Source organism: Conger conger, chromosome 12 (assembly GCF_963514075.1).
Source record: "Conger conger chromosome 12, fConCon1.1, whole genome shotgun sequence".
Lineage (NCBI taxonomy): Eukaryota > Metazoa > Chordata > Actinopteri > Anguilliformes > Congridae > Conger > Conger conger.
The window spans coordinates 45,878,391-45,949,333 of NC_083771.1; the positions used below are offsets into that span (position 1 = coordinate 45,878,391).

The 70,943-nt window shown below is 45.7% G+C and overlaps 5 protein-coding genes across 7 annotated transcripts in view; 3 read left to right on the plus strand and 2 right to left on the minus strand.

Moving 5' to 3' along the window:
- Positions 1-1,944: 1,944 nt before the first annotated feature.
- Positions 1,945-12,384, minus strand: LOC133141412 (voltage-dependent anion-selective channel protein 2-like). Its single transcript, XM_061261947.1, has 9 exons — positions 12,260-12,384; positions 9,582-9,653; positions 8,651-8,700; positions 7,150-7,302; positions 6,507-6,559; positions 5,872-6,099; positions 5,171-5,321; positions 3,951-4,008; positions 1,945-3,562 (listed from the first exon to the last, which is right to left on the minus strand). Exons 2-9 carry the CDS (start codon positions 9,646-9,648, stop codon positions 3,471-3,473), a joined length of 852 nt encoding a protein of 283 aa, XP_061117931.1. The 5' UTR covers positions 9,649-9,653; positions 12,260-12,384; the 3' UTR covers positions 1,945-3,470.
- A 2,510-nt stretch (positions 12,385-14,894) lies between these two features.
- LOC133141411 (DNA polymerase beta-like) lies at positions 14,895-28,747 on the plus strand. Its single transcript, XM_061261946.1, has 14 exons — positions 14,895-15,103; positions 16,374-16,431; positions 16,955-17,021; positions 18,641-18,715; positions 19,340-19,398; positions 19,500-19,549; positions 20,840-20,891; positions 21,001-21,055; positions 21,752-21,824; positions 22,456-22,526; positions 23,017-23,103; positions 23,920-23,984; positions 25,129-25,268; positions 26,870-28,747. The coding sequence occupies exons 1-14, from the start codon at positions 15,043-15,045 to the stop codon at positions 26,962-26,964; spliced, it is 1,008 nt and encodes a 335-aa protein (XP_061117930.1). The 5' UTR covers positions 14,895-15,042; the 3' UTR covers positions 26,965-28,747.
- A 2,403-nt stretch (positions 28,748-31,150) lies between these two features.
- Positions 31,151-36,809, plus strand: LOC133142180 (dynein light chain 1, cytoplasmic-like). Of its 2 annotated transcripts, none has more exons than XM_061263239.1 (3): positions 31,151-31,282; positions 34,082-34,219; positions 35,135-36,809. In XM_061263239.1, the coding sequence occupies exons 2-3, from the start codon at positions 34,088-34,090 to the stop codon at positions 35,270-35,272; spliced, it is 270 nt and encodes an 89-aa protein (XP_061119223.1). In that variant the 5' UTR covers positions 31,151-31,282; positions 34,082-34,087; the 3' UTR covers positions 35,273-36,809. The 2 variants fall into 2 exon arrangements, with proteins under 2 accessions (XP_061119223.1, XP_061119221.1); XM_061263237.1 differs by lacking the exon at positions 31,151-31,282 and adding an exon at positions 32,390-32,533.
- Positions 36,810-50,602: 13,793 nt separating this feature from the next.
- tor4aa (torsin family 4, member Aa) lies at positions 50,603-63,027 on the minus strand. 2 transcript variants are annotated; one of them, XM_061263649.1, is made up of 3 exons: positions 62,788-63,027; positions 53,746-54,153; positions 50,603-52,492 (listed from the first exon to the last, which is right to left on the minus strand). In XM_061263649.1, exons 2-3 carry the CDS (start codon positions 54,151-54,153, stop codon positions 51,659-51,661), a joined length of 1,242 nt encoding a protein of 413 aa, XP_061119633.1. In that variant the 5' UTR covers positions 62,788-63,027; the 3' UTR covers positions 50,603-51,658. The 2 variants fall into 2 exon arrangements, with proteins under 2 accessions (XP_061119633.1, XP_061119632.1); XM_061263648.1 differs by lacking the exon at positions 62,788-63,027 and adding an exon at positions 59,307-59,429.
- A 6,993-nt stretch (positions 63,028-70,020) lies between these two features.
- Positions 70,021-70,943, plus strand: part of LOC133141613 (SH2B adapter protein 3-like) — an 8,800-nt gene continuing 7,877 nt past the window's right edge. The window contains exon 1 of the mRNA XM_061262178.1: positions 70,021-70,943. This exon is cut by the window's right edge and continues 244 nt beyond it. Within this exon, the coding sequence (XP_061118162.1) occupies positions 70,021-70,943 (923 nt within the window).

Sequence of the window (70,943 nt, forward strand, 5' to 3'; positions counted from 1 at the left end):
CCCACTGCACCATCCGTGCCGCCACTAGTAAATACATATTAACTAAAAAAAGACGGAGTAGTTAAATATGTATTTTACATACAGTATGTTGAATATGAATTCACCATTTCAATGTGCATTTCTCAACCTGTTTTCTAAAATGCACATTTTCTATTTGTATTTCATAAACTCATTCTCATCATATACTCGTATTATAATTGAAGTTATACTATAAAAATGAGGAGCTTTGAGTCACATGTTTAATGGTGTACACTGCAGTGCGTAGCTGGTATAATGCACAGTACCTTAAATTGAAATTTTACGGGAAAAAATATCAACGACATCACACTGTGAGTAACATTGCTCCAGTGAAATGAGGTGCAAGTGCTGAAATATGAGGTGCAACTGAGGCCTGCATGTCTACATACTGAAATCATCATGAACAGGGCAGTATCAGAAACCATTACTGGGACTGTGTTTTGTCACTTGGTTCCTCAATTACAAGGAGCTGTGGTTGTTCTGGAAGATTCCTCCGGCTTGTGATTCTGGTCCTGAAGAGTCAGCTGAGGGCATTTCCTGTTATGGGCAGCGGCTTCAGAAAGTATTCAGACCCCTTCACTTTTTGCACTTTATTGTGTTGTAGATTTCATTTTAAATGGATACAATTTTATGCTCACGAATCTACACTCAATAACCCATAATGACAAAGTGAAAACATGTCTGTAGATATTTTTATTTTATTTTTTTCTAATTTATTAAAAAACGGAACATGTATACCATTAAGTACTCAGACCCTTAATTCAGTACTTTGTAGAAGCAACTTTGGCAGCAATTACAGCTTCGAGTCTTCTTGGGTCTCTACGAGCACACCTGGACTCACACCCGGGTCAGGAGCAGAAATGTGCAATTAGAATGAGCCCATTGTCTCATTGCTGCTCATAGATCCTACACCGACGGATAAGATGTGCACATCTTAATGTTAGACGAGGCCATAGTCCGACCGCATAGATCTCTTGACCCACAATGGCAGCAAGCATCAGGATCCAAGTTACCAGTGAAAATGCACGGCAAACAGTGCAGGGAACTAAACCAAACCCATTGAGGAAAGAAAAATGCGCAAGCAGGTTTGACCAAAAATCTAAACGATGGGATAACCCATTGCTTTCTCCCATCTCGCGTGTAGACTTGTTATTATTTATTTTTTTTAATCGCGAGGAAAATAATTTAATAAAAATAATTTAACTCTAAAAAGAATTTAAACAAGCTGGCATAGAAGTATAGATATTTAGCTTGCTGTAAATATCACAAGATATGCATGCTATAGTTGCATGTATGGATAGTTCATCTTACGTGGTTCTTTTTTGTTTGTTTCTTTTAGTTCATGGTCTCAATTGGCCCAAACAGTTTTGGGTGTGATGTTCAGTATTTAGACATTTCTGATGACCTGCTATAGTACAATGATTGCTATAGGGGCATTCTGGAAATTGTAGTTTGAAGCAAGAAAAATACAACTCAAGCGACTCGAAAGCAGTTTGGACAGGGAACTTATGCCCCTAGGGGCTGTATAATGCTTTTTCCTCCCCCATTTTGGCTACAGGACATAAAATAAAAAAAAACAATATTTAAATAGTGAATAAATAAAATGGATAGATTGCCAAACACGCTTTCTCTGTGTACTTCAAATTGTACATTTGTACTTGCTTTAGACCACAAACCCACAAATGCCCCTAACTTAAGCTAGCTGTTGTAAAAGCTGAAACATTTCTGCAAATATCAAATGTGTGTGTGTATACATGTGTGTGTGTATATATATATATATATATATATATATATATATATATATATATATATATATATATATATATATATATATATATTATATATATATATAAAATATATACACACACATACATGTGTGGGAAGAGCATTATAACATATGTGCATGAGCAACAATGACGCTTCATATCAAGATGGTGTTTTTATTATAATTTTTTTGTTAATTGGAGTCGGACAAACACAAACATAGAGAGGTACTACACTCAAACACACAAGCTTCCCAAATGTGAAAAGTCATACTAAAAATGACAGGAAATAACAATCACCGTCAGGGTGAAAGGTACAGGTCTGTTCGCTGATGTCTACAAGCTGAAGATGGCGGGGAGAAAAAAAAAGCAAAGAAACAGATTGTTTGCTAAAGGATGGTGAAATTCGACAGGACCAGAGAAAGTGCTAAACTCCACAGCGAATGTTTATGCACGGTCTATTTGCAGTGTGCCCGTTGCCCAGTGCAGCCGGGGAACGGTTTTGTGTTCTGTTATCAGCAAGGAGATGGTACTCCAGTACGAGCAACAAGCTCACTGCGGAAGGGCGGTGACAGTGTGCTGTACACACGGAGAGGTCAGGTTTGTGTTGCCATTTGTATCGGTCCTCCAGCACAGGTGATTTTACTGATATCAGGAGATATTTGTGCATCCCAACTTATTCAAGAGCTCATATCTTCCTGTTCCCAACTAAATGGCTTAAATATCAGCAGTCAGAAACCACAAGGTAGTATGGTCATCTCCAGATGCGGTGTTGTGAAATGGGCGCCATTTTGGCTCTGAATGTGCCCCGTGCATGGGGGGCAATTCAGTCAAAGGGGTGCTGGCAGACAACTTAATTTCAAGCCTAGTTTCCATTTTAAAATGACACCCAGCTCCTTTCCCACCGTCAAATGTCGTTGGGCTGCCTCAAACAAATATTCAGATCCTGCCTCACAATTTGAAATGGATGCAGTAAGATTACAGCAGGTGACAGGGCAATAAATCATAACAATATGCAAATACATATGGCTTACTAACAAACAAACAAAAACGAAACAAATTGGACGTACTGCATGTCAAATGTGTTCTCTTATACACAGGATAAATCAAATAATTATGGAATAACAGAAAATAATGCTTATCAAGGGACAGAAAGGGGGCACATTCACAAACGGGAGAAACACTGAACAGAACTTCTCTCCATGTTTCTGTAAAGACACAAACCCCCTCCAGGCACTGCAGTGTCCCCTCAGGCAGTCCTGAGCTTGACCTGCAGACCGATCAGTGATACGTGCCTCTATCCTTCATTAACGGTGCGTGCTTTTAAAACATACCCCCTAGAACTTAAATTTCTTCTTCTTCTTTTTTAGTCCCAAAGCAAGTACATTGTGGTCCATCGGAGAGGTCCAGTTTACAGTAGAGGCCATGGATGTGGGGGGGGGGGGGTTAAGGCTGTAAGTGTGTGTGTGTATGTGTGTGTCTGTATGCCTGCGAGTGTGTGTGCATGTGCATGTGTGTCTGTGTGCGCGTGTGCATGTGTGTGTCTGTTTGTGCATGTGTGTGTTTGGGCAGGTAAGGGGTGGGGGTGGGGGTGGGGTTGTTCAGAGGAACGTTTTTTGGACTTAGGACGGGTTCTGAACTTAGGACGGGTTCTGAACTTGTTTCGCTCCTGGATTCCTCTCTCCATACCTAGGCCTCCAGCTCAAAGCCCAGGCCGACCTTGTGGCCCCCAGTGTTGAAGTTCTTGCCGTCAACCAGGGCAGAGACCGTAACCTTCACCCCTGTTAAAAAACAACAACAATAACAGATGTATTAAATTTCACTCATTACATTACATTAATGGCATTCGGCAGACACTCTTATCCAGAGCGACGTACAGTTGATTAGACTAAGCAGGAGGCAATCCTCCCCTGGAGCAATGCAGGGCTAAGGGCCTTGCTCAAGGGCCCAACGGTTGTTCGGATCTTATTGTGGCTGCACCGGGGATCGAACCACCGACCTTGCAGGTCCTAGTCATGTGGCTTAACCACAACACTACAGGCCGCCCTATAGCCCATAGCCCAGCATGGTGAGCGTTGCTGTGGTCGAGGACGTGCAGCCGATGTGTCGCTGGCCACAGCAGTATTTGGTTTATACTCTAGCCGACTGGAGTGCGTTTATACTTTTTACCTGGCCGGAGACTCTGTGTATATCCCACACCGATCAGGCTGGCGTTGTTCACTTTGGCCTGCAGGGGGAGACATCGGGACAAGGACACAATCAGGCAACTCTCCCGTGGAAGCTCAATCCTGCTGCTACTTTCAGAATCTCAACCATCTTCTGATGTATTAATAACAGCAAACATTTTTCTGTATTCAGTGAAGTCATGAACAACAATGAGCATTATTAACGAGGAACACCTTATCCAAGAGATCTTTGCTCATCTCCATATTTCTTGGCTAATTTACTGTAATGTGCCAAAGTCTAAAAGCAAAAGGCAGATTTTTGGTCGTAGATATTTTTTTGTTTTCTGCATTAGTGTTTCAGTAGAAGAGCAAATGAAAAAATTTCCAAACATACATTTTCCAAAAATGTTTTTTGCATTTTGCTAAAAGAAAAGTAACATTTTAATTAATAGACCACTTTTCCAGATAAAAACGTGATCGAGGCTGTCTGGGATTACCTGGAGAAACAGAAGCAAGTAAGACAACTAAGGTCTGCAGAAGAACTATGGCAGACTTGGCAAAATGTTTGGCACAACCTACCAGCTGATTTTCTGACTGCGGGACAGTGAATTGATGAAGAGGAAGGGTGGTCACAACAAATATTTATTGGATTTAGTTTAAGGTTTACTGCCCTTTAAAATAAGCTCTTTGATATGTTAAACTTTTCATTTCACTATTTTTGAAACCATGTTTTTAAAAAAAATATATATAGATATATATATTGTATCCGTTTATGACTTCGGGGGCAATTTTTGAAGGGAGGGGGGTGGATTTGAGGTGGATGCCGGCCACTGTGTGAAAAGGATCTTGATTGGAGGGGTACGCTGGAGCATGATGATGTGAAAGCTAAACTGAAATAGTTTTCCAGGAAGTGGATGGGGGGTTTATGAAAGATTGACTAAATTCAGAAGTAAAAAGTGATTTCATCTCGTCTTTAACCCTTTCAGTCCCGAGAGCTCCATATGGCACTCTCGACCGTATAACCTTTTCGATCAATCAACGTGACTGCTTAACGATTGCTTTGAGCCCCTGTCAACCCAACTGAATTCTCAATTTTCTCAACCAAAGCCAACGGCCCTCGGGATGCAGGTGGAGCCACTTGATGTTCGGCTCGGGACTGAAAGCGTTTTCGATGCGGTCTCTCGGCGGCGGAGAGGGGGGCGGCACTTTCGGGCGGTCACTCACAGACAGGGACGCGTCCGGGCCCAGCTGGTATTTGGCTCCGATGCCGAAGCGAGTGTTGTTGCTGCCCGCCGTCCACGCCAGGCTCACCGCCGTCTCCAGCTCCTCGTTCACCTTCTGGTAGATCGAGCCGCTGAACTCAGTCCCGTCGTTCCTGAAACGACAGAGGCGTCAGTGCGGGCAGCACCAGGGGCAGCTCAATATGGGCCCTTCCTATTAATCTGTGAGGTCCAGACAGGCAATATGAGGGGCAGCTCAATATGGGCCCTTCCTATTAATCTGTGAGGTCCAGGCAGGCAATATGAGGGGCAGCTCAATATGGGCCCTTCCTATTAATCTGTGAGGTCCAGGCAGGCAATATGAGGGGCAGCTCAATATGGGCCCTTCCTATTAATCTGTGAGGTCCAGGCAGGCAATATGAGGGGCAGCTCAATATGGGCCCTTCCTATTGAAACGTTAGTTTGTGACGGCTGTGTAACTCAGGCACAGACGGAAGCAGCACCAGGGGAGCAGGGTTTCACATTCCCGCCAGAAGCATCGCAAACTCCAGCGGTTAATTATTTATCGCCGGTATAACTTTACATACCTATAGGGTACTGTCCCAGCGACAAGCATGAGTTACTTTTTTCTTCTTCTTCTTCTTTTCTTTCCCCCCCAGGCACTTTACTTGCGAGAGCGTGACGTCTTGACGCGCGGCTACTCACACGTTGGTGTGCAGCTGGAAGTCGCCGGCCGACCGGCCCAGGGAGAAGTTGTTCTGCACCAGCTTGGACTTGGCGGTGTCGAAGGCCATCTGGTACCCCGCCAGCCAGCCCTCGTACCCCAGCACGGCGGCCGCGTGGATGGTCGGCCCGGCGAAGTCGAAGTCCACGTCGCAGCCCAGGTTCACAAAGTCGCGCTTGTAGCTGGTCTTCAGCTTCCCGCTCTTCTTCCTGGGGAGGGAAGGACAGACAGAGGCTAGGGGGGGGGGGGGGGGTTTCTGAGTCTCAGACAGAGGCTAGAGGGGGTTTCTGGGTCTCAGACAGAGGCTAGAGGGGGTTTCTGGGTCTCAGACAGAGGCGGGGGTTTCTGGGTTTCTCCTGCACTGCCACTGTGTTCAAGACACTGCATTACATCACATTACAGTTATTTAACTGACGCCTTTATCCAAAGTGACTTACAGTTGATTAGACCGGTCAGCAAGAGGTCAGGGAGGCTCTCTAAACTGGAATTTTTATTATTATTTATTTATTTATTTATTTATTTATTTTATTCTTCTGTTACTCTGTAAACAGGTTTTGGGACAGGCATGAATGAATGAGAATTGGTACAACAATCAGCATGTCGTGGCAAAGCTTACCCTGTGTTTGGGACAAATGACGTGTCGAAGGTCAGCTTCAAGCCCTGTGCCAGCTACAGGGAACGCAGAAAAGAAGCATTTACGAAGAGTTGACAAGACATCAGACAAACGGTTCAACAATTACCGATAAAAATGTTCTTCTATAGTTTTGACCGTCGTCCCACTTCTGGTCCTAACTCTGTGTGGTCAGTTTTGCGGGATAATTTACAAGATGGTTGTGATTTTCAGTACGTCTGTAACACACTTCTCACCAAAATATCATGTTTATCGTTCAGTTATTTGAGAAGTAAAATAAAATTCTATCATTACTGTCTCGAGGAAGGTACAGTATTTCAGAGTAAGTTTTGACAAGCAGAAGGCACATTTTCATGACGTATCAATATCACAGGTCAGCAACAGAGAAACCTCAACTGTTCTAGGCTACTTAAGCTAACACACTGAGATCCAGTTTAATGTAGCTGGAAAGCCAACATCGCAGTATTCACCCTCATCCATAATGTTATAATATATAATATATTACCCTGCCAACTAGCCACACTAACCTGGTCCTGCAGTGGCCTCAGTTGCCAGGGTGATCTCACCTGGTCCTGCACGGTTACCTCGGTTGCAAGGGTGATGTCAGGCAGGGCAGGGGGAGACTCACCTGGTCCTCCAGGGTGACCTCGGTTGCCAGGGTGTTGTCCGTGCTCCATTTCTGCTTGAAGCTCAGGCCCAGGTCCTGAACCTTGTACTTGGTCTCCAGGTTACCACTAGCCTTCCCCGTGTCAGTGTTACTGGAGCCAGAGGTGTTAAACTCCTGAGAGAGATGGGGGGTGGAGGGGAGGGAGAGAGAGAGTAAGAGAGAGAAGGAGAGGAGGGGGGGGTGGACAGCGAGAGAGGTTGGGGAGGTATGAAAGTGAGTATTGGTAGATGGAATTAAGAGCAAGAAAGCATCAGATTAAGAGAATACAGAAGGGATGAAAGGATGAAGACAGATCGGAGGGGAGAAGGCAGGAGGGGCAGTTAGAGAGAGAGGGAGAGAGCGAGCAAGAGAGAGAGAGAGGGAGGGAGGGAGAGAGAGAGGAGTTAATCAATTACCGAAGCTGCACGCGTGAGCAGAGCCGCAAGGCTAAAGCTGCTAATGCTAACGTGAACCCTGCATGGAGTGCTCTACCGCACTGTGAGGAGAACGAGGGAAGGAGGGAGAACAGAGAGAAAGAGAGAGATGGCAACAAGTCAACGTAAGTGAGAATCGAACTGGATAACAGACACTCACGCACTCTTACGCACTCTCTTACGCACTCTCTTACCATCTGGGACAGGAGTCCATTTGGGTTAGGTAGCAGGAAAGAGACAGAAGAGAGGATTAGGACAGATGCACCATGGGACAGGCCTCCGCATGCAGGCCTGTCTCCACAGAGAGGGCGTAAAGCAGAGAATCAGGGTGCGTTTGTGCGTTCAACAGATAAACACAGGGCTTGAATAGGCTCTCCACACCCAGGGCTAAGATCAACCTCGGGCAACAACCATGTCCTCAGAGAAGGTTGTTCCACCTCAAGTTTAATTAATGCTTTGGCGACAAAGCAAAACACAGTGCGCAAATTTGACAGTTTCGACGTCAAGCCGATACCTTTGAGCACTGGCGACAGGTGAGCTGTACCTGCACATTTTTGTGAGGTCGCAGACGCCCGTCAGAAGTGTCGCACAGCCATGATTACCGAGTTAGCTGGATATAACAGCACCGAGTGAAACCCAGAACAGCTCTTTTTACTTAAATCCATATTTCAGATTTGGGAGGGTTCCGGGTTACACTCAGTGCAGTTATCCAGTTAACTCGGTAATCCTGCTCAGTGCAGTTATCCAGCTAACTCGGTATTCCTGCTCAGTGCCGTTATCCAGTTAACTCGGTAATCCTGCTCAGTGCAGTTATCCAGCTAACTCGGTATTCCTGCTCAGTGCAGTTATCCAGCTAACTCGGTATTCCTGCTCAGTGCAGTTATCCAGCTAACTCGGTATTCCTGCTCTGTGCAGTTATCCAGCTAACTCGGTATTCCTGCTCAGTGCAGTTATCCAGCTAACTGCTTTGTGAAACGCCCCCTGGGTCTGGGACACAGACGCATGCTCATTGGACCCAGGGAGACGGAAGGCGGGAACGAAAAACTTACGACTCCACTCTGCGACTTGGTCTTCAGGTCCAGTTTCACCATGCCGAAACCTAGGAGACCGGAAACGCGAGGAGTCATAAACCTGATTCAAGCCAAGGTCCTTAAAGTGGCATTTCAACTAAACACACACACACACATACACACACACACCCACACTTAATCAGATCCGATTTATACGCTTAACGGAAAGCATTATCCAACAACGGCTAACCACATTAACCCCTCGGAAGTGCATAGATTTTTTTGGGATGTTTTAAAAGTCAGAGTTCTAGAACTCCGTTGCTTGCTTTTGGTCACCAGTAGTGATCCTTAACATCAGCGTTAGAATGTTCACCTGTTACCTGCACCTGTACCTGGTAACAGGTGCCTGTATTTAGCATCATAGCATCATCTTGGTTTTTACCTACATGCCCCAAGGGGAGCTCCCCCCCCTTGTTGTTCTAGTCGTAAGGTGATAAAAACGAAATGGCATTTCCATTACGACAGAAACAAACGTTCAAGTCACTGTGTCACCTGCCTCCTAATCATCCCCTAATGTAATTGGCTAAAAATAGTTCTCTCCTTAGCCACCGGCGATTATTCTGCTGTAAAATGGCTGCCGTTGCGACACCCAGGTGGGCGCTACACAATGGTGGTGGATGAGGTGAGTTTACCCCTCTTCACTGTAAAGCGCGTTGGGTGTGAGCAAAGCACTAGAGATCCATCTGACTATCTGTAGATCTAGCTTGTTGTTTGTTTATTGATTCTAGTGCCTCATATTGGTGTAATAATTGAAAAAGCCAATGTTTTTTTTTTTTTCTTGTTTTTTTTTTTTTAAACAATATTTGTCTTCCACACAGGGACTCTTGTTCTCAATCCTTTGAAGTTACTGAATTGTAAAAGGCGTGACAGCCGACCAATGGCTGATCGCCGCTGCGCGCCAGTCGCGTACCGTAGCCCTTGCCGAAGATGTCCTTCGCCGACTTCCCAATGTCCGAGTACGCCGGAGGAACAGCCATGACTTCTGAGGAAAACCGGAGAGAGAGAATTTACCAACTCCGGCGGTGACATCAGGCTCCGCGGATCTCCCCAGAGAGCGGGACAGCAGTGCCCCTCCGGCGAAACATGAAGGATGGAAGCATCCATTTTGGGCACAAACGTTTGTACCCCCTCCCCCTGTCCCCCCTCCCCCCGTCCCCCCTCCCCCCGGTCCCCTTCCAAGCCACTGAGAGGGAAAGTAAATCTAAACATTTATAAATGTTACATAAAAAAAAAAAAAAAAAAATGAAATAAAACCACAATAATATAAGCACCGAAGGGATTACACATGCAATAAAGGAGACGGAGCGATTATGTTGCCACGGTGACAGTTGGTGTAATTCCATACCAATAATCCCCCCAGAGGGACAGCCCTCTCCTCCGCACCGCTGTGGCGTTTCCCAGGGCAACCGCAGAGACCAGTGACACGTTCACATCACTCTGGTGTCGTCGCACCGCATCGTGTTTTTGTCACAACGTGTCAAACACCCTCATAAATGTGTGGCCCACTGAAACTATGAACATCACACAGCGCCGGCAGGGAAAGAAAACCGTTAGAAAGGGGCGACGTGGCTCAGGCGGTAAGAGCAGTCGTCTGGCAGTCGGAGGGTTGCCGGCTCGATCCCCCGCCCGGGCTGTGTCGAAGTGTCCCTGAGCAAGACACCTAACCCCCAAATGCTCCTGACGAGCTGGTCGGTGCCTTGTATGGCAGCCAATCGCCGTTGGTGTGTGAGTGTGTGTATGAATGGGTGAAGGAGAAGCATCAATTGTACAGCGCTTTGGATAAAGGCGCTAAATAAATGCCAACCATTTAGCTATTCAATGTACAATGTATTTTTTTTATTATTATAATTCTGTTTTGAAATGGAATGAAACGTCACTCTGGAGCGGCCTTGCTCAAGGGCCCTTGCTCTGATCTTACGGTGTCTACACTAGGGCTTGAACAACCAACCTTCCAGGTCCCAGTCAAGAACCTTAACCATTATGCCATCGGCTGACCCCTATAAATAAATATATTTATACATGGAGCTGCTCCCAAAGATCTTACCGTTAGGGCGACACTGACGGGGTCGCTACTTTTCCGCCATTTTAAAATTCTGACAGAACTGCAGACTTCATCTTTGGAAAAAGAACTGTTGGGTTTTTGGTGGTATTTACGTTCACTGTTAATCATTAAGATTCAGTACAGTAGGTCTTTCAGGGTTACCATATTGTTTGCAATCAAGGCACTGATGTGTTCAACTTTGGGTTATCAGTTAGAATCATCTCTTGGTTGTTCACTGCCTTTCACTTACTGGACACAGACAACAAAATAGAAAGCGCAACTGCCATTATATTTCCATTATAACTAATCTAGAGTGCACACTTTGCCTATTTCTTGATAGATTGCTGCAGATTAATTTTTTAATAGCAGAAATTAATTGCAATCAACGTTTGTTTACTGATACTACTATGTATATTTCTGTTACTTCCATCGTGAATCGAGTCACTGAACTGGGAACGAGTAAAGCAAGGTGATTCACGTCTCACATAAAAATGACCCCGTTGATCTATATGGTACCGTGCTTTATTAATGCAGTAAATTGACTTCAATTGCACATCGATTAAATATTCAGAATAGTAATATTTTCATTATGAATACTTGATATACGAGCGTGATACAATAAACAATTTCCATTGAAACATGACCACCTACATTAACGTTTATTGCCTACGACCTTGGCTCATCTCTGTACAGACGTAGTTGGCGACCACCCTTTAAACAGATCTTGATTACTGCATTGTTTAGCCGCTACTAAAAGAAAAAGCGTGTTCTGGCCTATAAAACAAATGGATACAGAAATCTTAACGAAAAAGGCCCATTTACTGCCGTAGCCAAATTGTTTTGTGTCGCTCTTCCATTCCATTTTGATCAGGAAGCCATCCCCAAAATCAATGTCATTGATATTTTCTCATTGACACATTTGCTCCGACTAAGTCGAGCTAGCCACTTTAGTTTATCAATGACAATGGATGTAACGCCACGCCCCCTTCTGCACCGCACAAAGGCTTCGCTATTCTCTATAGTCAGCTCAGTGTGTAACGTCGTAAAATAATCTACAATAAGAAGTGCAACCAGCTAATTGATGTAGCTAAGCAGGGTGTACAAGTACATTTTTCTACGGTAAGTTGTGCATTAATGCCCTGACTTTCGGTAACCTAGCAGGCTAGCTAACTTAACTGGCAGCGAGCTTTCAAGGAGAACTGGCAATTGGAATTGTGTAAAATAAATTAAATTGCTAGCTCACGTTAGCAATAACTGTTCGAGTATGTTAGCTGCCCAACTAGTTATTCGAGCACTTTTCCGCTGAAATACAAGCCTCCCACTATGTTGCAACGTTGTAATATTAAATTAGTTAGCTTGCTAGCTACCTACCGCGCTAGGCCTGCTAACCACCCCCACCGTCAAACTTGATGCTGGCAATCAATGAAGTGAAATGCATGTTCATCTGTAGGTTCATCATTGTAGTCAACATATGCACCCATATGCCCTGATATCACTGCACATATCTGCAATGGTTGTAAGCTTGCCACGAATTACCCTGTTCTTACCTTTCTTGTATTGCTACGGGACGAGGTTCACTGCGGTCAGCGCTGAAGCCTACAGCTGCGAGTAGGACACGCTGAAGGAGAAACTGAAATCGCGCCTGCTCAGTGATGTTTTCGGGCGGGGATTGGGATTGCGGTTATAACCATCCATATCTCCGTGGTTATAACGCGAAAAATATATTATGACAGCATCCTATTCGTGACGTGTAACGGCGATTCTCTATAGTAAATCACGCTTGCCAACATAACGTACATTTCGTCAATGAGTTTAAATGTGTTACATACTAAACGTCACGAAAGTCGGAAACATTTAAAATCATACCCTGGTGTAAAAACCGGCTATGGCCAGCTTGAAATACCAGCTACCAGCTGTTTGAAAACATAGCTTGAGCTGGTCAAACCATGTTAAGTGTAAAGCGAACTAACTGGTCAAACAGCTACCAGGTGTTTCACCTAGTTTGAGTTTTTTTTTTTTCCAGCATGGTAGGCTAATATTACTGTTTCATGTTTATTTGTAAACTAGTATTTCCAACAGCTCAAAAGGTTCTAACTGGGCCTTTGTATAATGAAAACGCAAAGACACTATAGCAGAAGTCAGCTCACCACTTTTCTTTAAAAAAAAATATCACTGTTAGAACTGGTTGTAGCGATTGCTATGTCAGGCAACCTAATGTTATATTGTGTGCTTTATCTATAGGCGTCTGAGACAAAGACCTCAAAATTGAAGAAAACACCTAAACACGGCAATATCACACAGGGCTGTGCACAGACGTTTTAAAAAATAGGCACTCACCCCACCGACACACACGCTTATAGCACCCTGATGTTGCCAAACCGCCGCCATCCGTGATCACACACATGTTCATAACATGGGACCCGTTTAAATTCTATTCAAACGCATCATTCCATGACTGACACGGAGAGCGGAGTACTTTTTTAAAATTGATACGGTGTATTTTTTTCGTGGATACTACGATGCATTTCCCTCTTTATATTTGATAGAATTTCAATAACAAATAAGGGGAAAAAAATGTAATACGATTAACACCAGGCAAAAAAGGGCCACTTTTTGACTCTGAGGGCAAAAGGGCAGGGGCTGAAGCCGCCCTTGGAACCCTATCTGTGCACGTGCCTGATTATCATATGCGATTCAGTAAGCTTAGACATCCGCAAGGATCAATTATTGGTCCCTTGCCTTTTCTCATTTATATAAATAAGATTTGTGACCAGATTGAACACTGTAATTACCATTTATTTGCCGATGATACAAGTTGTGATTAATTTTGGATCATCCATATTAGGATACAGTAAATAGTCTAAAATGTAGAATATAGCCTTTGTGGGTTCAGTTCTGTGTTTATCTCCATGCCCAATACGAGATAAGATTTCCACACTGTATACATCAACTGAATCTCAGTGACCTCAGCCTTGACAAGATCATTTTTTACTTTAAAATTTACACAAGCATCTGGAAGTCATATTTGTTCGTTTTTCACTTGTTTAAAAGGTGTATGCAATACGGTGAAATAGTTAACGTATTTTACAGTAGTTCTGGAATGTGACAAATGTTTACCACCGGGGGAAAAGTGTGGGAAAATGCAACTGATGATTGCAGGTCAATGATGGGACATTTTGCTTTAGGATGCTAACGGAGCACCAAAGAAAGCGTTCACTTTCAGACGTGTCAACGGCTGACTATAGAATGACTTGAGTTTAATTTGTAGGATAGATTATGTCATGATCATTTTGACTGACCACGTTAGTGTTGCAGAAATATCACAACAACAACATCAACAATAGTAATAGCTGTTACACTACTTTCACTATGTTTTCAGTCTCTCGTAGACCTCGTCATCCAGAACGCAGCAGCTCGTCTGGTCTTTAACCTTCCCAAATACTCACACGTCACCCCCCTGCTTACTTCCCTCCACTGGCTGCCTGTCATGGTTTGCATCAAATTCCAAACATTGGTGCTAGCCTTCCAAGCAGTTAAAGGGTCTTCCCCAGCTTATCTACAAAAAATCATCGGACCCTACACCCCTGCCAGACCTCTTCGTTCAGCCTCCACAGGCCGCTTGGCACCTCCCCCTCTCCGAACCTCCACCTCACGCTCACGACTACTGTCTGTTCTGGCTCCACGGTGGTGGAATGAACTCCCCGTTGAGGTCAGAACTGTAGAATCTCTCCCCACCTTCAAGCGCAAGCTGAAGACACACCTCTTCAAGCAGCACCTCTCCCCATCCCTCCCTACCTCCCTGTGAACCTTAATTGTTGTCTCTGTGACTTGCTTTGTGTATCTGTATTTTTAGTTGGCTAGGTAAGCAGTGTTTGGATAGTTAACTTTGGTCACTTTTGCTCTGTTTGTTTGTTTCTTTATTCAAAAAGAAAAAAAAAAAAGAAAAAAATTGGCCCTCGTCCTTATCTTTGTTGTACAGGTAGCAGTTGAAATTGTACTTCCCTCTAGGGTCTTTCAGCGAACTTATCCCTGGTTATGGGTATGTACTTTGTTCTACGTCGCTCTCGATAAGAGCGTCTGCCAAATGCCAATAATGTAATGTAATGTAATGTAGACCGACCGGAGAAACGTCTTGTCCCAAAGCCATCTGCTTTCTGTCAACGCGAGATAACACGTACATCCAGACGTGACGTGGCTCGGCTTCGGTATCCGATGATCTGTCAAAAATAACCGGAGTTCTCTTTGGTTTGCGATATAAAGAGTAGGGCAGTCAGTTGTATGTCAGCTTAGTCGATTTGTCATAAAGAAGTAGCTTGCTAATTGGACAGCAATGAGTAAGAGAAAAGCGCCTCAAGAATCTTTAAACGAGGGAATTACGGACTTCCTTACAGGTATGTGATGGAATACTAATATTAGTCAGTTTAGCTACCAAGGTAGCTGTACGATTTGCAAAGTATGTATGTCTGGTTTGATCACAGCAGTTAATTTAGTTAATTTAGTAATTAACCTTTAATTTAGGATAACGTTAGATCGTAGTGAAGAGTTTCACGTTAATCAGCCTACGCTGAACTGATGACTAGTTATACCAGTCTAGCCACAACTGGTGAGCTAAGCGGATTGGTAGCTAATGCAGCTAGCTATAGCTTCTGCGTGATATAGACGTTAACTAGTAAGGGTATTTCCATTCATACATTAAAAGGAATGTAGCTAGCTGGGTACGTCGATATCGTTCGTTGATATCGGCACATGTTTTTACGCTTGCTGTACTTTTAACAATAAGCGCAACTTTCTTCGCCGTGGTTTGGCGACAGCTGTTCAGTGTACGTTACGTCAGTGTTGCGTAATATTTAAAGCCTCCTTGTGCGATCACTGATTGGACAAGAATATGGAGCGTGTCCCCGTGTATAATCCTACTGACAGACCGGCTGAGCTGAAGTGGACAGACCCAAGGGGTCAGCTTTCGAGCTACTAGTTCCGCCAATTGATATGAAGTCGCCCCCTCGTGGTACCTATATTTTCGCTCATAAAGCCTTTTTTCCCTTTGGACTCGCTTTTTCGCTTTGTTTTCCTTTACAATTAGCCACACGTTTTGCCCTGCAACACATTTCTCAAAAATCTAAAATGTAAGGAACATCTGAACGGAAACTGCTCAAGTACAGCCACAAATTGTGCGATGTTACCATGTTTATTAGAAAATATTTCGACTTCTTTTTGCTTTATCAATTTTTTACTGTTTGGATTCTTAAAATATAGAAGAAACATTGAGAAAAATATCAATCCAATCATGATTTTAGCTTCCATCTACATAGGTATAAATTTACTAATGAAAATATTGTTTTCTTCTTATTATAAAAAAAAAGAACGGAACAGTATTATATAAAAACTGTTAAATCTTGCACAATAATGCACAATAATGGTTAGCATATAATAAGAAGGCTATGAAAACTGTCAATGGACGTGCTGCTTGTAAGATCTTTGTGTAATCGTCAATTGTTATTTTTCATTTTGTTTTGTATTTACTTAATTTAAGTCTTGTATTTTTGTATGGTGATGGTGTATCCATGGTGTGTACATTTTTTTATTTTTGGTAAAACAATCATTGTAACTGTTGTAAGGACTGTGCATTTTATTAAAGTATGCTCATTCACTTCTTCCTCCTAGAATTAGCCAATTATGAAAAAAATGTGAACAGGGCAATCCATAAGTATAACGCGTACAGGTAAGTGTTGGAGTACCGACTCATTTTGATACATACCAATGCATCTAATTTATTCGGAACATTAGCGCTTGCGGTTAAGGTAGTGGTTAAGGTAAATGACTGGGACACACAAGGTCAGTGGCTCTAATCCCGGTGTAGCCACAATAAGATCCGCACAGCTGTTGGGCCCTTGAGCAAGGCCCTTAACCCTGCACTGCTCCAGGGGAGGATAGATAGATAGATAGATAGATAGATAGATAGATAGATAGATACTTTATTGATCCCGAGGGAAATAAAGTATCTATCTATCTATCTATCTATCAATCCAATCTATTGTCTCCTGCTTAGTCTAATCAACTGTACGTCGCTCTGGATAAGAGCGTCTGCTGAATGCCAATAATGTAATGTAATGTAATGTTTGCTCAAAATAAAACAATACAATTGTGCTGATTAGAGAAAAGAAAAGAAAGGGGCACTGTAATGTCCAAGTGCCCAGTTATATTTGGCTTAAGCCGGTGTGTGCTCTGTCTCTGCTGTCTTCTAGGAAGGCTGCCTCCGTGATCTCCAAATACCCCCAGAAGATCAAGAGTGGCACTGAGGCTAAGAAACTGGTAAGAGTCAGCGGTCCAACACATATTAGAGCTCATCTATTCAACTATTCATATAAGAGATACGAGAGTGGGCACTGTGTGGAATAGCTTGCCAAGACATGTATTGAAGGCAGAAACTCTGGGGGTTTTCAAGACCAGATGCTATTTATCTTTTAGGCAAACTAAGCAGTAGGTACACTTTAGTGGTTGGTAAAGGTGAGCATTGCTGGCTGAATGGCCTGATCTCATCATTGTGTTATGTTGTGTTGTGTTGTGTTGTGTTGTGTTGTGTTGTGTTGTGTTGTGTTGTGTTATGTCATGTTATGTTGAATCTTACTCTTCCAGCCGGTTAAGTTTGAATGTTCCCTTTTTCATTGTTCTGTCAGTTGCACAGGAAGGTCACTCTGAACGGCTTGTAACGTTCTGGAACATTCCAAAGGATTGTTGTTGTGTGTGTGGGTGTCTTTTCACGACGTGCTAAAGTGGGCTGTGTAATTAGCCGAGGCTGCGGAACCGCATTAACGATCACTCACTCAAGCGCCATACCTGCTGACAGGTCTTTTCAGGCCTGTTGCCGATTTAAGACGCAATATGTCGCTCTGGATAGGAAGGGACGCTAAATGCAAATGTCATGCATAGTAATGTTGGTTCTCCTGAATGTGCCCCAGGTTACTGAGTACTGCTCAAAGCCATAATTTCCATGAACCTTTTTCGTTAAATTAGGAATTCACAGCTGTGGGTAGTGGGGCATTCCGCTTCAGTTAAGGGCGGGCCCGGCCAGTGATGTCATAGTAACAAGGTTAAAAGTAAAAATGGTTTGACAGGAATGCTAGACAGCTAGCTAGTTGGATAGTGGAATACGGGACTGTTGTCTCATTGCTAGTGGAAATGTTTTGAAAGTGAGATCATAAAACAACCATGGACTACATCTCAGCGTATAATTATGTACTTGTTAAAATCATTAGACAGTGTAACAATGATTGTAATGCTCGAAAATATTTGAAATAAACTATGATGGGCATTTTCCATGTATTCAATTCTACTATGTTTAGCAATACCGCTACCGTCCCCCGATGGTGAAATTATAGTACTGTATTTTACTGTATTTTACTGTATTTTACTGTATTCCAGCTAATGGAGGCGGCACAGCTTTTTCTCTGTGGGTTTTGGCGTTACTAGTACTAACCCATGAAATGGTTATAGTGCAAGGCTCAGTTTTCTTTTCTCTCTTTAAATCCATAAACTATTATGCGGAATTTACAGCCAATTACCAGCGTTTGGACGAGTGCACCAAACCTGTTGCATTCGCTTATTGTTTAAATAAACCAAACTAAAGATAGAATAAAACCACACAAACTCCCCCGGGAAAAGTAGAAAACGTATGGAATACATGTCCATGTTCAATAAAGTGTAAAAATACAAATATTTTCATGTTCAAATGCATATTTTGTGGGAATCAAAAATAAACATGCTTATTATTAAAAACGAATGTCAGCACATTGAATCATGAAAAGGCAAAAAGGCCAAATTTTATATTACCACTACTCAAGTCAAGAAACAAATGGCCAGTGATGTCAGATTTTGAATATAAAGCATTAATCTGACACCTGCCTGGCGGTGCTGTGTTGGTGTTTGAACAGGATGGGGTCGGAGCGAAGATTGCGGAAAAGATTGACGAGTTCCTGGCCACAGGAAAACTGCGGAAGCTGGAAAGGGTGAGCAGTGGGCAGTGAGACGGGCAGGAAAGGGGGAGGAAGGGTTTCATTCTGCTCCTCGGGTCTCAGGTGGTCGTGATGGGAACTCTCCATGCGTGGTGTTGACATCCCTGTTCCCCCGGGCTAAAGCTTTGGATTTTTATTTTTTTTCTATTGAAAAAAAAAAAAAAACATTTCATGTTCCCCCCTCAATCCGGAATTGGCAGTTGTGCTTCTGGAGTTATAATTGTACCGATCGCATCCTGCAGAGTTTTGGACCTTAGGCGTCGCATCAATTCACTTTCCTGCCATTTCACACCTTGCAAGCCTGTGTGGAGTGTGGCTGCAATTTTTATCCCTGGTACATCTCACAAGCCACATGGTTCCACAAGAGAAGAGAAGAGCTCGAACCAGCCAGAGAAGTGCTCTACCAATCAGAGGAGAGCTTGTACCACTCAGAGGAGAGCTCTACCAATCAGAGTAGAGCTTGTACCACTCAGAGGAGAGCTCTAATGACATTTCCACGAATGACATTTGACAATGTCGAATGACCCCCAAAGCAATAAACCGTGGAGAACATTCGGTAAAAATGACACTGCTATAGTGTCCTAAGTGCTATTTAGCCCTTTTTCTGTTTCGATGCAGATCCGCAATGATGACACCAGCACCTCCATCAACCTGCTGACCAGGGTCACAGGCGTTGGGTATGTCCTGTTCTGGGGCTCCCTCCCCTCTGCGGGCTGTTTTTGGGTTTGAGCGGTATCGCTAGCACAGCCCGTCTCATGCGTCTCGTGTCTGCCTGCAGCCCTGCAGCCGCTCGCAAGTACGTGGAGGACGGGGTGCAGACGCTGGACGGTATGTGTCTCTCCACGCACGCGTACGCACACTCACGCCCCCACGGGAACGCAGGCCCCCGTCTCTCCACGCACGCGTACGCACACTCACGCCCCCACGGGAACGCAGGCACCTGCACACACGCGTACGCACACTCACGCCCCCACGGGAACGCAGGCACCTGCACGCACGCGTACGCACACTCACGCCCCCACGGGAACGCAGGCACCTGCACGCACGCGTACGCACACTCACGCCCCCACGAGAACGCAGGCACCTGTCTCTCCACGCACGCGTACGCACACTCACGCCCCCACGAGAACGCAGGCACCTGTCTCTCCACGCACGCGTACGCACACTCACGCCCCCACGAGAACGCAGGCACCTGTCTCTCCACGCACGCGTACGCACACTCACGCCCCCACGAGAACGCAGGCACCTGTCTCTCCACGCACGCGTACGCACACTCACGCCCCCACGAGAACGCAGGCACCTGCAGGCACGCGTACGCACACTCACGCCCCCACGGGAACGCAGGCACCTGCACACACGCGTACGCACACTCACGCCCCCACGAGAACGCAGGCACCTGCACACACGCGTACGCACACTCACGCCCCCACGGGAACGCAGGCACCTGCACACACGCGTACGCACACTCACGCCCCCACGAGAACGCAGGCACCTGTCTCTCAACGCACGCGTACGCACACTCACGCCCCCACGAGAACGCAGGCACCTGTCTCTCCACGCACGCGTACGCACACTCACGCCCCCACGAGAACGCAGGCACCTGTCTCTCCACGCACGCGTACGCACACTCACGCCCCCACGAGAACGCAGGCACCTGCACACACGCTCACGCACACTCACGCCCCCACGGGAACGCAGGCACCTGCACACACGCGTACGCACACTCACGCCCCCACGAGAACGCAGGCACCTGCACACACGCATACACGTGTGCGCGCACATTTATGGACCCTCTCACCCACGGACAGATGGACAGACGCGCACACACGCGTACACATGCGTATGCTTATTACACTAATATTCTGTTACACCTTGATAGTTTGTTAGATAGTTTGATGGTTAGTTGTATTTGAATGAATCTAGTTTTCAATATTGTAAACATAATACAACTTTTTTTTTTTTATATTTCAATATTTATTATACATTTAATTATTACATTTATATTATATTAGTTATTATAGTTCGGTATTTATTCAGCATAATTTAATAATAATAATAATAATTTTTCTCACAACATGTCACTTTTTATATGAACTTTTGCTTATTTTTTGTCTTCAGATCTGAAGAAAATCCAGCACAAACTTAATCATCATCAACAGATTGGACTCAAGTAAGTGCTTGCTGTAACAGAGTGTTTGATTTATGTTCCCAAAGTACAACAAAATGAACTAAAAACAAATAACGGTAGTTCTGGCCCATTAAAGTGTGCTTTTCTGCAGGTACTTTGAGGACTTTGAGAAGAGGATTCCCCGGGCTGAAATGAAAGAGATGGAGGTGTGTTATATCATCTGTCTGTCCCTTGTCTGTCCTGTTGGTGTTTCTCATCCGCTGGCCACCGAACACACGGCCATGTTTCAGAACAATGAGTGACGCCTGTCAGTCTCAGGCCCAAGCAGCTCCACCCACATCCTGAGGGGTTTTTATGGCTTTGCTTGAGAAAATTGAGAAAGTTGAGAAGGGTTTTAATAGCAGGTGTTCAGGGGTGTTGGCTCTGCAGACGGTGTTCAGGAGTATTGGCTCTGCAGAAGGTGTTCAAGGGTTTTGTCTCTGTGTGGAAGGTGTTCAGGGGTATTGGCTCTGCAGAAGGTGTTCAGGGGTGTTGGCTCTGCAGAAGGTGTTCAGGAGTATTGGCTCTGCAGAAGGTGTTCAGGAGTATTGGCTCTGCAGAAGGTGTTCAGGAGTATTGGCTCTGCAGAAGGTGTTCAGGAGTATTGGCTCTGCAGAAGGTGTTCAGGAGTATTGGCTCTGCAGAAGGTGTTCAGGGGTTTTGGCTCTGCAGAAGGTGTTCAGTGGCTTTGTCTCTGCGGAAGGTGTTCAGGGGTGTGGCTGTGCAGAAGGTGTTCAGGGGTTTGATATGGCATTCAGAAGCAGCTGTGGAGGGCGTGGTCGGCGTGGTCTGCATTCAAAACCACACGCTACCACACTGCTTGTTGTGCTCATGCCAGGCTGATTTCGTGTCTGTCTGCTCAGTCTCTTATCCTGAAGGAGCTGAAGATGGTGGACGCCCAGTACATCGCTACCGTCTGTGGGAGCTACAGGAGAGGTGAGACACTACTGGGACAGGCGGTGAATGACTCCTGCGTGTGTGTGTGTGTGTGTCTGTGTGTGTGCGTGTGTCTGTTTGTGTCTGTCTGTGTGCGTGTGTGTGTATGTGTGTGTGTGCGTGTGTGTGTGTGTCTGTGTGTGTGCATGTGTGTGTATGTGTGTGTGTGTGTTTGTGTGTGTGTGCGTGTGTGTGTATGTGTGTGTGTGCGTGTGTGTGTATGTGTGTGTGTGTGTGCGTGTGTGTGTATGTGTGTCTGTGTAAATGGTAAATGTTCTGCATTTATACAGCGCTTTTATCCACAGCGTTGTACAATTGATTCTTCTCATTCACCAATTCACACACACACATACACACACACACACTCGCACACCAGCAGTTGGTGGCAAGATGGCAGCTGGATCCTTGCTGCAGGTGCAAGCATGAGTGTGTGTAGTCAGTTACAAAATGGTGTTCTGCTTTCTGCTACTCAACTGAAGGACTGAATGCAGCTGAAATATATTTCTGAATGTCGACCGAAATAAAGAATTAAAATGTTTCTGTGTGTGTGTGTGTCTGTGTCTGTGCGTGCGTGTGCATGTGTGCGTGTGTGTGTGTGTGTGTGTACACGCGCCTGTGTGTGCTCTACCAGGAGCTCAGTCCAGTGGGGATATTGACATCCTGTTGACCCATCCGGACTTCACCTCCCAGTCTGAGAAGCAGGTAAGTCACGCTGAGCTGTGGGAGTGGGGGATCAGACAACCACCGATCTGTGAGATACTGGGTTCCTTTCGTTTCTGCACCCTCGCAGAAATAAAGGTACGAAAAGGGTACAAAGGCTTGTTGCTTGGTACCCAAAAAGATACATAAAATAGCAATAGAGAAACGTATTTGTTTGGGGTTTTTTTGCTTGGAAAACGCAATCCTTTGTGGTCGAAGACATTACTGTACTCTGAACAAATATGTACCTCCACTGCCACTTTATTTATGAGACTGCGCCAGCCATTGTTTTTCTTCTTGTTTTGGCCTTATACATGAATTAAAGAAATGCCTTTTGGTTAAATATGAACACCAATATTTTGCCATATATTTATTTTGATAATGAAGGTGTGTAAAACTTAGTACATACTTTGTAATATGCATCAGTAGTCACCTGTTGTCTGTGTGCATGCAGCGATTTGTGCATTTAATGTTTTAGTTTTTTTTGTTTTAGCCCAGACTGCTACACGCTGTCGTGGATCATTTTGAGTCAATGGGCTTCATCACGGACACACTCTCCAAGGGAGACAGCAAGTATATGGTGAGGCTGAAATGTGTGTTACTGACCCGTAATAAATCGGTAATAACTATATAATAACGCTTTAATAGCTGTCAGTATTGGGCTATACTTCGGTATCAGTGAATGCACTTCACCCTAAGATTGTCACACCAAAGCCTATAGAGAAAGCCGTGCCATCTCCGTTGACTGCACTGGAACGAAAGAAATAGTGCAGTACTACGATTTTACCACCAGGGGGCAGTGTGACCGAATTGTTAACAGGGTAGAATACATGGCGGTCAATGGAGCTAAATGCTATAAAATGGTAATCGCAGTCTATTTCATCCATTTTCGATCAACTGGAGCATTACTGTCACTGTTACATGGTCTAATGTTTATAACAAATACATCATTATAAGCTGAGATGCAATCGATGGTTGTTTTATAATCTCATTTTCAAAGCATTTCCACTAGCATTGAGGCTACGTGACGCAACCTTCCCGTTGTCCACTAGCCATCAGCTAGGTGTCTCGCATTACTGTTAGGCTATTTTTACCGAAGTAAAAATCCATGATTTAATGAATCCAAGAGCACAGAAAATCGTATATTGTTATCCGTCTGTGAATTTTCTCCCACTCACAGTAAAAAAATGATTATCTCTGACTGAGCTATGAACAGCTGCCATTGACGCCCATTAATTCTGCTGTTTAACCAAGTTCTAGTGCTCATTGTCGCCCCCTGGTGGTGAAACATGATATTAACATCTCATGTCATACTGTATGCTCCATTGAACTCTTCTATTACAGTTCAATGGTATGTTCTCTCTGCTCCCCCCCCCCCCTCCCCCCCATTTTTCAGGGAGTTTGTCAATTGGCACGTGGAAAGGAGGAAGAGGACTATCTTTACCGGCGCATTGATATCAGGTGAACCGGGTCGTTCTTCGGCCTACAGCATACGTGACCAGGGCTGAACTACATATTTAAAATACAACAAAAATTGAACTGTACCAGATATGGAAAAGACTATGATGATTACTTGGATTCCTTTAAAATCTAGTAAGAGAATGAAATTGGCAGCCACTCTCCCCAATCCCACAATGCACTGAGACAAGACTCTCAACCTGAATGGATACTCTTATGCCTGTGATCAAACGGTCTTCACGACTGTTTTGGCAACTGTGCAGTTCTGAAGACTGTATGGTTATACCAGCATTCTTCTGATTGGCTGTACCATGCTTCTAATTGGCTGTACCATACTTCTGATTGGCTGTACCATGGTTCTGATTGACTGTACCATGCTCCTGATTGGCTATTCCATGCTTGGAATTGATGTAATGCTAAAACACACCAAAAAAAGAAAGAGAATTGTTTCTGTTGTAGTCTTCCCTGCAGTCATTGCTAACGACTCATGGAACAGAATCACTGAGCGAGCCTTGATTGATTTGTCATCTTTTCCATCGTTATGTTTATTCTTTATCGTCCCAACGTCATACCTCCCTCGCTCCTCCTGTCTCATCACAACATTGCGTCCCTCTGTCTACCTCTCTCTACCTCTTTACCTTTCTCTACCTCTCTCTACCTCTCTCTCCCTCTGTCTACCTCTGTCTACCTCTCTACCTCTTTACCTTTCTCTACCTCTCTCTACCTCTGTCTACCTCTCTCTACCTCTCTCCCCCTCTGTCACCCTCTCTCTACCTCTGTCTACCTCTTTACCTCTCTCTCCCTGTCTACCTCTCTCTACATCTATCTACCTCTCCCTCTCCCCTCTCTCTTTCCCTCTGTCTACCTCTCTCTACCTCTTTACCTTTCTCTACCTCTCTCTACCTCTCTCCCCCTCTGTCTACCTCTCTCTACCTCTGTCTATCTCTTTACCTTTCTCTACCTCTCTCTACCTCTCTGCCACTTTACCTCTCTCTACCTCTCCCTCTCCCCCCCCTCTCTCTTTCCCTCTCTCTACCTCCCTCTACCTCTCCCTCTCCCTCTCTCTTTACCTCTCTCTCCCTCTCCCTACATCTCTTTACACCTCTCTTTACCTCTCTCTCTCTCCCTCTCTCTCTCTCTCGCTCAGGTTGATCCCTAAGGATCAGTACTACTGTGGAGTGCTGTACTTCACTGGAAGCGACATTTTCAACAAGAGCATGAGGACTCGGGCCCTGGAGAAGGGTTTCACTCTCAACGAGTACACCATCCGTCCACTGGGGGTCACCGGTGAGTCGCCCAGGGCCCTGTTTACGCCTCGTCTTTTTGTGCGTCGACTGTGGCATTCCACAACCGGGGAAAATTGGATATGGATATTGATTTGTCCAGATCTGGTTTGAATCGCGCTAGTAGTGGTAGTCCGAGTTGGGTTCCGCTGGCGCTGTGTCTGAGTGTGAATGCGCCAGTGTGTGTCCGCCTGTCAGATGTCAGAAACTCTCTCCCGATAAAGAACACGAAGCTCGTGAGAGACACTCTGATGTACAGCTGCTTGTGCTGGGAGATAAATAAAGGTTAATGGTTAACGTGTAGACTGGGCGGTAGCCACTGCTGTGGCCAGGGTAGCCAGCACTCTATCATTAGCTGACTGTGGCATGGAGCACACATCAGCGGAACGAGCTGGCGTAGTCGGACACGTGTAGCCACAATCAGATCCGTGCGCTTGTTGCGCCCTTGAACAAGGCCCTTAACCCCGCATTTGCTCCAGGGGGGATTGTCCCCTGCTTAGTCTAATCAACTGTAAGTCGCTTTGGATAAAAGTGTCAGCTGAGTAACTGTAAGGTAAATTAGACCTACGGAAAGGCATTGTTTACGTTTGCAGCCACATGAGAGTGTAAACACAAGTGCAAAGATCAGGGACTGTGCAGGGAGATTCTGATTCAACTGTAAAAACGCATCAATATGCTTTTCCATCTGCTGACAGTGCTAGTTGAGTCATGATTATTTTTGTAGTAATGTGAAAGTTCACCTTGTAATGACCGCACAAAATCCCTGAGACCTAGCATTTATTCAATTTTTGTCAGAGATTTTTAACAGAAGTGGTCTCAGTATGTTAGTGTGTCTTCATTTAAATCACTTCTTAAAATGTAAGAAGTGTACTTTTATAATACTTTTATTTATTCTTGGATGAGTTTATTTATCTTAATTAATTTAATTTTCATTTTTATTTTATTACATTTTACTCTTCTTTTATGCTGTTTTTAGCTGGCATTTATCCTCTGTTATTATCTGTTATTCCTTTGTACTCTTTTTTTCTATGTGCCTGCTTTGTATTGTGGGTTTTATTTTATTCTGCACTTTGTAACTGTTTTGAAACGTACAATACAAATATAGTTTGCTATTACTATTATTATTGTTACTATTACTATTACTATTATTACTGTTATTATTATTCTTATTCTTATTCTTATTATTATTATTATTATTATTATTATTATTTGTTATTATTAGTGTGGGCGGCACGGATGGTGCAGTGGGTAGCACTGCCACCTCACAGCAAGGAGGTCCTGGGTTCGAATCCCCTCTGTGTGGAGTTTGCATGTTCTCCCTGTGTCTGCGTGGGTTTCCTCCGGGTACTCCGGTTTCCTCCCGCAGTCCAAAGACATGCACGTTAGGCTGATTGGAGAGTCTAAATTGCCCGTAGGTATGAACGTGTGAGTGAATGGTGTGTGTGCCCTGCGATGGACTGGCGACCTGTCCAGGGTGTATTCCTGCCTTTCACTCAATGTATGCTGGGATAGGCTCCAGCCCCCCTGCGACCCTGTTCAGGATAAGCGGGTAAAGATAATGGATGGATGGATGATTAGTGTGTTCACTCTGTTTCTCTGCTGCAGGCATCGCAGGGGAGCCTCTGCCCGTGGACTCGGAGAAAGACGTCTTCGACTACATCCTGTGGAGGTACCGGGAGCCCAAGGACCGCAGCGAGTGAGCGGGGACCACCGCAAGACAGGCACGACACGCTCACAATCCCCTCCCTCTGTGACAGAAAACACACACGCTCACAATCCCCTCCCTCTGTGACAGAACACACGCTCACAATCCCCTCCCTCTGTGACAGAACACACGCTCACAATCCCCTCCCTCTGTGACAGAACACACGCTCACAATCCCCTCCCTCTGTGACAGAACACACGCTCACAATCCCCTCCCTCTGTGACAGAACACACGCTCACAATCCCCTCCCTCTGTGACAGAACACACGCTCACTCACAATCCCCTCCCTCTGTGACAGAACACACGCTCACAATCCCCTCCCTCTGTGACAGAACACACACACGCTCACAATCCCCTCCCTCTGTGACAGAACACACACACGCTCACAATCCCCTCCCTCTGTGACAGAACACACACACGCTCACAATCCCCTCCCTCTGTGACAGAACACACACTCACAATCCCCTCCCTCTGTGACAGAACACACTCTCACAATCCCCTCCCTCTGTAACAGAACACACACACGCTCACAATCCCCTCCCTCTGTGACAGAACACACGCTCACAATCCCCTCCCTCTGTGACAGAACACACGCTCACAATCCCCTCCCTCTGTGACAGAACACACACTCACAATCCCCTCCCTCTGTGACAGAACACACACTCACAATCCCCTCCCTCTGTGACAGAACACACACTCACAATCCCCTCCCTCTGTGACAGAACACACACTCACAATCCCCTCCCTCTGTGACAGAACACACACACGCTCACAATCCCCTCCCTCTGTGACAGAACACACGCTCACAATCCCCTCCCTCTGTGAGAGAACACACACTCACTCACAATCCCCTCCCTCTGTGACAGAACACACACTCACAATCCCCTCCCTCTGTGACAGAACACACACTCACAATCCCCTCCCTCTGTGACAGAACACACGCTCACAATCCCCTCCCTCTGTGACAGAACACACGCTCACAATCCCCTCCCTCTGTGACAGAACACACGCTCACAATCCTCTCCCTCTGTGACAGAACACACGCTCACAATCCCCTCACTTTGTGACAGAACACACACTCACAATCCTCTCCCTCTGTGACAGAACTCAGTAAGCCAATAATATCCAGTAAAAATATCAGTTTTTAACCCTTGTGTTGTCCTCTCCATAAATAAGAAATCGGCCCTACCCTGAGTTTAACAGTACTGAAAATTTTTCCTCGAGTGACCCTACCACACTACCACTGGAACACATTAAACGTTGGCTTTTTTATATTATAAAAGTGGTACAACATCAGGGTACAAAGATTATCTTATGGGTATTTGTTAACCTTCCAGTTATGAAATCAGGAGTCATCGACAAAGAAAAGCACCATGGTAAATAGACGTGTTTATCCAAAGTGCTCTACAATTAATGCCTCTTATTCACACACTCACACACACTTGGCGATAGGCTGCCATGCCAGGCCTGTTGGGAGCAATTGGGGGTTGGGTGTTTTGCTCAGGGACACTTTGACACAACCAGAGGAGGGGTTCGAACTGGCATCTCTCTGACTGCTAGACGACTGCTCTTACCCCCCCCCCCCCCCCCCCATTTTATTCAATTCTGGTGCTTCAGCCTATAAAAAAGTGCTTTACCTGCAATACTAAAATAATACTGTCTGTGCACTGTAAAATACAGAATGACGGGTTGTTTCTGCATGAAATGTATTTATTGTATTTATTTCGGGTTTACAGTAAAACTAAAAATCATCAAATAAAGACGTGGTAACAACAATGTCCCTGCTGATGTTATCTCTGTACGTCTAACAAACCTGCACCTTTGTAGCACAGCTGGATGCTGACTCCCTGGCAACATACCTGTGGTTTACATACCTGTGGTTTATTTCTAAATGGTATTTCAAGGTCTTTATTCAGCACCCAGTGTACCACACCACCAATGACACAAAACTGTGTCCCACAACAATAGTTTTCTAAAAACACCAAACACTGTATGTGGGGAAAACCCATTGTGTATACAGTACTATTTGAATGTAACACTTCTGGGAGCATTCCACTGAGGTGGCAGAATTGCACAGGGGCAGTGCAATGATGGGAGCAATACATTACATTACATTACATTACATTATTGGCATTTGGCAGATGCTCTTATCCAGAGCGACTTACAGGAGACGATCCTCCCCTGGAGCAATGCAGGGTTAAGGGCCTTGCTCAAGGGCCCAACAGCTGTGCGGATCTTATTGTGGCTACACCGGGATTAGAACCACCAACCTTGCGTGTCCCAGTCATTTACCTTAACCACTACGCTACAGGCCGCCTATTGACCTGTATTGAGGAGCAGGAAACCTTCAGTAAAACCTTGCTGACCCGGCATTAAATGAATGTGTTGGGTTGATGAGCCATAACTTTCAATGTCATTGTAAATGTGTTGCTTCAGGTTAGGTGGCACGGATGGTGCAGTGGGTAGCACTGGGTTTGAATCCCAGTCGGCCGTGGCCTCTCTGTGTGGAGTTTGCATGTTCTCCCTGTTTTCGCGTGGGTTTACTCCGGTTTCCTCCCACAGTCATGCACAGACATCCAGGTTAGGTTAGGCTGATTGGAGAGTCTAAATTGCCCGTGGGTATGAGTGTGTGAGTGAATGGTGTGTGTGTGCCCTGCGATGGACTGGCGACCTGTCCAGGGTGTATTCCTGCCTTTCGCCCAATGTATACTGGGATAGGCTCCAGCTCCCCTGCAACCCTGTTCAGGATAAGTGGGTCAAGATAATGGATGGATGGATGCTTCAGGATAGCATGGCTAAAGTATCCCTGGGTGCTGATCACAAGAATGAATTCGGTAAACCTTTTTTGATAAATTTGTTGTGTTTATTAGCGAGTGCGTTGAATTTATCTTTCAGCAGTCAGTAATGACATGCAGGATGACTAAGGATGAATCTGTTTATGCTGTGGAACACTGGTCCGTCTCCTTACCCCCTTCCCAATATGAGTCACTGTTGCCTGTGGGCTCAGACGTGCATCTCAGCGAAGTGCCCGGCTAAACAAATGCCAGATGAATCCAGCCTAAACTGGTCCAGCTGGGTTTTCAACACTTTTTGCTGGTTAACCAGCTGTTCACCAGGTGACCGGCCTCGATAGTCAGCCAGTCCACCAGTTTCACCACCGGCTGACTCCACCAGCTATAGACCAGCTTTGACCAGCCACAGACCAGTAACGATCAGCTAGAAATGTTGAAAACCATCTTAGAAGCCCAGCTGCTCTTAGCTGGAATTTTCAGCTAGTTGCTGTCCACTGTTATTCATGTACCTGGACTTCCGGACATTTAGAGGACCTACAGGGCCAGATTCTTCAAATTGTATAAGTGTTGTGGATTGTGCATTGACATCATACCATTATGGCTTCTGATTTAGCAGCCTGAGAATGGAACTAATTTGCTTCCATTCCATCCGTCTCTTTGGATGTGCAGAAATCACTCTAGTTCTCTTGTTCATCCCCGTGGCAGCAGATTGCAAAGTACACTTTATTGAAAACTATTTCACTGGTTCACTCATTGGTACAACTGTCCCTTGGAGCTCCACTAGTAGAAAATCTCTTCTAAATAAATTTTGAGCTTGCAACACCAAAACAGGACTGAAGGTGTGTGTGTGTGTGTGTGTGTGTGTGTGTACTTGTGTGTTTGTACTGAATGCTATCAATTCTGAGATAGGTGGCATGAGGGTGGAGTGGAACAGTACACTTTATGCCATCTGAACTGGGCACTATTTATGGAAGAACATTTGGCAGTACATTTAGACTATTAAATCATTGACAATTGGCCGAGCTAAATTACTGAATTATTGTTTTGCCTGAACTAGTCTGACAAAGTAGAAATCAAATTTTATTCACGATTCCACGCCGTGCCCAAATTCTGCTTGCTAGGGAAATTACGTATTTTACCACAATTACCATCTTGTGTACAATTACTTGTGCTAAAAGCAGAATAACACAGGTAATTGCAGATAAATAAATAAAATATTTTGCGGGATGGGGCCAAATGAATTGCATAATATCACCAAGGATACAAATGTGGCGTCTTCAGACGCAAAGACTTCTGGTCTGAAATAAATTGCGGGAATAAAAACCTGGAGAGTTGCTTTGAACAGCCAATGGCACAATAGTGAATGTTTCCAATAGCCAATAGTGTACTGAACAAGAAGGGTTATATCTCGAGAAAACTCCACCCTGAATTCTCTCTACAGGAGTATACAGACCCAGCGGGAATACTCGAGTCGTTGTTGGCTGTTATTGACAGTTGTTAAACAACGGTACTACGCAAACGGTGAGATGCTAACAGCTAACCGTGTATCTTTCACACAGAATGGGAATACCTATAAGAATGAGAACAAAATAAAGGACGTGCATACGTCTGGACATAGGATAGAATTACAATATGAAACCACCGAATTCGTAACATTTTATGTTGCGTTAGCATTACAGTGTAGCTAGCTAGATTGTAGCAACATCATTTGCTACAATCTAGCTAGCTAAAGTTACAGTTGCACCGTTAAGTTACCTGAAATAAGTTGGACTAACAATTAATGTTGGACTAGCCAACGTTGTCCATTGATCTTCCTCGTTAGCAAATAGCGAAAACGCACATAGTATTGGTGCAATGCTTCGCCTAACTTGACTAACCCGAGACATGATTGTGACTCAGGCAGTTGCCCTTAGCTCTGTGTATTTACGGTTATTTTATGGATCGCTGCAGAACATACAAATGCATGCGGAGGCACCCTTCGGTGGTAAATGATGTTGGATAGACCACGTTAGCCAACACAATTTACGATTGTCGAGGGGACGTTTCCATAGGAACCAAATTGGTGTGCTGGAGGAAGCGAGAGTTATGTAATGTAGTTAGGTTAATGATGGAAATCGTAGCAACCCAATCGAACGCTTCCACTTCAGCACGTTAAGGCAGTGAAGCAACATATTGCTTAATTTAATTGTTGACACAAACTATTTTTGTAACAGTAAGTTGCCAGGTGCGGTGTATTAACTCTTTAAACGCAGGGAACAGGTCCTAGCGATAGATTTTAGTGCTACCATGACGGTACTGCGTAGACCGATTACAAAATGTCCTAGAATTTCTCAGTGTTTTAGAATTTTACGCGCAGGAACCGAAATGTTTTTATGTATCGTATGTAGATTAACGCTAACGTTACTTGCTGAGTGATATTTTTCATGATTCATCTTTCTAATTCGCATCACGTGTCATATGAGGTGCGTTGTTAGGAAGTGTGTAAATCGACGAAAAATGTCGCCATGGAAACAACCCAGCGTCTTTGAATCGCAAAGGATTCTGGTCTGAAATAAAATGCAGACGTAAAAGCCTGGAAAGTTGCTGGAAACGACCAATGGGACGAGCGTATGAGTTCGTGATAACCAATTAGGGATGGAGGGGGTGGGATCTATCTGCAAGTAAACTATTATCAGCACACCGGGCGAGTACAGCATTTGGACTTCTTGCAAGCGAGAAAATCGTTGCCTGATAGGAATACTAAACTGACTTCCAGCAGACACTAAAACTACGGTAGGCATCGATTTGTAATTTTAGCGAGAAGGAGAAGCGAAATGACAGTAGTGGACATGAGCGCAGGATGTGTGTGTTCATTCATTCATTCATTCGTTCATTCATTTCTGTATAGGATAATAGCCTCGGCTTGCAAACCACCCTGTGGTAAAAGCCTAAAAATTAGTGTTGAAACTTTTTTCAGCATTTTTATATTTTAGAGCTAGCAACGCTTAGGTTCACTGCTACAATATCTTAACGTGATTGAGATTGGTTGGCTATTGGGATACTTTAGAATGGTCGAAAATGTGTGATTCATCCAGTGGTTTCTTCCAGCATTCGAACCCTGTTCTGACTGCGACGCTCTGATTGGGGGAAAAAGCGTTCTTGGCGAACGAATAGTTTGCCAGCTAACTTGATGAGCTTTGCCTGATACGTTTCCATAGAAACCACATCGGCATGGTGTTTTTGCTTAGGTGGGGAGGGAAAAAAGGTGGCAGCAGTTATGCAATCAGTGAACCACATTGATGAATATTGGTGTTTAAGCCTTTTTGAGGTTTGAAATTATAAAGATTAGTTGATTTAAAAATAATAATAATAATTGTATTGATATAGAACATTGGATACCTAGTTTACAACATGGTCAAGAAAGTATCTTGTCTATATTGGGACTAAAGGTACACACTTGTACTGGTTATCTTACTGGTAACGCTTAGCATTTAACTTAAGCACGATGTATGACAGAATCTTTGGAAAGGGCTATGTGACGATGTGTGGATTGCCTGTAATGGTATAGTTGCACCTGAGGGCTATGTGACGATGTGTAGGTTGTCGAATGGTCTAGTTAAGGACGATATGTTGATTGCATGTAATGGTCTCGTTGTGGTTAAGGACGATATGTTGATTGCGTGTAACGGTCTGGTTGCGGTTGAGGACGAGGTGTAGGTTGCCTGTAATGGTCTGGTTGTGGTTAAGGACGAGGTGTAGATTGCCTGTAGCGGTCTGGTTGCGGTTAAGGACGAGGTGTAGACTGCCTGTAGCGGTCTGGTTGCGGTTAAGGACGAGGTGTAGATTGCCTGTAATGGTCTAGTTGTGGTTACGGACGATATGTTGATTGCCTGTAGTGGTCTGGTTGTGGTTAAGGACGAGGTGTAGACTGCCTGTAGCGGTCTGGTTGCGGTTAAGGACGAGGTGTAGACTGCCTGTAGCGGTCTGGTTGCGGTTAAGGGCGAGGTGTAGATAGCATGTAGCGGTCTGGTTGTGGTTAAGGACGAGGTGTAGACTGCCTGTAGCGGTCTGGTCGCGGTTAAGGACAAGGTGTAGACTGCCTGTAGCGGTCTGGTTGCGGTTAAGGACGAGGTGTAGACTGCCTGTAATGGTCTGGTTGCGGTTAAGGACGAGGTGTAGATTGCCTGTAGCGGTCTGGTTGTGGTTGAGGACGAGGTGTAGACTGCCTGTAGCGGTCTGGTTGCAGTTACGGACGAGGTGTAGACTGCCTGTAGCGGTCTGGTTGCGGTGGTGAGCCTTGGCTGACGGCAGGGCTCCGGCTCCTCTCACTGTCCCGCGCAGGGCACCATGTCGGACAGAAAAGCGGTCATCAAGAATGCGGACATGCCTGAGGAGATGCAGCAGGAGGCAGTGGAGTGCGCCACCCAGGCCCTGGAGAAGTACAACATCGAGAAGGACATCGCCGCGTACATCAAGAAGGTAGAGCCAGACGATGCGGCCGTGTTCTCCATGACCACCGCGATGCGATATCTCCGCGGCGGCGAAAACGCGAGACTCGTGGGAGACGTTTTAAAACGGCTCGGGCAGGGGACGATGGCGTTGGTGAGCGGAGAGCGGCCGAGCTGGAGCCGTGCTTTCTGCGGCACGTCTCGGCTCTTACCGCCTGTAACGCCAAAGTACCGGCGCTCGATTTTATTCGGAATAATGCTCCTTTTATCGAAGGTCACAGCGCTGTCAGATTTGATCGCTCCCCGGGGACATTTGATTGGCTCTAAGCCCCTCCGCACACGCGTGTCCGCTCCTCTCCACACGTATGACGAGGGCGGGCCGGTGGCTCCTGTACACGCGAGGGCCGGGGGGGCGCTTTCTGCGTGCCCATCCTCTCCTGTTCGCCCGCTGGAGGCACGCAGTCGATTGGCGAAAAATGCAAATGGGCACGTTACATAAGCGACAGGGTGGTCACATGACTCAAACCCGGTCCTCCTCCTGCAGTGGGTGATATAAGAACCTACATTACCCTTTTTTCTCTTGAGGGTACAGGAACAAAAAAAAAAAAAAATCTAAACCGACTAGAAAAGGCTTATTAATAGAATTTGATGGGTTTTTGTTCTTTATGAAACGTATAAAACGATGAGTTATTGCATTTTGCTCGACCGTTTATCTAGCATAATTGGGCAATGAATGCCTGTCTAAAATGGCATACTAAATATAGGCTGTCCACGGGTTGTTGGTGTGCTCCGATCGCGTTTTAAAGACGCAGTGTGTAGCGGTTGATGCAACCGCCCAATTTTCCACACAGTTGGTTAAACAGTGACTCATCAAACCAATTTTCCAAATATTTTAAAAACGCTGCTTTTTTTTCTAATGTATTTTTTATTTGTATTTTTTTGCCAGGAGTTTGACAAGAAGTACAATCCCACTTGGCACTGCATTGTGGGTAGGAACTTCGGGAGCTACGTCACCCACGAGACCAAGCATTTCATCTACTTCTACCTGGGCCAGGTGGCCATTCTGCTGTTCAAGTCCGGGTGAAGGGGGCTCCAAGCTCCGTCAAAGCAAGCCTTCAACGCTCAACTGACCAGTAATGAGACTGACTCGGCACACAGCCCCAGTCTTGGTGTGGGGACCTGTATGTTCTGTGCTGCTCTCTCCACCTTTGTTCCTGTATGGTAGAAACAGTCCTGTAAAAACTTACTTGTATTTATTTTTGTTGATTGATTTTTCTACACAGCAGATATAACTTGTCACTCATATATATATATATATAAAAAAAAAAAAGTAAAAAAGAAAAACAATTTCTTTTCTTTTTTTTCGCTTTTTTTTTTTCTCTCTAAAACTCCAAAGCAAAGTGTGGTTTTCGTTTTGATTTCATGTTGCATTTGGTTGGAAAAAAAAAAAAGTATATTTTTAAAGAAATTATAATATACCTTAGGATAGGTGTCTTTTGATAGAGAATCTAGGAAGTGATGGGAATATAGGAAATGAGTTGTAGGTAAAGATATGTGTGGGTGAAAGTCGATGGACCGTGGGGCTGTTGGCACGAGTTCTGTCCTGCAATGCTGTCCTAGAAGAGTGGATGTGTTTCCATCAGGTGCCTCTGAGGGAGGAGGCTCCAGGAGTACATTTTCTTTTGTTCTGGTCATTGCTGATGTATGGGTATGTTTAAATGTAGACGTGTGCATATGCATATGCACATTCCTGGGGAGAATTTGCAAGTTCAGCAAGTCCCGTTTTGATGCATGGAATCTAGGACTGAGCATTCTTCCTCCTTTGGGCCTGGCGTGAATAGCCACGGGCCGTTTCAAAAGTTTTAGTTTTGTGCCAATAGTCTTTTCAGCACAACACACTGAGAGGCAAGTCTGCTGCCCGTTTGCTTGACTTTAACGTGAGTGTTTCCCTTTCTCTCTTTCGCTCTCTCTTTCTCTCTTTCTCGCTGTCTCTCTCTCCCCCCCCTCGTTGGCGAGGCGTCTCGCGTTGCAGGAAACCCAAGCTTTCGCCGAGTGCTCGGTTAGTTCCCGAGATCACCACGGCGCGGACCGTCTACAAATAAAGTGGAGCGTTGTGACAAAAGATGCTGTCCTTTGCCTCGAGTTATCTGTAGGTCCGCTCAAGGAGAGTTATCCGATTCCTCATTGAAAGGTGCTACAGGGCGGCACTAACAGTTTGAGTATTGAGACCGGTGGCATTGGATCCAGCCTGACCTACAAACTTAAGTGCTGCATCTCACTATTAAGGAGCAAAACCTGACATTATTAGAAACGGCAGTTGCAGATCTACATTCAGGCAGATTTGTGCAGGAAGTTTCAAGTTTAGGAATTGGGAATGGCTTTGTCTTGAATTTATATAGTTTAATTTCCTCTTTCTGTCTGTTGATTGCCTTCCTTCCCACAATGCACTGGTTTTTTTTTGTGTGGCCTCCATTTTGTCTTGCACGTGTTTGGAGCGAGTGGCGGTAATGTTAAATGGCATTCACACTTTGAGAAAATGGTTGCGGAAAACGGTTCTTTCTTTTCAGTCTTTAGTGAACTGTTTACTTTAGAGGTCTATTAAAAATGAATGTGTACTTGTATTCGGTGGACGCTTCGCACGCAAGACATGTTCAAATATAGTTGTTCGCAAACACACTTCAGAGCAACCGATCATAACCTTTCTGACGAACCCCGGAGAGCCCCTCCATGTCATGCGTTCCTCCTGTACACTCCGAGAGGAACGTGGTCCAATTATCCAGGTACCGAACTGAATCGGATTTCCTGAGCTGAAAAGAATAAAAGCAGAGGTGTAAAATCCAGGTTCAGAAAGTACCCAGTACCCAGGATCCATTCACCTGGATTTGCTTTCAATTGGCGCACAGTTCTTTGGCCAGAAGATGGAACTAATTGGTGAAATTAAAAGTGCATGTTAGTGGGCGGAGGAAGTGCATTGCAGGACTTTCACTGTCTGATCCCTGGATTTGGCACCTCTGCCAGAAAGTAGCACTGTGGCTACCAAACGGGAATTACAGCCATTTGATATGTTGTAATAAGTCACTTCACTTTAATAATTTCTGTCCCTTGAGTAAATGTTCACGGCTCAACGATTGTATCGTAATACATTTGACCTCCTGCATAGGGGCTCAATTTCTTAACTTGTCACATGAATATTTTGGTCCACAACAAAGAAAATGTACAGTTCAATCCCCCCCCCCCAACCCAAACGATGGTATACACCCAGGTATAACTCCTCCCTCCTTCCCCCCCTGTAGACATGGTTTCAGAAAATTTACTGGAGTCTGCAGTTGAAATGCCCCCCCCCCCCCCCCCAAAAAAAAGCTTTCAGTTATGTCTTGAAAATTGTGATTGTGGCTTCAGGAATGTTGAGAGACACATTTTGTCATGCACACACAGTATTTTCAAATTCAGAAGAATCCTCCATTCCCTTAAATAAAAAAAGGAGTTTTATCCCAATGGTATCATCTTGGTCTTTTGCAATGAGAGGTTGGCTTTGTACATGTTGGCCCAATTGTTCTGGGGATCAAACTGAGCAGACCAGGTGTTGATTACCTGTGTGCCTCAGAGGCCAGGGATCTCGAGCTCAGGTCCTGGAGGGCTGGTGGTTGTCCTGACGGTTCATGAGGTGTTCCCACGCAAGAGCTGAATTTGCAGGTGCAACAGGTAATTTCGGACTTCTAGCAGTCAAGAGAGGAAGAGCCACAAACGCCCTCAAACCGCAACACCGTTTATCCCTCCCCCTTCTCTGTCAACTATATTTTGAAACCCCGATTTTTTTATTTTACTAAAAACACGTCACATGTCAGTGAGCCTTTTTCAATGATAGGAAGGGATTCACAGTGGTCCTGTAACAATATTTTAACACGGAAACCTTACCTATTGTACCTTTAAGGCCATGAGATCAATGTGAGATTGCCCAGAGCTGCTCCTGGAGATCTGCCATCCTGTAGGTTTTTATTTCCACCCTCGTTTTGCACACCTGACTTTCGTAATTGGCGGCTGCTGAATGAAGGATATTGTTTTGTGTGTTTTGGCACCAGTGATTCGTTTTTAAGTCGCACACTGGCTGAAAAACCTGGACACCTGTGCCACGCTCAGCCCCGACACAACGAAGCGAAACGCTCATTTAAACAGAAATGGTGGCCTGCTGAACGTCCTGCTGCAAACCGTGGGCAGACTGGCTGGCGGAGTATGGCTTGGCTTCCTATGGCATCAGAGAAGGTGTTCACCGGGCTTTAAAACACAGGTCTACATAATTATTGATTCTGGCTACAGCCCCGACACGGCGACCTAACGGGAGCAAACGCACCTCAAAGCCTGCTCCGAAACGTTGGACACGCCGCTGGGAGGAAGCGCAGCGTTCGACACACACCGTAGCGAAACGTTCTCCGATCGGACGTGCCCCTGATTCTTGCTGATTGGAAGGTAAGTGCAGACACTTGCAGGCCTGCAGTGCTGCAGTTTGGCTCCTCGCGCATATAACAGGCTGCTGTTACCTCTATGTACGGGCGGCCTGTAGTGTAGTGGTTAAGGTACATGACCCTGTAGCGTAGTGGTTAAGGTACATGATCCTGTAGCGTAGTGGTTAAGGTACATGACCCTGTAGCGTAGCGGTTAAGGTACATGACCCTGTAGCGTAGCGGTTAAGGTACATGACCCTGTAGCGTAGCGGTTAAGGTACATGACCCTGTAGCATAGTGGTTAAGGTACATGACCCTGTAGCGTAGCGGTTAAGGTACATGACCCTGTAGCGTAGCGGTTAAGGTACATGACCCTGTAGCGTAGTGGTTAAGGTACATGACCCTGTAGCGTAGCGGTTAAGGTACATGACCCTGTAGCGTAGCGGTTAAGGTACATGACCCTGTAGCGTAGTGGTTAAGGTACATGACCCTGTAGCGTAGTGGTTAAGATACATGACCCTGTAGCGTAGTGGTTAAGGTACATGACCCTGTAGCGTGGTGGTTAAGGTACATGACCCTGTAGCGTGGTGGTTAAGGTACGTGACTGGGACACGCAAGGTCAGCGGATCAATCCCCGGTGTAGCCGCAATAAGATCCGCACAGCCGTTGGGCCCTTGAGCAAGGCCCTTAACCCTGCATCGCTCCAGGGGAGGATTGTCTCCTGCTTAGTCTAATCAACTGTACGTTGCTCCGGATAAGAGCGTAATGCCATTAATGTCATGTAAAAATGGCCAAAGTGAATTTTCAATGGGTCATGTCTCAGATGACTCATTCACAAATAAAATGACACAAAATATATGTTGGACATGGCCAAATTACCTAGAAAAAATGTTTTCTCTTGAGGCCAGATATGAATTCTACATAGAAATGACGAGATATAAATCTTGAGCGCAGTAAGAATCTTTAGGATACAGTTGCAGCCTACAGCTGTAGGAGGTGCTTGTGCAGATGTCACATCAGGATATCGTTGAGCTGATTAGGCAAGTGAGAGCAGGAGTTGAAATGGAAAGGCCTTTGTCGCGCATAACAGCGGGGAGCCAGCTGACACCCTCTCCCGTTGTAAAAGTTCAAAGTGTGCACATCGTTATTCAGCCAGATGCACCGCAGATCCCGGGGTGAAACACGAGCCTTGGATGAATTCCAACTGGTTTGTGAAAGCTTATTGTACACCGCCATTACAAGCCTGGGAAAGAAGTGCAGTTTAGAGCAGTCGTCAAAACTGGACCTTGAATCCAAATCCGGCTCTGGTTTCCTTTATCCTAGGTAATTAGCTGAACAATTAGTGCTACTGATTGGCCATACTGTCTTCACACCTGATTCCCAGGTAAAGGGAGGGTGGAACACACAAGGTGAAAAAATAGCAGTTCTTGCACCTCGAGGACCATGACTTGGTGATTGCTGGTTTTTGAGCAACTAACCTGCCCATGTTTCAGGAATTCCGAAAAATCTTCTGACCAATCAGGTCAGGTCAGAGAAGGCAGGGTCATCGGGTGAAAGCGCCATTTCAGACAAGCAGACACACGTGATTGGCTGAACGGCTTGAGGAACAATGTGTGAAATTTGCCACCCTTGCAGGAACCACTGTCTGGGAAACTGACCAATGCTGAAGCTGGCACATCCCCCGTGTAGCCTTTCGCTGCAGAAAGAGTCGTTTCCAAGCTGTACAGTGAGCTGATCTTGGGACGTCTCCAGATCTTACCATCTGGGTGTTAAAGTTCTGAGAACGTTCCCTCCTGAGATCTCCTCGTTAATCTGGGAATCACAAACTTACAGGACAAGAGTCTCTAGGACAACAGAAAAAACTTCTGGGAGTTGCCAATACAGAGGGTCCTTCAATATAGTGCATACAATAAGGGTAGACCTCAGCATAGCTATAAATATTAACATAAATGTAAACAAATTATACTGTAGTAGAAAAAAAAACAAAAAAAAACAGGCTAAAAGGGGCATGTTCATACAAGCCTAAAGTAAAGCTAATGTAAGAAATACAAAGGCAACAAGTAATAAATTCTCCACCTGTCCTCCCAATTCAAATTCTATCTGTTCCTACGCAAATATAACCGCAAAGCCGGCAAAGCCGACCATGTTTGTTTGTTTTTTTTAACCAGTTTGAAGCATGTCTCTGGACAGCTATCGAAGGACTGCCATCTGCTGAAATAGAAGATGCTATTCATCTGTTTCTTCAGCACGGGAAACTAGTCTGTTCAAGTTTTACACACTAACCCTGCGGGCACCTGCCAAAGGAATTTGCAAAAACCTAGGAAAGCTGAAGTGTGAAGAGGTGTGAAACAATTTTGCTTAATTTATTTTCAGACTGGCAAATGGCAACAATGTCCATGTCAAAAAAAAATTAGTCGGGTGTATTCAATGGTACAATAAAGCTTTCAGTATCCCATCTTCATTTTAGGCTCGTGATTGCCTTGTTATTGAGTGTGCTATTGACATTTCACAACATGAGGACCAGAGTTGGTCCCAATGAAAGTCAAGGAAGCCATTATAAGGCTGTCAGAGGCTTACAGTTATGTCGATAATGATAATGTTAGGTTATGTAAATAATTATTAAACATTGAAATTAATGCTTTGTGCACATACCCGACGCACTGAAGAATAGACTATATAAAAATGGATAGCAGGGTTTTCAAGGACTGCTATGACCTCTATTGTGCTTTTGACAAACAAGCCGGCACTTCGCATGAAGCGTGTGACATTTTATCCAGCTCAACAGTCGCGTTAAGCGCGCAGCCGCAGCGTCCCTGTATGCACACGGCCGTAGAGCCAAATGTATGGAACGAAAAATTCTGCATGTGCAGCATGCGTTCTTTTGGGTAAACGTCTTGCGATTGCATCTTTTTGTTCAACGATCGATGGATTGCATGTGGCCTGTTCATGGCATAACTGCGTGTGCGGTTCATGGCTTCGCTCCGACACTCCCCGTGATCTGTGTGTGCGCGCATTGGCTCGCTCCCGGGCGCACTGCTGAGATAAAGGGCTGCGTTTAATAATAATAATAATAATAATAATAATAATAATAATAATAATAATAATAATAATAATAATAAAAGTCGACTTCTCCACCGCAAGATAAGTGCGTCGCGGTCATGCCACAGTCAGATATATGACATGGTCTGTGGGGAAATTGAGCCGTACGGTGCACTGGACGCCATATTAGTTATGCAAAAATCCATCCAAATGTAAATGGCCGAGAGGCTATTTACAGAACGTTATTGTTCATCAGGGTGGATGCTCACGTCGCTATCGTTAGAGTTATGGTTATAGTTATAATTATTGGTGTGGGCATGCCTTTACACATTATCATCGATCAGAACTGTTGAAGAGATGAAGAGACTGATGACGTCTTACATCCCCGACCAGAAAAGTGAATATCTCAGGACTGGAGTTTTAGACCCTTGTGACGAAAGATGCAATAAAAACACAATTTAACATTGGCTGGAAGAAGGTGGGCGGCACGGATGGTGCAGTGGGTAGCACTGCCGCCTCACAGCAAGGAGGTCCTGGGTTCGAATCCCCGTCGGCCGGGGCCTCTCTGTGTGGAGTTTGCATGTTCTCCCCGTGTCTGCGTGGGTTTCCTCCGGGTACTCCGGTTTCCTCCCACAGTCCAAAGACATGCATGTTAGGCTGATTGGAGAGTCTAAATTGCCAGTAGGTATGAGTGTGTGAGTGTGTGAGTGTATGAGTGTGTGAGTGTGTGAGTGAGTGAGTGAATGGTGTGTGTGCCCTGGGATGGACTGGCGACCCGTCCAGGGTGTATTCCTGCCTTTCGCCCAATGTATGCTGGGATAGGCTCCAGCCCCCCTGCGACCCTGTTCAGGATAAGCGGGTTCAGATAATGGATGGATGGATGGATGGAAGAAGGTGTAGACGATAGTTCTGTCTGTCTTAACAGAAAAGGTCAACAGCCTCCAGCTGCTAGCAGAATTTATTTTATTGAATTTCTTAACTGCAGAATGCCTTGCCTTGCCAAAAAAACAAAAAAAAAAACAAAAACAAAGAAAGACTGAAGAAATTAGCTGAATTTTCAGGGCCATAAAAATTCCCCTATTAGCAAGAAACATCTGCTGCAATACCTAGTACTTACAACAGGTGGCAGCATTCCCTGGAATCGTTCTAGATGGTTTGAAACGCACACTGAAGTTGGTCATCACATTCTGTGGGTGTCATGCTTCATAACTCAAAAGCTAATAAAGTTGGTTCAAAATCAAATCTCGTGATAAGGAAAAGTACACAGAATGTTTCTAAGTGTTTCGACCGTCTAAAAGACAACATTTGGCTGAGAATTTTTTTTTATCAACAGCGCTTGTGTTTACCTGTGAGTCAGTTTAAAAGAAACAGACGTTGTTTGAAAGCAGGGCCTAACTTTTGGAAAATGAACAGATAACGGAAGGCAACATTGCAGTGTCATTCTCCGAGGGCGCGAGCTTGCATGGACACACAAATGAATCCACAAAACTCAAGCAAAGATGAAAGTATTGTGCCGGAAAGTAAAGATGTTGCAGTGGTATCGTCAGGTCACTGCACTGTGCTGAGTGGACTGTAAGCAGTAAAGATGTTGCAGTGGTATCGTCAGGTCACTGCACTGTGCTGAGTGGACTGTAAGCAGTAAAGATGTTACAGTGGTATCGTCAGGTCACTGCACTGTGCTGAGTAGACTGTAGGCAGTAAAGATGTTGCAGTGGTATCGTCAGGTCACTGCACTGTGCTGAGTGGACTGTAAGCAGTAAAGATGTTGCAGTGGTATCGTCAGGTCACTGCACTGTGCTGAGTAGACTGTAGGCAGTAAAGATGTTGCAGTGGTATCGTCAGGTCACTGCACTGTGCTGAGTAGACTGTAGGCAGTAAAGATGTTGCAGTGGTATTGTCAGGTCACTGCACTGTGCTGAGTAGACTGTAAGCAGTAAAGATGTTGCAGTGGTATCGTCAGGTCACTGCACTGTGCTGAGTAGACTGTAGGCAGTAAAGATGTTGCAGTGGTATCGTCAGGTCACTGCACTGTGCTGAGTAGACTGTAAGCGGTAAAGATGTTGCAGTGGTATTGTCAGGTCACTGCACTGTGCTGAGTAGACTGTAAGCGGTAAAGATGTTGCAGTGGTATCGTCAGGTCACTGCACTGTGCTGAGTAGACTGTAAGCAGTAAAGATGTTGCAGTGGTATCGTCAGGTCACTGCACTGTGCTGAGTAGACTGTAGGCAGTAAAGATGTTGCAGTGGTATCGTCAGGTCACTGCACTGTGCTGAGTAGACTGTAGGCAGTAAAGATGTTGCAGTGGTATCGTCAGGTCACTGCACTGTGCTGAGTAGACTGTAGGCAGTAAAGATGTTGCAGTGGTATCGTCAGGTCACTGCACTGTGCTGAGTAGGCTGTAAGCAGTAAAGATGTTGCAGTGGTATCGTCAGGTCACTGCACTGTGCTGAGTAGACTGTAGGCAGTAAAGATGTTGCAGTGGTATCGTCAGGTCACTGCACTGTGCTGAGTAGACTGTAAGCAGTAAAGATGTTGCAGTGGTATCGTCAGGTCACTGCACTGTGCTGAGTGGACTGTAAGCAATAAAGATGTTGCAGTGGTATCGTCAGGTCACTGCACTGTGCTGAGTAGACTGTAGGCGGTAAAGATGTTGCAGTGGTATCGTCAGGTCACTGCACTGTGCTGAGTAGACTGTAGGCAGTAAAGATGTTGCAGTGGTATCGTCAGGTCACTGCACTGTGCTGAGTAGACTGTAGGCAGTAAAGATGTTGCAGTGGTATCGTCAGCTCACTGCACTGTGCTGAGTAACTGTAAGCAGTAAAGATGTTGCAGTGGTATCGTCAGGTCACTGCACTGTGCTGAGTAGACTGTAAGCAGTAAAGATGTTGCAGTGGTATCGTCAGGTCACTGCACTGTGCTGAGTAGACTGTAGGCGGTAAAGATGTTGCAGTGGTATCGTCAGGTCACTGCACTGTGCTGAGTAACTGTAAGCAGTAAAGATGTTGCAGTGGTATCGTCAGGTCACTGCACTGTGCTGAGTAACTGTAAGCCGTAAAGATGTTGCAGTGGTATTGTCAGGTCACTGCACTGTGCTGAGTAGACTGTAAGCTGTAAAGATGTTGCAGTGGTATCGTCAGGTCACTGCACTGTGCTGAGTAGACTGTAGGCAGTAAAGATGTTGCAGTGGTATCGTCAGGTCACTGCACTGTGCTGAGTAGACTGTAAGCAGTAAAGATGTTGCAGTGGTATCGTCAGGTCACTGCACTGTGCTGAGTGGACTGTAAGGAGTAAAGATGTTGCAGTTGTACGTGCGCATGCACACGCACACAGACACACATGCAGGAATCTACGTCAGAATTTCAGCAGGCTTTGTCAGGAAGCCCCAAATGGTTGTTATCACGAAATCATTACAACTGTCACACTCTCTCTCTCTCTCTCGCTCTTTCTCTTGCTCTCTCTAGAAATGACATCATGTATGGGGTGCTGCTTCTAAAGTGCTGCACATTCTGGAATCCTGCTAAATTTCTGCAGATCTAGCAACGCCAAATTTACAATTTTTAAATGTCCCTTTAAAGAAATGTGTGTTGAACACTGTAATCGCTTTTCCAAGTGTAATATTCTGCATTAAAAGCAAAAAGATTATGCATGAACATAAATGTTAAATGTAAATATTACATGTAAGTGTTATTTTAATGAATATGCTCATTGCCCACACAACTCTGTCTCCTGCTTGGTCTAATCAACTGTATGTCGCTCTGGATAAGAGTGTCTGCCAAATGCCATTAATGTAATGTGATGTAAGTAGTTTGTAATTTTTTCTGTTAATACAAGACTGAATAGTCTTCTTATATGGCTATGAGTCCAATTCCAATATGATAAGGAGGGCCTTTGTGACATTTATCAACGATGGCCGGTGTTTATAAAGCATTCCCCCGACCCTCACTCTAACCCCCTATCCTCACCATATCCTTACTGATCCCAGATCAGTCCTGTCCGCACTGACCCAAGATTGGTGCTTCTTGCTCTGTTGTATTTTATGAATGTTCATCAATATGTGCCCAGGTGTTGCACGCTAACATTCCTTTCCCAGTCATTTGAGTTCCAGTGCAGTGACTCAGCTATTTTTCGTCCGAGAACCAGATACCGGATCTGAAGGGGTGGGAGGGATATGGTAACGGGGGGGCGGGGAGGAAGTGGTTGCGGGGGTGGGGGGTAAACTTAGATTGGGCGGGGGGGGGCGGGGGGGGTTAAGCCAGGGCCGGGGCTCTGAATTCTGCAGAAATTCAGAGAAAGACGTAGGAGAACGTGGAACGTGACCTCGAGCATTAAATCAGGCTGCACCGCCATGGTCTCCCACACAGGAGGACAGGGGGCAGAAGGACAGCCATTTCAAGTATTGGAAACAAGATGGCTGTCTCTGCAGCTAATCAATGACTTGGATTAAGCCTGTGCACGTGGGAACACTCAGAAAACTCATGCACTCGGCAGTCACTCTCTTAACAGGGCGACTTTGGTTTCTCCCCCCCCCCACCTCCCCCCAACAGTGCCTTCATGAGCCAGATATAATTACAGAAGCCATTCTGCTTTGCACAAAGGTATGATATTACCCGACCCCTGAGCTACCATTCTGTCCTGTCAGCATTCTCAGGTCTGGCCGGAATCGAACCCGCAACCTTATGATTACTGCCACGGCAATTTTACCCTGTTTACCACAGGACAGAATGTGTAGAAGACGCATCGGTACGTAGTGATTTGGGATCTGCGCTTAATGCTTTGCCACACCCCTACAGGAAGGGCATTAACACTACACTCCCTTGGGGGCCCGAGTTCAACAGGGCTTTGTTCCTTTATTACTGAAATCATATTTAACCAGGTTTTGGGGTCACTTCTATTGTACTTCTGACAATGGAACTCGGCTAACGCATTGAAAACTGTCCAAAATGTTCTATGAGAACTCTTCAGTCAATGAACCAAATTTCTGTTAATTTCCTGAACTGACTGAATGGAAATGGGATTGGATTAGAGAGTATGTTAACCTGTTTTTTTTGGGGGGGGGGGGGGGGGGGGGTTGTAGGATTGTGTTCAGCCGATTGTATCAGTATATCACCGCTTCAGTGGCAATGGCTTCCCAAGGCTGACATTGTAGTGCTCCGGTCCGTAATGTGTGCTTGCAAGTGTTGTATGTGTCGTCACAAACCGGACAAATCTATCATGGAACATTCTGGAATATTCACAAAGCGCTGCAGTGCAGTTCGCCCTCCAGACAGTAGGGGGCCAAGCAGTTGTGGCCTCCTGTCAATTCTGCAAAGAGGAGGGCGGCCTGTAGTGTAGTGGTTAAGGTACATAACTGGGACACGCAAGGTCGATGGTTTGATCCCCGGTGTAGCTGCAATAAGATCCGCACAGCCGTTGGGCCCTTAACCGTGCATTGCTCCAGGGGAGGATTGTCTCTTGCTTAAGAATGGAAAAAAAAAAGATATCTTCTTGTGTGCGGTGCAGAAACGAAATCCGTAACCTGGAGAGTAATTTGGTTCCTTGTGAAGACATAAATTCAGGGTAAATTCATTGCTTTCGATGGACTTTAGTGGTGAAAAGTGCTTTTGGGCTCCAGCTGTTTAATAAGCTGCAATACCGCCGGCACACACTGGAGTCTGGTTGACCAGCTACCAGTTCAGACAAGCTACATGGTTGACAAGCTCATACCCAGCTAGACCAGCTTATGACCAGTTTGGCCATGCTGGTTGACCAGCTCATGCCCAGCTAGACCAGCTCAATCTTCAAGCTGGTCATAGCTGGATTTTGCAGCAGGGAAGCTATCCGGGTGCCATGGCTGGCTGCTGTTGATCCCCCAGTGTCACCATGGTGACCGGCAAGAGGCGGAACCCATCTCCAGCTGTTCTGCATTCCTGTGACAGCTGAACTCATCTGGATGCGCTAAACCCATGCAGTCTTATAAGAAAAAAGGGTTCTGAAAGGGTTCTTTTTTTATCCAAAGCAACTTACAGTTGATTTGACTGAGCAGGGGACTATCCTCCCTGGAGCAATGCGGCCTTGCTCAAGGGCCCAACAGCTGCACCGATCTGATCGTGGCTGGACTGGAGCTTGAACCACCAACCTTCCTGGTCCAAGTCAAGCACTGTCGCCCTCTTTGTATGCAGTGGCTTGCCAGGTCATGTATTGGAGGTTGAAACTAACTCTGGGGGGGTTTTCAAGGCTTGATACGGTGTTAGATACCACCTCGCTGAGCCACTAGGCTATAGGCTGCCCCTAGGTGTCGTAGGTGGTCTGGAGACTGAAGGAAGCCGTCGCAGTTTCAGTCGCAGTTCTGAACACTCTCCACCCCCAACCCCTCCTGCTATATTTGGGGTTAATTAGACCCCATTCAGTGTTTGACATCTCTTAAAAACCAGTCAACATTTCTTTTATCTTGATACTGTAAGTCCTGTACCAACTTTTCATGTGTTGTATGGGCTTGTCTTGACCCTCTGTAACTGTATAAAATGACAGAAAATACACAACCATTTTTGTTTTTATCTAACATTTTGGTTGATTCTGGAGGCACTTCCCCATACAGGTGCCAAACTTTGACTTCTTGTATCTAAGGGTCTAAAATGAGATGTTTCTCACAGATTTTATTTACGGATTAAAAAGCTCGTAATTCGGGAGACAATAAGAAGACGACCCAAAAAGTGTCAGTTTTTCTTTTGCAATAAGTTTGCGTTTATATAAATGCTGGGATCGGTTTGACCCCAAACATAAAAGCGGTCATAAACTCTCAACAAAATAAGAAGGTTGAATAAACAAAAGTAAAAAAGGGAGAAAAATAGCATGAATAAAAGAGAAAAATAACCCTCTCTTCCCCCTGACTGATTCCAGAGAAGGGTGCAAAAAAAGCAAATCAAAAGAGGAAGAGGGTGGTCAGCGACTCAAACGACTGTCTGGGTCTTGCAAAACTTCCCGTTGAGATTGGGCAAAATAAAAGTGCACATACTATGAAATTCAGAACGGTTGTGGACGAGGTGGGTGGGTGGCGTCGTATACTGTCATAATGGAGGTTTCCGGGGGACATACAGGCCTGGTTCTGAGCGGCCGAGGACTGATTACACTGTTAAGGACTGCACGCAATCGGATCGGGTTACAGTTCATACAGAGATGGCTGCCATACTCGCATTTTAGATCATATTTGAAAAGACAACGCCATTCAAATGAAACAACTCAGCAGTAAGAACTATCTATTTTTGTTTCTTCAAATGAGCACGCTCGAGTCGCAGGCCTTCCAGTTCGGCTGCCATTTCAAGCAGTTTTCCCTATTAAAAGCTCGTCATTACAGAAGAATGCAGGAAGTTTAAATGTTTAGAAGCAACCTAAATATTTTGCCGTCTGTGGTTAGAGTTGTGCTGCTGAATTCTTTAATGCACACATGATGCACAAGTCCATGTTTGTGCAAGTGAAAAAAACAGTAACTAGCAACTTGTACACTCACTTTGCACTTTATAAGGAGCTACTTAGTCATGCGATTATCTGTAGTAGCAGTGCAATGCATAAACTCATGCGTGTGATGTTATCTCAGTGATTTCAACCGTGGTATGAGTGTTGGTGCCAGAAAGAGCTGGTTTGAGTATTTCTGTAACTGCTGATCTCCTGTGATTTTCACGCACAACAGTCTCTAGAGTTGGTGCGAAAAACTAAAAAACATCCAGTGAGCAGCAGTTCTGCGGGCAGAAACTCATTGTTAATGAGAGACGTCAGAGGAGAAGGGCCAGACAGGTTAAAGCTGACAGGAAGGTGACAGGAATGCAAATAACCACACATTACAACAGCGGTATGCAGAAGAACATCTCTGAACACACAATGCGTCAAAACCTCTGTGGATAGGCAACTGCCGAAAGTGGATAGGATGGAGCGGCAGACGACCAATAAGTCAAAATATAAGTCTAATAAATACCTAATAATGTGCTCACTGGGTGTATAAATTCACGGCACGTATCAATGGAAGAAGTTTACTATCGCCGCAACGTTGCGAAAACGTTGCGAAAACGTTGCGATAACATATTACGCCAGCTGCAACGCTGCACGTATGAGTTAACGCCGCGCTAACGATGAACGCGGGTCATACCTGCCGGTTCGCTCCACAGCTTGCTAGCAGATAGAGCCTTGTGAACCCCTCTTAACAGCATTGAAAATGAAACAGAGTTGCTTCATTCTAAAATTGAATATTTGTCAGTAAAGATCTGTAGGGCGTAAACTCGCATTTCTCTCCAGACAAAAAATGTGTGACGAATGCACATTAAATGTGTGTGTAGGGGGTCAGTCTGTGTATATCAGGGATCATCAACTGTGGCCCTCGAATCCAAATCATTTCTCCTGGGTAATTAGTGCTACTGCCTGCCTTCACACACCTGACTCCCAGGTAAAGGGAGGGTGAACACACCTGACTCCCAGGTAAAGGGAGGGTGAACACACCTGACTCCCAGGTAAAGGGAGGGTGAACACACCTGACTCCCAGGTAAAGGGAGGGTGATCACACCTGACTCCCAGGTAAAGGGAGGGTGAACACACCTGACTCCCAGGTAAAGGGAGGGTGAACACACCTGACTCCCTGGTAAAGGGAGGGTGAACACACCTGACTCCCAGGTAAAGGGAGGGTGAACACACCTGACTCCCAGGTAAAGGGAGGGAGAAAAACCAGCAGTTCTCAGCCCTCGAGGACTGTGTGTTTGCTGATCCCTGCTGTATGTGGGAACTGATATGATATGTGGGTTACTATCCTGCTCTCTGTGAACAGCACAGCCCTCAGGAATCAAGTCACCTGTTAACGGTGTACCAAGCTATGGAAACACCACCGGCAAACTGGCAGATATTAACTGGCTAACGGTTAATACTGCATCGCTCAAAACACATCAGCTGGAACAAACTTTAGCAAAAAAACAAAACAATTATGAAAGAGCAGTTTAATCCATTTCATCCATACACAATTGTAAAAGGCACTGTTCCAGTAACCAGGCAACCACAGTCTAGTATGGGATATGGATCATTCCCGGACTGCAGCCGGCAGCCCTACGGGTTGACCCGTCAATTAATCCAGGATGTCTGCGTTTCATCGCTCTCCAGCGACCCCTGCAGGTTAACCCGACTCCTGTCTGTGCGAGGTTGACTTGTAGGCCACGGTGTGAAAAGACTTGACAAGATCAGGTTGACCTTGTGTTTCAGAAGAGAGTGCCTTTCACGGGCACAACTTGGCACAGTGTGGCACGGTGCTAACATGCTAATGTTCAGTCAAGGTATTCCACACTGGCTGTTTTTTCTGAAAGCCTGACGTCCTGGTTATTTGGAGATGTGGATCCTGTTGTTTCTGTCGCACACCTGTTTCAGACCTGATTCAGACCTGTTTCAGACCTGATTCAGACCTGTTTCAGACCTGATTCCAAATCACCTCAACGCAACACGGCTGTCAGTCGCCCTTTCTCATAGCAAGGCAGCAGCTTCCGACCTGACTTGGCAACAGGAACGCGGTCCTTCACCTGGGCACACAGCAACAGCCAAAAACTGTCAATCGCCCAGGCAAATGACGATAGTCGGTCATTTCCAAACACCAGAAGTGGCCAGTGTGCTCCGTTGCAAGGTGGCCATTTTGTTTTAGAAATGGCAGGCGGCCATTTTGTTTTAGAAATGGCAGGCGGCCATTTTGTTTTAGAAATGGCAGGTGGCCATTTTGTTTTAGAAATGGCAGTGATGCTGTGAGACTTCATGCAATCACACATTCATCAGTGAGGTTCAGAAAGTGTAAATGTGTGTGTGTGTGTGGGGGTGCGTGGGGGGGGCATGGGTCCCCCATCTAAAACTGCACCCCACCTCCGGTGGACATCACAACTAACTCCTCCATGGCACATGGGGACATACACACACACACACACACGCGCGCGCGTAAACAGGCACGCGCACACGCGCACACATGCACCCTGCCTTCTTCGCACACTCTGCCCAGGCGGCTTTCACAGCAGGTTGACTTTGGCCACCACCTGCTTGCAGCCCGTGTGGGAGAGCAGCCGCTGGTCGACGGCGTAGTACGAGATCTCCGCCGCCAGGCGCTCGATGTGGCCGCGGTCGGGGTAGAAGCCCTCCCTGGTCATCTCGTCCAGGAAGCAGTCCATCACGTGACCCTTCTCCAGCAGGGTGAGGGGCAGGAGCTCGGTTTCCGGCTCGCCCCACAGGGGGTGTCGCTTCTCCAGAACGTCCCGCAGCACAGGCCCCACGTCCCGCCCCAGCTGGGCGGCGTCGCTGGACGAGTTCTGCAGGACGAACTTGGTGATCTCGGCGTTCCCGAGGCTGCCGATCAGCACGTACACGGCGTTGAGGAACTCGGCGGACCGGCCGGGGCGCGTCAGGTTGTAGACCGTGTCCAGCAGCGGGCGGTGCATGAACTCCACCTCGTCGAAGATGAAGAACGGGATCTTCTCCTCTTCCTCGGCCAGCTTCAGCGTCTGGGCGACGCTGAGGCTCAGCTCCCGGGCGCAGTTCTGCGCCTCGCCCTCCAGGGGGCAGTGGTGGAGCGCGAAGTACTGCAGCACCAGCTCCTCGCCCAGGACTGAGCGGAAATGGCGGCCCAAGATACGCCCCAGGTGACTCTTGCCCACCCCGGAGGGCCCGTGCAGGGACAGGACGAGCGGCCGGTTGTGGACGTAGGTGGACAGGTAGTCCCCCAGGTGCACCAGGAGACCCTCGCTCGCCTCCCGCTGCCCGAACACCTCCCGCTTCACCGTCTTGTCCAGCCCCTCTAGGTCGTAGCGGAGCAGGTGGTCATCCAGGTTCTCGATGGCATTGTACACCTAGCGTAACAGAGCACAGCGGAACGTAAAATAACATGAACGTCGTAGCATAAAATAGCATAGCATAACAGCATAGCATAGCATAATGTAACATAACATAAACATCATAGCATAGCATAACGTAACATAACATAAACATCATAGCATAGCATAACATAACATAACATAAACATCATAGCATAACATAGCATAACATCACATAACATGACATAATGTAGCATAGCATAACATATAACATACCATAAACAGCATAGTATAGCATAACATAGCATAGCATAACACAGAACATAATACACAATAACATACAGTAACATAATGTAACGTAATGATGAGAACAGACCAGAGATGCTCCCCATTTCCCACCACTAAAGTGTACTGCAGTTTACCTAAAAGCTAGATACTATCTAGCACTGTATCAAGCCAGGTCTTCTGCCTCCAGTACATGACCTGACAATCTATTCCACACAGTGACCACTTGTCTTTCCTCATAACTGTTAACTTTTCTACCAGGAATCTATCTTATTGCCCTTCTTTGAACCTTTTCTAGCACCTCTATAACTAGAGTATCTAGCACTGGATCAACCCTGATCTTGAGAACCCCCAGTGTTCCTGTCTCCACTACATGACCTGACAAGCTATTCCACACAGTGACCACTTGTCTTCCTCATAACTGTTAACTTTTATACCAGGAATCAATCTTATTGCCCTTCTTTGAACCTTTTCCAGCACCTCTATAACTAGAGTATCTAGCACTGGATCAACCCTGGTCTTGAGAACCCCCAGTGTTCCTGTCTCCACTACATGACCTGACAAGCTATTCCACACAGTGACCACTTGTCTTTCCTCATAACTGTTAACTTTTATACCAGGAATCAATCTTATTGCCCTTCTTTGAACCTTTTCTAGCACCTCTATAACTAGAGTATCTAGCACTGGATCAACCCTGATCTTGAGAACCCCCAGTGTTCCTGTCTCCACTACATGACCTGACAAGCTATTCCACACAGTGACCACTTGTCTTTCCTCATAACTGTTAACTTTTATACCAGGAATCAATCTTATTGCCCTTCTTTGAACCTTTTCCAGCACCTCTATAACTCGAGTATCTAGCACTGGATCAACCCTGGTCTTGAGAACCCCCAGTGTTCCTGTCTCCACTACATGGCCGGGCAAGCTATTGCACACAAATAGCGGCTACGGTGCTCGACTGGGACCTGGCAGACTTGTGGTTCCAGCCCCTGTGCCCCACTCGCCTGCAGGAACACGATGAAGGTGAGGAAGACGAGGCAGTTCTTCGCCCGGCTGCTCTCCTTGGGCGCGGTGCGGCGGCGGCTGTCGTTAGGGAACATGACCCTCCTCCTCTTCTTCTTCTTCTTCTTCCTCCGCTCCAGGGCGGCGGCCATCGCCGCCCCGTCGAAGGTGAAGATTTTGGGGCTGGTGGAGCGCGGCAGGACGGCGCTCAGGGAGGACGGCGTCGCCCCCAGCTCCACCCGCCGCTTCTTGATGGCCAGGTACTTGTTGCGGATTCGCACCATCGCCCGCAGGCTGGACGAGAACTGGGAGAAGCTGAGGGCGGCTGGCATCTGGGCCTCCGCCTCCGCCTCCGCCTCCTCCTCCTGGCTGTCCTCCAGACCGCCGCCTGCCCCATCCTGCTGCTCCATCTGTGGGGCGAGAGGGAGATGCGATCAGGGCGTTCACCGCAATGAAGGCGAATAGACTGCATATACACTCAGTAAGTATTTTATCAGGTTTTTTTTTTTTGACTCAGGCTACTTAGCTGTAGCCTGTCCACTAAGAGGTTTGATGCGTTGTGTGTTCAGAGCTGCTCTTCTGCACACCACTGTTGTAATGCGTGGTTATTTGCGTTACTGTCACCTTCCTGTCAGCTTCGACCATCCTGGACCTACTCCTCTGACCTCTCGCATTAACAGCACGTTTCTACCTGCAGAACTGCTGCTCACTGGATGTTTTTTTAGTTTTTTGCAACAACTCTAGAGACTGTTGTGCGTCAAAATCACAGGAGTTTCTGAGATACTCAAACCACCCTGTCTGGCACCAACAATCATTCCACGGTCAAAGTCACTTTGATCACATTTCTTTCCCATTCTGACATTTGGTCCGAACAACAGTTGAACCTCAGGTGAACCTCAGGTGAACCTCAGGTGTCGAGCTCCAGTGCTGGCGGGCCACAGTGTCTGCTGGTTTTTGGGGTGTTCTGGGCCCCCGTGGTTCATTCAAGTCATTGATTGGTGAAAGTATCCACACGCCTTGTTCTCAAAGCCTTAATTGGCAGCTGATTGAAAGGAAACCACAAAAACCTGCGGACCCTGCAGCCCGCTGGGAATTCAGTTTGACACCCCTGCTCGAGGCCATTTCTGCATGCTTTTAAGCATTTAGTTGCTGCCACATGATTGCCTGATTAAATATTTGCAACAACAACCTGGTGTACAGGTCTACCTAAGAAATTGTTCACTGAGTGTATATAGGGGCTTTTTATCGAAAGCACTTTACCGTTAATGCATCTCATTCACAGAACTATTTTTTGCCAATTCATCAATGGATGGTTAGGTGGCAGATTGAAAGAGCCAGTGTTGGGAATTTAGCCAGGACATCAGGGAGACCTCTCCTCTTTGGGAAGAGGGTCATGGGATCTCTAATGACCACAGTGAGTCAGGACCTGGGTTTAACGTCTCATCAGAAAGGCGCATAGATTAGAAATGGCAGATGTAGTCACCTGAAAAGGAATAAGTGACAGTCCATTGGTTCTGCATAACACAGACAATAGATGGATGCACAACACATACTATATATACACATTCTTCACAAGGCTGGCTCTGTAGATGAAAGATCGCTGAATCAACATTTATGAAAAGAACTTGAACAATCAGATTTAAAAACATCATCCTTTGCTTCCCACTGCCTGGCGGTAGTAGCTGACACAGCTGTGTGCAGACTATATGCGTCTCACACACACCCTATTATAGTTTACTATCACTGTAGGCCCCTATATGTGTCTCTCACACACCCTATTATAGTTTACCATCACTGTGGGCCCCTATATGCATCTCACACACCCTCTTATAGTTTACCATCACTGTAGGCCCCTATATGTGTCTCTCACACACCCTCTTATAGTTTACCATCACTGTAGGCCCCTATATGCATCTCACACACACCCTATTATAATTTACCATCACTGTGGGCCCCTATATGCGTCTCACACACACCCTATTATAGTTTACCATAACTGTAGGGCCCTATATGCATCTCACACACACCCTATTATAGTTTACCATCACTGTAGGCCCCTATATGCATCTCACACACACCCTATTATAGTTTACCATCACTGTGGGCCCCTATATGTGTATCAAACACACCTTATTATAGTTTACCATCATTGTGGGCCCCTATATGTTACGTATATGTGTAGCACACATACCTTATTATAGTTTACCATTCTTTTTAGGACCCCATATGTGAGTACTTTTTTAGGTATTTATTAGACTTATTTTTTAGACTTATTAAGTCTTCTGCTACTGTAACCAATCCACTGAGAGGTTTGACACATTGCACACTTCTGCATACCACTGCTGTAATGTGTGGTTATTTGTGTTACTGTCAGGCCATTCTCCTCTGATATCTCTCCTTGACAATGTGTTTCTGCATGCACAACTTCTGCTCACTGGATGTTTTTTGTTTTTCACACCATGCTCTGCAAATTCTAGCGACTGTTGTGCCAGAAGATCAGCAGTTTCTGAGATACTCAAACCACCAACAATCACCCCATGGTCAAAGTCACATTTTCATCCAATTTTCATTGTTGATGTCAACATTACCTGAAGCTCCTGACTTGTATCTGCATGATTTTATGCATTGCACTGCTGCCACATGATTGGCTGATTAGATAATCACATGAATAAGTAGGTGTACGGTGTTCCTAATAAAGTGCTCAGTGAGTGTATAACCCACTTATTATAGTTTACCATCACTGTGGGAGTAGAGGAACTGAAGGGGCAACATTAGGCAAATCTGTGTGTGTGTGTGTGTGTGTGCGTGTGTGCACAGCAGTGTGTGTGTGTGTGTGTGTGTGTGTGCACAGCAGTGTGTGTGTGAGTCTGTGTGTGTGTGTGTGTGTGTGTGTGTGTGTGTGCGTGTGTGCACAGCAGTGTGTGTGTCTGTGTGTGTGTGTGCGTGCACGTGTGTGTCTGTGCCAGGAGCCAGAGACTCGTGGGGTGATTGTGTTTCTCTGGCCATTCACCAGTGTGTGACGCCAAGCATAAACAATATGCTCCTGTGGGCCACGCCCGTCAGTGACTCATGAATAGTTGACATAATAAAAATAGCACACTCTACCAGTACAATCGCCTGAACGCAATCTGAATTAAGGCAGGTCAGCCCACACACAGCACACTCCCATGTGTTCAGGCCCTCGGATGATTGTACTAAAATGTAACAGGGCGGTAATGCTACAGGTAGCATGTAGAACAATGGAACAGGGCAGTAATGCTACAGGTAGCTTGTAGAAGAGTGGAACAGGGCAGTAATGCTACAGGTAGCATATAGAAGAGTGTAACAGGGCAGTAATGCTACAGGTAGCTTGTAGAACAGTGTAACAGGGCAGTAATGCTACAGGTAGCTTGTAGAACAGTGTAACAGGGCAGTAATTCTACAGGTAGCTTGTAGAAGAGTGGAACATGGCAGTAATGCTACAGGTAGCATATAGAAGAGTGTAAGAGGGCAGTAATGCTACAGGTAGCATATAGAAGAGTGTAAGAGGGCAGTAATGCTACAGGTAGCTTGTAGAACAGTGTAACAGGGCAGTAATGCTACAGGTAGCTTGTAGAACAGTGGAACAGGACAGTAATGCTACAGGTAGCATGTAGAACAGTGTATCAGGACAGTGTGTAGAACACACTCCTAGAAATGAAGTTACAAGGATCAAATTTCTCAAATCTACCCTGAAAGTACAGTGATGTTCTCTGTGTGTCCAAATGAGTGTGTTTTCAAACAAAAATGAACAAATGGACAAATGAATTATATGTTGCTGGTTTTATGTACCTCTAGGGTACTGCCCCAGTGACCATAGATACTATCTAGAAGCCTGGTCCTGAAAACCCCCCAGAGTTTCTGCCTCCACTACATGACCTGACAAGCTATTCCACACAGTGACCACTCTGTTGTGGGGAAAAAAAGAGATTAAGCATCTTAAGTCTTTCCTCCTAACTTTTAACTTTTCAAAGTACCTTTTTAGGCACTTTTGATACCTTTATTTCCAGTGTAAGTGTATTTTTAGTGCAGTGTAACAGGAGGGTAGCGGTAGACCTGAGTAGGCTCACAGGTAGCTTGCTCTGACACAGACACAGTCTTCTCCGGTAGATTCCTACATTCCTGAAATTCTACAGTCTCTTCCTGACAGGCCTCCAGCCCTGGTTTCCGCACTGGACAACCTGCCCGTGTGGCACATAGACTTTAGCATTAGCACTACCTGCCTGTGTGGCTCATAGCATTTAGCGTTAGCGCTATCGCCCGCTACCATGCAGAGGAAGGAAAGCATTGCTGCCTTTCCTTTTCCTTTACTCCTTCCTTTTCATAATATGACACACACACACACACACTCACACGTACGCACACACACACTCACACACACGCACACACACTCACACACACTTACACACACACTTACACACACACTCACACTCACACTCACACATACACGCTCACACACACACACGCACACACACGTACACACATGTACACACACACGTACACACTTACACACACACTTACACACACACTCACACTCACACATACACTCTCACACACACACACGCACACACACGTACACACACGTACACACACACGTACACACATTCACACACGCGCGCACACACACGTACACACTCTCACATACACACGCACTCACACACACTCTCACATACACGCACGCACACACACACGCATACATACTCATGTATGCTTACATGCATGCATGCATGCACGCACACACACACACACGCGCACACACGCATGCACACATGCACCGACACACACACGTATATAAAGGCATGCTTATATGCATGCACACACACGCACACACACACACACACACACACACGTGCACACATATACTCACACACATGCACACACACGCACACACACATGCATGCACACATGCACCGACACACACACGTATATAAAGGCATGCTTACATGCATGCACACACACGCACACACACACACACGTGCACACATATACTCACACACATGCACACACACGCACACACACATGCATGCACACATGCACCGACACACACACGTATATAAAGGCATGCTTACATGCATGCACACACACGCACACACACACACACACGTGCACACATATACTCACACACATGCACACTTACATGCACTCACGCACACACACTTATGCGCACGCATGCTTAAATGCGTGCGCAAACACGCACTCTCACCCGCATGCACACATATACTCTCTCTCTCTCTCTCACACACACCCACACACACACACACAGACACACACTGGCTCTACCCCAAGAAGCGGTGAGTGAAGCGGCAGGTTAGCCTGCAGCCAGTGAGCATAACTTGCATGTACAGGGTGTGCGCGCAGCTGCACAGATCCCCGGCCCTGATCAAGATACGGCCGATCTGGGGCAGAGCTGAAGCCTGCCGCCACACGCTTGGGCTCCGCTCTGCCGCGCCGAGCCAGGGCGGCCAGCGCACGCCTCGCTGAGCGAGAAAGAGAGCGAGAGAAAGAGAAAGGGAAGTAAAGGGGAAAGAGCAACGGCTGGGCTTACCTTGGAAACCGTTCTGGCCATGGGTTAGGCTTTTGATTGCTTAACTCCTTTTTTTTTTTTCTCCCCCCCGTTCGTACTTCAGTCACCGGGACAGAAGAGACAACCCCGGCAACTGGGACACTCTCTAACCTAGATCGAGACAGGTTACCACTGAGGCCAAGGGCCCACCCCTCTCCCCCCTCCCTCTGTCTCTGAGACACGCCCATCCCCCAGCTTCCCCCTGCTGTCTGTCAGAGCTATGCCCCTCCTTCTCCTCTCACTCGCCAGCTCACATTCCTCCTCCACTGACTGCGCTGAAAAATGTTCACACAATGTCACAAAAATGTCCTGACGAGCCTTTTGGTCTTAATAGGACTAGACTAAGAAGAAGACTTAAGAAGACTTTTTTTTTTTTTCCTCTCAAGTTGACAATATTACCTTGTTTTATCTCATTTTTTCCTTTTCGTCTCAATATAAGAACCTAAATCATCACAGTCTGTCTGAAAGTGGGCCCATACATGCTACCTGGCATCAAGCCTTTCAGCCACCTCACTGATGTTTAGAATTTCACCTGAAAAAAATGTCTTGAGCTTGGTTTTTAAACAGCTGGTTGACCAGTTCAGACCAGCTTGCAGCTAGACATGGTTTGACCAACTCAAGCCAACTCCCAGCTCAACATGGATTAGCTGGTTGACCAGTTCAGACCAGCTCCCAGCTTGACATGGTTTGACCATCTCAAAATAGGTTTTGAAACAGTTGGTAGCTGGTTGACCCAGCTAGACCAGTTTTATGACCAGCTTGGCCATGCTGGTTGTCCAGCTCATACATTACATTACATTACATTATTGGCATTTGGCAGACGCTCTTATCCAGAGCGACGTACAGTTGATTAGACTAAGCAGGAGACAATCCTCCCCTGGAGCAATGCAGGGTTAAGGGCCTTGCTCAAGGGCCCAACGGCTGTGCAGATCTTATTGTGGCTACAGTGGGATTCAAACCCCCAACCTTGCCTGTCCCAGTTATTTACCTTAACTACTACACTACAGGCTGCCCCAGCTCGACCAGATTTATGACTATCTTGGTCAGCTCAATGTTCAAGCTGGTCAAGCTGGATACAGCAGGGCAGAACAGGGAAATGCAGTGAACGTCTCATTCCTAGCACAGGAATTCTATGGCTTTAAAAAAATAATAATAATAATGGGAACAAGGCCTGCACCTTGCCTAGCGGTTGGAGCTGAGTGAGTCCAAGTTTCTGACCTCGGGAATAAAGTACGAGCAAAAATAGGAACGTACAAACTTCACGCTTGCCAAGATGAGGCGTATCTGTGAATTGACAAGTTCCAGTTCCGGTGACAGGGCCTTAATTTTGACATTAATAAGAATATTGTGCTGGGGTGACAGCTTGACAGCTGTGCTGCTTCTGAAAGAGGAAGTGGTTAATTCGAGAGAGTGTTCCGGAAGGGTGCAGGAGACGGGGCTTAACCCGTCTGCATCGTCCCCCCCCCCCCCCCCCCACTCTTAGAGTGTGTGTGAGTTTGTGTGAGTATGTGTGTGTTGGTGGAGGGTTGGGAATCGGACTGGGGATTAGCAATTTAATTAGTGCAATTTAATAGTGCCCACAAAACCAGTCTACCTCAATAGCTCAATCCTATTTAGTCACGGAATACAGGGGAAATACAATATATATATATATATTACATTACATTACATTATTGGCATTTGGCAGACGCTCTTATCCAGAGCGACTTACAACAAAGTGCATACCCATAACCAGGGATAAGTTCGCTGAAAGACTCTAGAGGGAAGTACAATTTCAATTGCTACCCGTGCAACAAAGATAAGGACCAGGGCCTATTTTTTGCTGTGTTTCTTTTTTTGTTTTTTTTAAACAACAAATAAACAAACAAAGCAAAAGTGACCAAACTTAACTATCCAAATACTGCTTACCTAGCCAACTAAAAAATACCGAAACACAACGTAAATCACAAAGACAACAATTAAGGTTCACAGGGAGGTAGGGAGGGATGGGGAGAGGTGCTGCTTGAAGAGGTGCGTCTTCAGTTTGCGCTTGAATATATATATATATATGTGTGTATATATATATATACATATATATATATATATATATATTTTTTTTTTTAATGCCGGCTTAGAGACTGAGGCTAAGGAATGTTAAGTATGGTCAAAAACGTATGAAAGGTACAACAAGCCAGAAGTTTTCAGTTCTGAAGTACAAAATCTGGTGCAAACATATCTTCTTTCTTTGCTCAGGGCATAAAGACCGGGAAAGCCGATAAGCTTCTTTTGTGCCTGCTAATTCTGTTTGTGTGTGACCTGCGGCAAACCCTTACACTGAAACGGAGAGGCGCTGGGTGACCCTTTAAAATGTCCGCACATACAGAGCCTGCTTCCAGGCCGGCAGAATGCAATTTTTTTGGAGCGTTTAATTCTGCACGTCAGCACTTAATACATATCAGAGACGTTTATATTAGACCTCGGGATGAGCCTGTGCACTCTAAAAAAGAGAGGTTCCAATAGGAACCCTGTGTGACGCCGTAGAGGAACCCGATCTAGTTAAAACGGGTTCTTTGTCAGGCAAAACGGTTCTCTGTCTGGGAGCTTTCACACTTCACACCAAGGACAGAGGGTTCTACAGACAACTAAAAAGGGTTCCTCTCTGGAATCAAGCCAAACAACCCTTTTAGAACCATTTTTTTTATACAGAGTGCAGTGACCCCCAAATCACATCATAATGGTTCACTGAGAGTATATTCGTTATGGGACGGCGCGTGTCATTTCTCTATGTAGTCTACTGATGTAATTTCCTGTCTTTCTTAAGCCATGGAGTGTGTGGACCGATATCACGGAGGACTGTGCACACAATGCGACTTGAGCCTACAATCATGGTAGTTACAGTCAGAAAACCTACTGAAATACAGGACGACTGAAACACCAAGCTGTCACACCACGATTTTCTCAGAATGCGTCAGGACGCGTAAAACGAGCTGAAGTAAGTACAGACATCACGGGCCTGTTCCACAGAGCAGGATTACTGAGTTTACCCGGACAACTGGACTGAGCAAAATCCGCACCCCGCCCCAAATCTGGAACATGGGACTGGAGTATGTGGAGCTGCTCCGGATTTTACACAGTGCAATTATCCGCCTAACTCTGCTTTGTAAACCTGCTTTGTAAACCTGCTTTGTGGAACAGGTCCCTGGTCACCCATAAGACCACTCTTATACTCATTGCGTTGCAGTGGCTGTACAGGTCAAAGGCGATTCGAAAATTCCTAAAACATCGAAAAAACGGCCTTGCACAAGTGCGTCACATTTTATTCCTGTGGAATCACCATGGTCACCAATATGCAACCGTCTGAATAAACACAATAAATGCTGAATATGTATCTGTGCAAACATATACCCTTTGCACTTCCTATTTCTGTTATTATTCACTGTAATAGTATTTTATCATTTACTGTGAGCCAGCTGTCTCTCCCTACCTGTTTGAAGTGTAGACGTTATGTGTATATGTTTGAGTATCGTCGCCTTCCCCCAGCCTACTGCTTGCTCTACAGTCAGAATTCTTGTTTTGTTTCTCATGCAGCGAAGATCCCAAGGCGTTCTCCTGGTACATGTACATTCACGAGAAGGTAAAGGAGGCCTTCAGGAGGCCTTCCCAGACGATGGCACACCTCCAGTTAAAGCGCTAGTCCCAGGAGCGATGACAGGCCGTACGGTCCAGAGCCTCATGGTCGCCATGGCATCAAAGAGGGAAGGGGAAGGGAGGGCTTCGGTCAGCAAGTCATGCCTTGTCTCATCGTGACATGCGCTTCAGTTTAATTTTATTTGCATCGCGCTTTTCTCAGAAGGCCGTCGTCACAAAATGACGCTTTATAGAGTAACAGAGGGGAAGTACCAGCCCTGAGCCCCCCCCGGATAGCGCATGAGGTAAAAACTTTTTTAACACTTCCAAGAAGAAGCGGGGAGGAACCCGGCGTGAGGGGGAGGCCGTCCTCCGCTGGTCAATCGGTTGTACTGCATGTGTCTTTCTACGGCAGCAAAACAAATCTTCCTTTTTTTCGTGTTGCGAAATGTCTCACCTATTTGCCAATTTCCAAAAAAAAAAAAAAGAGTATTTTGGTTCCGCCCATATTCCAGCACCCTCCCTGTCATTTGATCTGTGAAGTGGCTGTTGATTGGCTGCTTGAGGTTTCTGGCATGTTGCCTTCACCCGTCCGTGTTCTTTAGGTCTAGTGACGGAAGTCCTGAGGCTCGGCTCCATAGAACTTTGATCCCATTTGTCCTCTGCTTTTTACCCGTCCTAGTTACTTAGGAGCAGTCGGCAGCCACAGTGCAGTGCACGGGGCAGCAGTTGCTTGCTCAAGGGCCCAACCGCTGTGCAGATCTTAGCATGCCTACACCGGGGCTTGAACCATCAACCTTCCAGGCCCCGGTCGTGCACCGTAGCCACTCCACTTTTTACTTTTTACCTCTTTATGAACCCTAGGTGTCAGAGTAGGCGTGAAGCGTGAAAACTCCCGTACAAAGAACCATTTTACCCAACAAAGATAGGGTTCTTCAAACTAGATAGGGTTCTTCTGTGGAATCACAGGATTCCTATTGGAACCTTCTTTTCTTTTTTTTCTGATAGTGTAGGACAGAAATGCACAGTTGACAGACATGTGTTCGACTCCCTGTGCTGATCTTAATTGGAGGTGTTATTCGTAATGATTTGACAATGGACGCAGCCGGGCGTTCCATGGCGCAGTTTGATGAATGCCGGAAGTCTTATATGGGCCCATTCTGGAGAGAATCCAGAGGAGCCTAGCTGATGTCCTCAAGGTCATAATCTGCCCCTATGTCTCTAAAAGAAAAATATCTGTCTCCTGGGTGAGAACTAGAAGACTTCCTATTCCTATATTTTGTGACCTAATTTTTAATATTTCTGATTTATCGCATGATCTGTTCTTTGGATGAGACAGGATGTGGACTCGATAAAGATGCCCTGACACCACCCAAGACGATGCACGACAGCCATTATTGTAAGACAACACTCTTACGCTCTTCTTCCTCTTCACACAACAGAATGAGGGCTTTTAAAGTGGTAAAACTGGGGGGAAACCCCTAAGTAACTCCTACTAAGTGCATTGACAAGTGCATGAATCAGTGAGTCATGGCTTTGGTTTGACATCATGCACTGCAAAAAAGCATTTTTTGTCTTGTAATAAGACTTATGTTTTTATTTTTCCCTCTTGTTGTTCTAGCTTGTTTTAACTTACTGTTTTGCTTGACAAGTGACATTTTCTCATCCCATTGACAAATCTTGAAATGACTCAAACTTTCTCACCTCATTGGCAGTTCTGCTTTTGTCTCACTTAGCAAAAAAGTAATAGAAATATGATTTTAAGTCTAAATGTAAGACTAAGATACTCAGCTCGGGCCCTGTAAGCTGCTTGACAATACTGCTGATCTGTTGATAAATCAAGATTGTTTAAAACATGTATTTTAACTTCATGACTTTTTTTCCTTACACATATTTCAACACATTCTCTACTTTATTTTTCACAGAATGTTTTGTTTCACGCCTCACAGCAAGGAGGTCCTGGGTTCGAATACCCGTCGGCCGGGGCCTCTCTGTGCGGAGTTGGCATGTTCTCGCCGTGTCTGCGTGGGTTTCCTCCGGGTACTCCGGTTTCCTCCCACAGTCCAAAGACATGCAGGTTAGGCTGATTGGAGAGTCTCAATTGCCCGTAGGTATGAGTGTGTGAGTGAATGGTGTGTGTGCCCTGCGATAGACTGGCGACCTGTCCAGGGTGCATTCCTGCCTTTCGCCCAATGTATGCTGGGATAGGCTCCAGCCCCCCTGCGACCCTGTTCAGGATAAGCGGGTTCAGATAATGGATGGATGGATGGATGGATGGATGTTTAGGACCCCAGTGATGTCACCCCTCATTACATAGTTTATAAATTCAAAAGAATAATAATATCATAATATCATCGTTCAGTGTATGAAAAAATGCAGCATTAGTTATCTGACAGATTAAAAGTCCTGCAATGCTAATATGGGACTAATATTTACTCTTCACGACCTGCGCCGATATTCCCGAAACATTATCTTGCTCTGTACACTTACGACGTGTCTAATTAAGTGCAATTAGCAGCTTGTTACAATTCAGGGGATGCTAGTGTGATTGGAAAGGGAATCTAGGATACACCGGGCAGCCCCAGGACTGATCCCGAACCCTGATCAACAGTCGTTTTTGGGGGAAAGGCCGCCCCCTTCTGACAAATTCCAGCGGTCACTGTGAGGAAATTCTTTGGCGATTTAGAGGTGGAAATCGATTAGAAATTTGATTTGAATTACATAAAATGTATATCAGTATTGTAAATATGACAGAACAACAAAGAATGCACAACTAAACTTTGTGACTATGATGACAGCTTCTAGGTGACAGACTCACTTTTAGTAAGCTGGACAAACGTGAGAAAAAAATGTGAGAACCTGCCCCATTCAACCTCATCAATTCATATAATAATATCTTCATCAATCTCTGCAAACTAAAACGTCACAAAAATAAGAGAAAAGAGCCCTCATCTGTATCATCTCCAAAGCAATTTAGAGTTCCTCTATATTCCTTTTCCACACACTTGAAGTACAATACCAGTCAAAAGTTTAGACGCACCTTGCCCTTTTCTGCTTTTTCTGATTGATGACAGATGAAGTAAGACATCGAACAATTCACATGTGAATTCACATACCTCAGACCCTTGATGACTAAAAACCATTTAATCCTCAAATGTGTTCCATACTGTATCAGCATAATTTACCCACAGAGATCCAATTACATGCGATGTGGTTTTAGCATCGCTTGAGATATCCAGACTCTGGTGATGTTGATAGATTTCATGGCATTCAAATATATGCAACCAAACACATTTGACTTTATGTTAATTTGCCTCAAACATTGAAATGTATAAAAAGTGTTGTAATTGCTACATGGTAAAACAATGTATAAACGTATAAAAATAAAAACATTAATCAGAAAAATAACAAAAAAGGCTCCAAAATGTGTCCAAACTTTTGACTGGCACTGTACCTCAGCTCACAACTATTTAAGCCATATTTCGCCTTCTCCTTTTTGCCATTTACATTCCAGTAGTGCCTACTAGTATTCTATGCTCCGTATACTGTCATTCGCTTCTTTACCTCCTTTCTTTTGAGCTCACCTGTGAAGAACGGTAGAGGAAGTGTCATGGCTTGGGCTTGCATGGCTGCTTCTGGAGTGGGTTCACTAATCTTTATCGATGATGTAACCCATTGATGGTAGCAGCAGGATGACGTCTACATTTCCGCCAACTTACAGAGAAATGCATACAAACTACATTACTCGGAGGAACTTTATCACGCAGCAAGACATTGGCCCAAAACACCCTGCCAGCACAACAAAGGACTTCTTTAGGGAGAAACAGTGGAAGGTTTTAGACTGTCCATCACCGGACCTTGACCCAATTGAGCATGCATTTCACCTCCTGAAGTGGAGATTGAAGGGAAAAACCAACGAAACAAACAACAACTGAAAGAGGCTGCAGTGAAAAGCCTGGAAAAGCATCACAAAAGAAGAATGCCACAGTTTGGTGATGTCAATGGGTTGCCGGCTTGATGCAGTTATTGCAAGCAAGGGATATGCTCCCAAATATTAACTGTTATTTACTTTCATTTACTCTTTGTTCCATTGCTTTTGCTCAGGAAAATTGGGTGGTCTGATACCAGGAAATAAAAGCTGAGTGAAAATTCTGAACTCTTGTCTCGTGTTTATCTTTTTATCTAAGAATTAGGCACAGTCATCAGCTTAATCAGATATAGGCCCACGTAAAACGAAGTTACGGGTATTAAAAACTAAAAGTAGCATTAGGCCTGTCACCGCAGTTCTTTGGAAGTAGCCTAGCATAAGGAAGCCTTCCGCTTGAGGAAAAAGTGATTTATGGCAGTATCGCCAAGGCTAGACGACGGTTGGGCTTTTTGAAAGTCAAACATTCTTCTCGATAAATGACGTCTAAACCCCCCCTGATTGTTTCTATGGAGCACACAATGGGGTATTCATGGGACATTTGACAGCGGAAATGATGAGAGTTACCTAAGCATTTTTTTTTCCGCGCCTTGGTTTCCTTCCTGAAACGTTGCGAAAATTTGTTGCGCACCGCTAACATGGGAGAGAAAATAACGGGTCTCGGAGCGAGCAGGTAAAGCCGTTTTAATGTGAAATCGATTTAGTGCTGTGGCGGGTGAGTGAGGCAGATTTGTAAAATTTACGGGGGCAAGTGTCTTTTGTTTATTGCTTTAGTGTTTTCCGTGTTGTGAGTTTCGCGTGGAATGCAGGTTGTATTGCTAGAAATTGTTGTTTCAGAAGCGTGCGCAAGACCAAACTTGCATGGAGACGCTGCGCCGAAACGTCACATTTTGTAGCTCTTATCTAGGTCACATTGAGGTACCAGTAATTAAGATGATTATTAAGTTCCCCCATCAACTTCTTCCAGATTATTGAAATGAAAAGTCATGTGTAATATAGCCTTTGGCTATACGTTTCCTGGGAAGACACAAACTTAACCGAACTTACTTCTCAAGGCACACGACTTCGACACAACACCGTCGTCAATTAACATTAACATTTGTAATAATTTTCAGAATCTGATTTTTTTTTTTTTTTTGCTGAACAGAATTATATCTTGTAAAATTGTGTATGAAACAGTCTCTGCCTACTGGAGATCAGTGGAGTGTATAGCCTATTGAAAAAACAAACAAAAAAACACACCTTTCAGCTTATGTCATATCAATAAGTAGCATAAACAAGGCATTTCCCAGGGCTAAATTCAGGGTAATGTTGTTTTCAAAAACAGGCTACAAAAACAGGCTCACCTAGCCTTGGCTAGGTGAATATTAATATCGTTATGCAGTTGTTATTTTCTGATGTACGAAATGTAAAAAGCTACGTGTAGCCTACATTGGTAGACAAGTCAAATGACAGCCTACCAAAATGGAGTGAAACACCGTTAACGTAGAAAAACATAGAGGCTAGTTTGTTATCCTGTAAATCCAACCAGGTAGATTCCGTAAAATTTCGTAAATGATAAATAAATAAATAAATAACGGGGATGTCAGACGTAAGACTTATCACCACCAAATGTTAAATGCAACATTCACATACATTTTTCGCTTAACACATTATTTTCATGGATGTATCAACTACCATTTTTGTGAGAGGGGGTTTAATCAGAGTCGTACGATATACAGGTGCATTAAAAAAAAATTGAATATCGCTCATTTATTTCAGTCAACTTCCATTAATATACTTTGAAACAGAATTCTGCGAACAGCCAGATTACCTTCTGTGGCTTCCCCTCCTTGAGAAGGGTGTCAATGAGTGTCTTCTGGACAACTGTCAAGTCAGCAGTTTTCCCCATGATTGCCCGACCAAATATTGAGTGTAAAAATGAACATACTTTTCAGAAGGTCGACATTTTTGTATTATAAATCCTTTTTTTGATTGGTTTTTGAGAATATTTTGAGATACTACTAGCAACAAGCTGCTAATTGATTTTTTTTTCATGAGCTCTAAGAAGTAATCATAAAGATTAAAACAAAAAAAAAAGGCTTGAAATATTTCACTTTATGTGTAATGAATCTAGAATATATGAAAGTTTTTGAATTAAATTAGGGATTATTTCCACGATATTTGAGATGCACCTGTATAGCCCAGAAGAGGAAATATAAAGGAGGAAACATGACTGATTTGTTTTACCACTTACTCACAAAATAGTTTCTAAAAGCACTGCAGTATTACCACAAACACTTTAGTACTTTGTGTACTTTCGTGCACAGTTGATCTGAATACGTATGCTAGCTTGTTCCTGTTCCCTCCCATATGTCTGGTGCCCTGGGGTAAAATCCAGCTGTGACCAGCTTGAAATGTCCAATTACCCCTCTTTCAAAACCTAGCTTGAGCTGGTCAAACTATGTTGAGTATAGAGCTGGTCTGGTGGTCGGAAGGTTGATCCCGCCCTGGGTGTGTCGATGTGTCCCTGAACAAGACACCTAACCCCCAAATGCTCCTGACGAGCTGGTCAGTGCCTTGCATGGCAGCCAATCGCCATTGGTGTGTGAATGTGTGTATGAATGGATGAATAAGAAGCATCAATTGTACAGCGCTTTGGATAAAGGTGCGATATACATACCAACAATTTACCATTTACAAAGTAAATCAGTGTCTGAAGTGCATGATATATCTTTGTTCTCTAACGAGGTGCATGAGGGCGGTCTGTAGCGTAGTGGTTAAGGTAAATGACTGGGACACGCAAGGTCGGTGGTTCTAATCCTGGTGTAGCCGCAATAAGATCCGCACAGCTGTTGGGCCCTTGAGCAAGGCCCTTAACCCTGCATTGCTCCAGGGGAGGATTGTCTCCTGCTTAGTCTAATCAACTGTACGTCACTCTGGATAAGAGTGTCTGCCAAATGCCAATAATGTAATGTAAATGAGTCAGAGACATACACTCAATGAGCACTTTATTAGGTATTTAATTACACTTATCTTTTTTTTAAGACTTCTACTGCTGTAGCCCATCCACTTATCGCTGTGTTGTGTGTTCAGACGTCTGCTCCTGCTTCCTCAGGCCCGTCCCCTCTCCCCGCGCGCAGTGAGTGAGCCTCGCTCTTTCCGGCCCGGCTCCCGGCCCTCGCGATGAACGGCGCGGCGCGGGCGCGGCCCCGGAGCTGGGGGGAGTTCTGCGAGCTCCACGCCCTGGCGACGGCCCGCGACCTGGCCGCGCGGTACCGCGACTTCGCCCGCGCGCGCGGGCGGCACGACGTGGTGCCGGCCGACCGCTTCTCCCAGCACTTCAGCGGCCTCTTCCAGCAGCACTTCTGCAGCGAGGTGGCCCGGGAAGACCCGCCCCTAACGCCGCCCCCGTCCCCGCCCGGCCCCCTGGCCCTGCCTCAGGCCCCGTACCCACCCCCACCCGGCCCCCTGGCCCTGCCTCAGGCCCCGTACCCACCCCCACCCGGCCCCCTGGCCCTGCCTCAGGCCCCGTACCCACCCCCACCCGGCCCCCTGGCCCTGCCTCAGGCCCCGTACCCACCCCCACCCGGCCCCCTGGCCCTGCCTCAGGCCCCGTACCCACCCCCACCCGGCCCCCTGGCCCTGCCTCAGGCCCCGGCTCAGCCCCCACCCCCTCCTCTGGCCCCGCCCCCTCCCTCGCCGACCTCCTGGCGGATCCTGTCCCTCCCCGGGGTGCAGGGATGCCGGTACCCGGAGAAGCTGGGCCCGCAGGCGCTCCTGGCGCTTCTGGCTTCGAAGGTGGAGCCCCTGGCCCCCGCGGTGCCGCTGGGCCGGCGGCTGCCCCTGGAGCGCCCGCCCGCCGACCCCGTCCGCCATTTCGGGCCGCTGCTCGGCGGTCACGGCCGGCAGGGCGCCGCGTGCGAACGGACAGGAGGAGGAGGAGGAGTTTGGGCCTCTGACGGCTGGTACCCCACCGCCCCCCTGGCCCCGGCCCCGTCCCGGCCCCTCCTCTCCGTGGCCCAGATCCGCCGGGGCACGCGGGGGCTTCTGAAGAAGTGCCTAAGGGGGTCCGTGGGGCACGCCGGACACACCGCCGCCAAAGGGAG

Coding starts and splice junctions, on each gene's coding strand:
- LOC133142180 (XM_061263239.1), top strand. CDS start 34,088: ATGTCGGACAGAAAAGCGGTCATCAAGAATGCGGACATGCCTGAGGAG. Junction 34,220..35,134: donor TCGCCGCGTACATCAAGAAG/GTAGAGCCAGAC, acceptor TTTTTTTGCCAG/GAGTTTGACAAGAAGTACAA.
- LOC133141412 (XM_061261947.1), bottom strand. CDS start 9,648: ATGGCTGTTCCTCCGGCGTACTCGGACATTGGGAAGTCGGCGAAGGAC. Junction 5,322..5,871: donor TTCCAGCTGCACACCAACGT/GTGAGTAGCCGC, acceptor CTGTCGTTTCAG/GAACGACGGGACTGAGTTCA. Junction 3,563..3,950: donor TACACAGAGTCTCCGGCCAG/GTAAAAAGTATA, acceptor GTTTTTTAACAG/GGGTGAAGGTTACGGTCTCT.
- LOC133141411 (XM_061261946.1), top strand. CDS start 15,043: ATGAGTAAGAGAAAAGCGCCTCAAGAATCTTTAAACGAGGGAATTACG. Junction 16,432..16,954: donor CATAAGTATAACGCGTACAG/GTAAGTGTTGGA, acceptor GCTGTCTTCTAG/GAAGGCTGCCTCCGTGATCT. Junction 23,985..25,128: donor TACCGGCGCATTGATATCAG/GTGAACCGGGTC, acceptor TCTCTCGCTCAG/GTTGATCCCTAAGGATCAGT.
- tor4aa (XM_061263648.1), bottom strand. CDS start 59,327: ATGGCCAGAACGGTTTCCAAG. Junction 54,154..59,306: donor TGGCCAGAACGGTTTCCAAG/GTAAGCCCAGCC, acceptor CTCGCCCCACAG/ATGGAGCAGCAGGATGGGGC. Junction 52,493..53,745: donor CCTTCATCGTGTTCCTGCAG/GCGAGTGGGGCA, acceptor CTGTTACGCTAG/GTGTACAATGCCATCGAGAA.